This window comes from Pollachius pollachius (assembly GCF_949987615.1).
Source record: "Pollachius pollachius genome assembly, chromosome: 1".
Classification (NCBI taxonomy): domain Eukaryota; kingdom Metazoa; phylum Chordata; class Actinopteri; order Gadiformes; family Gadidae; genus Pollachius; species Pollachius pollachius.
In genome coordinates this window covers 47,192,547-47,264,635 of record NC_136934.1, presented here as the reverse complement: position 1 = coordinate 47,264,635, position 72,089 = coordinate 47,192,547, and the positions used below count along the sequence as shown (strand labels likewise).

The 72,089-nt window shown below is 42.3% G+C and overlaps 3 protein-coding genes across 3 annotated transcripts in view; all 3 read left to right on the top strand.

Annotated features, from left to right (window-relative positions):
- Window positions 1–3,090, top strand: part of LOC307082714 (aromatic-L-amino-acid decarboxylase-like) — a gene marked incomplete at both ends in the record, with an annotated part of 5,831 nt that extends 2,741 nt beyond the window's left edge. The window contains 6 exons of the mRNA XM_079746364.1: window positions 153–220; window positions 1,266–1,342; window positions 1,905–1,924; window positions 2,073–2,171; window positions 2,476–2,577; window positions 2,872–3,090. Coding sequence (XP_079602490.1) covers window positions 153–220; window positions 1,266–1,342; window positions 1,905–1,924; window positions 2,073–2,171; window positions 2,476–2,577; window positions 2,872–3,090 — 585 coding nt within the window. The remainder of the gene's footprint in view (window positions 1–152; window positions 221–1,265; window positions 1,343–1,904; window positions 1,925–2,072; window positions 2,172–2,475; window positions 2,578–2,871) is intronic.
- An 11,740-nt stretch (window positions 3,091–14,830) lies between these two features.
- On the top strand, window positions 14,831–26,089 carry LOC307091550 (aromatic-L-amino-acid decarboxylase-like; the record flags this gene model as incomplete). The annotated part of the gene is made up of 13 exons (XM_079758509.1): window positions 14,831–15,040; window positions 15,448–15,561; window positions 15,929–16,048; window positions 16,471–16,605; window positions 16,736–16,879; window positions 17,040–17,106; window positions 17,269–17,363; window positions 17,995–18,062; window positions 18,629–18,705; window positions 24,906–24,925; window positions 25,073–25,171; window positions 25,465–25,566; window positions 25,853–26,089. Exons 1-13 carry the CDS (start codon window positions 14,840–14,842, stop codon window positions 26,087–26,089), a joined length of 1,479 nt encoding a protein of 492 aa, XP_079614635.1. The 5' UTR covers window positions 14,831–14,839.
- Window positions 26,090–46,349: 20,260 nt separating this feature from the next.
- On the top strand, window positions 46,350–67,104 carry ddc (dopa decarboxylase; the record flags this gene model as incomplete). Its single annotated transcript, XM_079752920.1, has 14 exons — window positions 46,350–46,405; window positions 49,210–49,417; window positions 50,433–50,546; window positions 50,743–50,862; window positions 54,432–54,566; window positions 55,285–55,428; window positions 56,722–56,788; window positions 57,033–57,127; window positions 58,545–58,612; window positions 60,356–60,432; window positions 62,551–62,570; window positions 63,012–63,110; window positions 66,668–66,769; window positions 66,904–67,104. The coding sequence occupies exons 2-14, from the start codon at window positions 49,217–49,219 to the stop codon at window positions 67,102–67,104; spliced, it is 1,443 nt and encodes a 480-aa protein (XP_079609046.1). The 5' UTR covers window positions 46,350–46,405; window positions 49,210–49,216.
- Window positions 67,105–72,089: the final 4,985 nt, after the last annotated feature.

Here is a 72,089-nt window from a genome sequence, read left to right as displayed (position 1 = left end):
TCTAATGTTCAATTAATTAATTGTGAAAGAAAAGCAAATACAGTTGTATCAACAATTTAAGATATAAAGGCTTACATAATTAATGTTATCCTGGCAAGTCCTTTTTATGAAATGAACATTCATTGATAAAATTTCCTTCTTTCATTTTTAAGTTTGCAGATTCATTTAACATCAACCCCACCAAATTTCTTTTAGTCGGCCTTGACTGCTCGGCCATGTGGTAAGTAATCCGCCCACAATACCTGAATTATCCAGGTAGAGTAAATACCACTATTGATCCAATACAGTGTCAGTTTAAAGTAATTTGCTATTATTGCAGTGGTCTTTGGAAAAGGTACTCGAATCAGGATCGCTTTTAACTCACTTTATTTGGTAAAGGTTTAGTCTAGTCTCTATGAAGCAAAAGGAGAGGAATTGTATTATGCACGCGTGGAGATACACTTAGTAGGGCATCTGATTCTGGCCCCCTGGGCTATGTGTTGTGAGTTTAATACTGGGCAGGTGTGGACTCAGTTATGTGCTCTGATTGGCTAAGCATGGTGCTGAACTCCCGCCTCCTGGATACCCGTATGTGTCTCTATAATGCTCTCTTGTGGCTATGTGTTGATATTGCAACTTTGTTTGTGGCCCTGAACGTCTGAGTTTGTCGAACACCTGGGCCGCTCGTATCTCTAGAATTGGTACATGAATGAATGGCTTCTTGCATGGGCCGGAAGCCTCCCTAGGCTCAAGATCTCTCCCTAGGATGGGAAAGAAGCCTCTCTAGTCGCCAAGGACATATGTAGCCTGTTGGTATGAATGTGTGAATTATGTTACACTATCAGACTTTTTATGTATTCATGTGACCCAATAATAGCACATGGTTTATCGTAGCACAACGTAATAGATTTTAAATTGGGAATTGACAATCCACAGTCTGATGTGAAATGCAAACATTCTCATAACTATTTTAACAAATGTGTTTTTTAAAGACTAGATTCTGATTGGTCAATTATGGTATTCAGGCATTATATTAGCATTATATTTTGTGTCCAATTATGCATTTATTTTGCTTCAGCGTCATATAGGACCCCGTGCCCCAACGTCAAGAAGAGTTGGGGTTATATATAAATATTATGAAATGGAAATTTACCACGTGTTCAATTGGACTTCTGGTTTTGGCAGAAAATCCCAGATATAATTATTATAATTTTTTTCTCAGTATGGAGAATGTCTTTTTTTAATCCGTTTTCAATTCAACAAGCCATGCATTTGTGTTGTTTAAGGGTAAAAAAAAGCGCAGACCTAACCAGAGCTTTCCAAATGGATCCAGAGTACCTGAAACATGAAAACCAAGGGTCAGGTAGGTGCAACCATCTATCCATCAGCCCTACTCTACCCACAAAATAGCTTTTTTACTTAAAAAGAGTTGGTCTAAAAAGGATCAACTATAGTGTCAGCTACAGTTAATGCTGAATAGGACCACTGTTGAATATAGTGGCTTAATCTTAATCCAGTGCAGTCCGGAGTTTGATGTGGGTGTTAAAGGGTTCAAGATCTGAGTTATTGGCTTAGCTATAAGCAAGCTGAGGCACACAGGCTATGGCCTTATTCCATTAGCGGCCAACAAACCATGTATTTCAGTGTTCATTTATTTAATTAATAAACTACACATGTGTTAGTGTCCGACATTTGTTGTGTTGAATGTGATTTATTTGGAGCCCAACTTCGTTGATCCAGATTTATTATCTAGACCCATGTGGTATCCTGCTGGTCTACCATGTTTGAAAGCATTGTTCCCTTTTTATGAAAAGAACCAAGGTACGGAACAGAAATGTGTTATATAAATGATTGATGTGTTATCTAAACCGCAAAACGTCCCTGTCCATTACAATATCTAACTCAAAATTGATTTCCCACAATAGGTCTGGTTAAAGATTATATGGTAAGATAGTCTGTGCTGTAGTTCATTTTCAAAAATATAATTATGAAATCATAAATAGATACATGCTAAATATCAGATTTTTACTCTTTTGTCTTCTCTGCACCTCTTCTCCACATCTCTCTCACCTCACCTCTCCTCTGACTCCCAGCATTGGGGCATTCCTATGGGCAGGAGGTTCCGCTCACTGAAGTTGTGGTTTGTGTTCCGCATGTATGGGGTCAGCGGTCTCCAGGCCTTCATCCGTAAGGTACACAGACTGAAGTATAGAAATATTGCTGTGTATATTATGAGTATGGTATATATTGGTACAAGATTTAATGACACAAGGCTACCATCTAGTGGATACATGTAAAAATACCTACTGCCATAATACTTATTTTTCTACTTTTCATTTGAGGAATTATATTAAATCTGCCTATTGCAGATAAGATACATATACATGTCTTAATCTTTTAATCTTCTTTTGTATTAACCAAAGTCTGTGATGGTTGTTGGGCGATATTATACATTGTTGAATATGATCTGAGATACACAATGTCTTCTGTTTGCAGCATGTGGAATTGGCCAAAGCATTTAAGATTCTGGTGATAGACAACAACAACTTTGAGATCTGTGCTGAAGTAGTCATGGGACTAGTTTGCTTCAGGCTGAAGGTAAAAGATGCATTCAAGATGCATTAAAATATGCACATTATGCAAGACATAATATACTATAAAACAGCGGCTAACTGGCCATAACTTCCAGAACAAATGACATAAAGGCAACTATTGTTTCTAAAATAAACATATACTTACTCTGCACTTGAAGATTTGTCTACTTAATCAATAAATCAATACAAACTACTCCTGTTGATTGTATCCAGATGGTATCATGCTTGTTCATTCTTCCAAAGTGTACCATCCGTTGTCTCTAATTCAACCTTCTCTATGGCTATGCGTTTCCCCCAGGGTTCGGATGAGCTGAACAAAGCCTTGCTGAAACAAATCACCAGGATGGGGAAGATCCACCTGGTGCCCTGCATGCTCCGCGGACGTTTCGTTCTGCGCTTCGTCGTCTGCGGGGAGACCACCGAGCTGCGCCACATCCAAGAGGCGTGGAAGCACATCACTGAGCTGTCCAGCGAGCTCCTGCAGAACCTCTTTGATCATGAAGGAAAGGAAAACTGACCAGTCAGGATAGGGAATATGACATCATTGTTGCCAAAAACTGGCAGGTGCATTTTCAACCAGAACGGAGAACGGAGATATATATTCACAGCATTTCCCTCACATATAGCCACGGTGCCTATGCCATTTTACCTACATACCTTACCTTTTACCTTACCTACAGCACATTTTATGGCAACATTTAGTTCTACTTCTCTTCTGAGTCAGCAGTAAGCATATATGGGTGTTTGAGAACCAGCAGTAAGGCTGCGAACATGGATCCATAACGCAATTTATATTTGCTCCATGATTTCAGTTGTCATCTTCATTTTTTGGGTGTGCGGTAACCACAAGAACAGGCTTGTGTTGACTTTTATATTTACTGTGCTGCAACTGTAATACTTGCAATACTTACACGTGGCTTCTGTGGCAGGGTGTGTTTAGTAGGTCTGAGACTTTTATTGAATTGAACACTTTGCTTTAATTGAAATTGAAACATATTTTTGGGGGGCCCAGATCTGTACGGCTAATTAAGATTTTTCTCCCCTTTTTTTTCGCTGTCTTTTCCCCTCAAAATTGAAATGAAAAAAATACATTTATATCTATGTATATATGCAAATACCTTGCATGACTCAGGGCCTTAATTTTTATTCTATTTTATATTGTCACACAAAATCTATTGGATTTGTATGTTCTGACAATATTTTCATATATTGATAACATTCTGTTAAATAATAATTCTCATTTGATCTTTAATCAACATTTTAATAAAATTGTAACAGCGAAACAATTTGAGAGCTTTCCTTATAGCCGAGGAGTTCACTGTTGATGCGTGAGAAGCCGATCCCTGGTGTGGCTGTGAAATGGACTGTATGAAATACAGATCATTCTTAATTTTTCCAACTGGCGGGATAGTAATCAAGAGCCATAGAATAGGTCAAGTTTTATATTATAATTTGAGCGTTTTTTTTTTCTCATCGCAGAGGGACCTTTCAGGCTCAGAGGCCCCTGGGTACATGCCCAGATAGCCCAATATGGTAGACTTGAAATTGCCTATACCTGCCAAAAGATGAGACAATGCTGTCTAAATGTATGTCTTTTTAATGTGAGAAATTATGTTGCTTAGAATAAAATAAACCTGTAGGCTTTATAACTAAATGAAGCGCAGCAGCGAAGAAGGTGCATTCACAGACTAAAGCAGTCCATAACCAAGTATATCTGCTATAACAGTACAATATTGGCCATCAGAGAGGGGTGATGAGCCCTTCATTTTCCCTCAAAACTATGCAGCCATCTGAACCTTGAGATACATAATAATAGTATATGAGACTGAGAGTCGACCCCATATCGTAACTATCCCGGTAAACCGAAACAGTTTGAGTCTCTTCCATTGCGCTGTGTACGCCATTTAGAGTGAGAAAAATAAGAACATGACAACAAACAACAAGGATACAACAACGCTAATTTGGAGCCACCCGTTCCTGACATTTTGGAACGAGATGAGCACACCTGTGTTGGGTTATAGCCTTTGCAAATATTCATTGTGATTTTATAATAGCTTATCATAATGTGGTTCGACATCTTTGATTGCCGTATTCAAATGGACAGGGGGAAGCGTCACTCCTTTATAAGTGGCTGCCTTGATAAGCCACAAATTTTTTTAAAAAAACATCAAAATTCTCAAAGGACCAACTATAGTGTGGCAGCTACACCCTTAGTACTGAATAGGACCACTGTTGGATTTAGCGGGTAATTATTAATCTAGTCCAACAGTGTATGAGGTGAGGGTTAAAGGGTTCGAGATCTGATTGATTGGCTTAGCCAGATAAGGGAGCTAACACAACACACAGGCCATTACCTCATTTCATTAGCGGCCAATGAACCATATATTTCAGTGATTGTTTATTCAAACATTAATAAAAATTACACGTGTGTAATTGTGCTACATTTATTTGTTGAATGTGATCTATTTGGAGCCTATAATTATTGATCCAGATTTATTATCAAGACTCAGGTGGTCCTGTATAATGTATGCTGATAGGGCCAATTACAATTATGAACATACGTGGAACATAGAAAAAAATATTGGTCCATTAAGTTATGACACAAGTCTACCATCTAGTGGATACGTGTAAAAATGCCATTATTTTCTACTTTTCAATTGAAGAATTATATTCAATCTGCCTGTTGCAGATATGATACCATAAAGTTGTATTATACTTTTATTTAATTTTGTATAAAGCAAAGGTACAGACTCTGGTGGTTGTTTGGTGATATTATACATTATTGAATAGGATCGGAAGAGATACACTATGTAGTGTTTGCAGCATATGGAATTGGCCAAAGCATACACGAGTATTGGGAGAGAGGACAATGTATCAGCTGACAATATTTATGTGGCTACATTGCATTAATGTAGACACATAAATATTGTCAGCCGATCATGTCTTCTCTTTATCTCAAGAGTTTTGTAAGTGCTTCTGTTGACATGTGAAAACTCTGTTGACAGTGACAGGAACAGCAAGCGGTGCAGCAAGAATTGCTTACCTATCTGATGGTGAGTCCCTGGATGTGTTATGGTGGAGGCTGCTAGGTAGAACCTAACCCAGAATATTAGTGGAGCACATTAATGAAAAATCGTTCACTTTGTGGTACAAGCGCCAAATTTGGTACACAAGTGCTTTTGGACCTACTATCTCATAAAAGTACGTTGCCCACTTGAACAAACAAAGTGGCCACCATTTTTCAAGATGGCCGCCATTCGAAGTGGTTTGAAACAGCGTTTGAACTATATTTTGATTGAATAGTCCTATTCTGATGGTTTATACATTGAAATATGTGTTTTTGCACATGAGAAATACAACTCTGCATTTAGAAAATCAAAATTATTGAATATTATGATGATACAATGCGAATTAAATGAAAAAAACACTCACAAACAAAGACATTAGTTTCACTTAAAGCTTTTGGACCTGTAAGCTACTTGTAGGGGAGGCCACGTAGAGGCTGTCTTTGTCTCCCCCATTTTTTTTTTTTTTTTTGTATAGGCTTTTTTTTATTTATTTATTTATTTTTTTTTAATTTTTAGATAACGGTATAAAAACACAGAAAAGGTGTCAAAGCATAGGCTGCATGTTTTACGATCCAGAACTTGAATCAACATAACTTAAAAAATAATAATACAAATATCCAACTCAAACATTCAACTTAAACTTGGTTGTTCTATTTTCTTAGCCCTCACATGCACAGGCACACAACTGTGTGCACTTCAGGCCGAAGCGATAGCATTTGCATCGTCCTTGGCATTCAGTCTTGCAGCCACATTTTGTCAACTGCTCACAAGTCTGAGCAATGGGTGGAAGGGTTGTCCAGAGAACTTGCCAGATCTGACCATCTTTTTGCCAGCCCCAGTTGGCAGGACTTTCAGTTTGCATTTTGCACACTGTTGCTTGGCCCCATATGCAGGCAGCTTGGAAAGCAGACCGTTTCACATGCTGAACGAGGGATGCGCTTGTTGGTGGAATTGCATCATAAGACCTTTGCTTTCGAGCAAACAAGTCCAGTCTTGCCTCATCAACCTTGCATGTAGTACTTTGCTTGTCATACATGGTGATGACAAACTTCTCAAGGATGTTGAGGTCTGCATCTTCTATGATAGGTGGGTATTGGCTGAGCTTTTTGAAGACAGGACTAACTTCAGGGCAAACCTCCCATGCTTGTCATGCACTTTTCTTGCTTTTACCACGGAAAGCTGACACAACATCGCAGCCAGTGAAGGCATGGAAGAACAGCATGCCACTGGATTTCTCTGGGCCAAGATTCACCACCATATCATGAATTGGCAACCACCTAATGGACTGACCCTGGCCAAATTCTATCCAGATCTTTTCCAAGCCTGCATGCTGAAGAGTCGCAAAAACATTGACTGCAACCACAAGAATATCTGTGTCGCATGCCTTAATCAACACAGACTTTATCTGTTGCTTGGCTGCATGAAGAGCATGTGTGAAGATTCTGGAGTCAGCTTCTTTGTGGTTGCAAGGACTTAAACCTTCAAGGCTGATGGGTTTGTTTGAAAGAGCCTGCTCTCCTTTGGTCACAACTACGACATTGTCAGGACACAAGGTCACTATCTTCTCTGCTAGGAACCCAAAGAGTTCAGTCTTGTTTTCATTGTCTCGCAAGAAGCTTTTCCAGTTGGGCGGTAGTTTGGTTTTGTCGGTCACTCTACGTCGACCTCCCTTACCTCTGTTTGACCTTGTTTCAGCCTTCAGGCTTGAAGTCCAGTAGACATCAAAAATTATGTCTGTTCGCTCATACTTTGATGAGTATGCCTGGATCTTTGGAACTACATCTTGGACAGCATATTCCTCAAAGGTCTTTGATGTCTTTGGAGACAATGAATACACAAGAGAGGAACCATCAATGATAATAGCACCACATTCTGGTTGTTTGTCAGGAGGAGAAATGGTAGCTTCCAAAATGTTTGCAAGCTGAGACTTCTGGCCGTAGTAGAGCTCAGTGCTGCAGGGAAAGACTGATTCTCATGCTTAAAGAACTCAAGCAGGTCACACTCTCGTGATTGGCAGGATATAAAGAGCTGTGAGAACAGGCGACAGTCATCTTTGAGTACCTGCTTCTTCATGTCACTGCAAGCTGAAGCTGCTTCTTGGCGAAAGAAGTCAACTTTGTTCTTTTTAGTCGGCCTATAGAAGGAAGTCTCATCACCCAGACCATTGAAAAAATCTCTGAAGGCAACTTGACCTTTCTCAAAGTGAGTTCTTACAAGCTCAGCAGCACTGGGATGTGCAATGTTTTTTGTGTCCAATGTGAGCAGATCTTTGGACTCTTCCTGAAAAGGATTACCCAGATCCTTCATCACAGCAAACAACCTCTGGACCTTGTCAGTGAAGGACTTCTGAGACTGACGAGTCTGCTCATGATGCCGGATATCTTCAGTTGCTTCATTGACCTCAGATGCCAACTCATACTGGTTGACTAACTGGCTAACTTCTGGTCCAGACACCATCCACCGCCTCAGTGCAGATGGATCCTCAGTAACTCCAATGGCACCACCATCACCTTTAACAACTGCATTAGCCTGCTCGTGAGCTTGGTCAATGGCTATGCCTGAGAACTCCCTGTGAGTCTTGTGGACCACAAACTTTCCCAGCTGAAATTCATTGAAAATCTGAGGGTGAGTTTGCTCCAAAGAAACCATGTCTCTGAGGTGAATGGGGAGCCATCGAGCATAGTTCACATTGTTGTTTGCAAAGAAGAAGGGGATTAGAGCAGACAGTGCTTGACAATACAAGTTGAAGTTAGCCTCTCTGAAAGACCTGACCAGCGAGAAAATCACCAATTCCATTGACAACACAAGCTCCCAGAATTGAAACTGAGGACTCTCCTTCCTGCACTTCTCACACCAGTCATTGAAATTCAGCGCTCCATCATTCTGTTCTGCACAATGGTACTCATATGCTTCCTTTCGGAGCATGTACAGACAGCATGCTGTAACTTGGTGCATGTGGCGTGTTCTTGTGACACTTGAGGCAGAAAGAAAGGAGTCAGCTGTTCCTGAAGAGGCCACCCCAGCCTCCACAAGAGCACCTGTCCACCCACTACTCTGAAGCAGGGTCCCAAGTGATCTGAATGCAGCCATCTCTATGTGGAGACCGCCAAACATTACAACAAATTTGTCCTCACCATACAGGTCAGGCCAGTGCCACTGGACTTGTTTGGCAATAGAATAAATAGGCTGGTCTGCAGTTATCACAGGGACCTGACCAGGGTTGAGGTGTGCAATAGCATCCCTGACTTTGTTCATGGTATGCCTCACTGTGGCAATAGAATGGGCCTCATCGTGAAGAAGGGGGAAGAGTGAGGTAATGCTCACATCAAATGCAAGACCTTGCTTCTTCTCTGCATGGTGAGCTGACCAAGTGATGTTAACCTCATCATCTACATCTTGTGTTAGGCTAACCTTCTGCAGCCATTCATATTCATTTGTCAGGAGGAGAGTTGGCAGAGATGCATATGTGACATTGCCCTTTGGAGGAGATGGCTTCTTTTTTGTGAAGAAAGCAGGGTGGACATTTGTATAGGAATCAGGAAGTTCCGGGACTTTCTTTACACTGCTGTTCTTAATAAGAATTGGTTCTCGAACTTCGCCTTGATTTTCTGATGATGTATGTTGGAAGATGGAGATGCTGGTTCCATGAAATGATGAAGTCGCAGTTGTAGATGAAGGATTGTGATCGATGTTATCCATTGCACTTGTGCAGAAGAGGCCTTTTCTTAGTTTGGGGGGACAAACCAGACCTTCTTCAATGTATCTGTTTACAACTGCATCTCCCAACTGAGCTGATATGTCAAGTACTCGATTATATGGAATACTAAGACCATGGTCATGCAGCATTTCCACAAGGTGTCTCTTTCTGGTCTTAGCATAAATAGACATCCCTATATAGACCGGAAATGGGGTTTCCCTGTCTCTGGAATGCCTTTGTGTGGCAGCACCTTCTTTGCACTTGGCAAAGCAGTTGTATTGAAGGAGCTGAGCCATTGCCAGATCATTTGTAGTCACTCCAAATTTCAGCTGAGATTTTATATCTGCCCCATGTTCAATCATACAGACAAACTGAAGTAGAGCTGGAGGAAAGGAATCGTGCACTGAACTCTCATAGAGATTGCCCTCAAACTTAGACTTGTGATTCACCATGTGCCTGCGCAATATCTGGGCAGCTTTGGCGAGAATAATGGCATCAGCATCGGATGACACTTCTGACAAGACTGGACCAACATCTTTTTCAAATGCCAGAAGTATATCTCGCCCTTTCTTGTAGGCTACAAGTCCAGGTATCTCTGCCAAAAGCCTTTCTTTCAGTCGGGTCGCATTCACATCAGGTAGGTCTGTCCCAAACTGCTTAAGTCTCTCCCTGTAAAGACTAACCAATTCAGCAAGTCGGAACACAGAAGGCCCATCACTGTTTGTTTTTTTTGCCTCAATGACATAGGTCAGAAGTTCAGAGAACACCAAATGAAAGGCTTCCTTTTCTTGAGACGACTGGATTTTTTCTTGTTTTTCCGCTTTAATGTGTGCCCTCTCTCTGTGATACAGGTCCGTTAAGCAAGACCAGTGGTATTTAAGTTCTAGGGCCACCACATCTCCGCCACTCAATAATGCCAGAAGCTTTCCGTCATTAAGGTTACGAGCACATTCATTGAGCCTCTCATTCAGCTGCATGGTCATGGCTTGTCGCATCTCTGATGTTGGTTCCATCTTTTCGCATAAGAAACACTGCTGTACTTCAGTGCTAGCCCTTCGAATTTTTTGATGTCCTTCACCAGGATCATTTTGAGTTTCAGCTGCTCTTTTAGTGGCACGCTTGAGTTTGTAGTTGCTAAACATTTTGCGACAATTTTGGTGACACATTGCACCGTTTCGCCTCAATGTATCCTCAATGCCACCTCCATCATCCAATCTGGATGTGTCTAACCTGATGGGCAACAGGTTGATTGCCTGAAATAGAGGTATGTTTTTGGCTATCATGGAATAGCCGTCAGAACTACACTCATAACGGGTAGGGGGAGACTTCAACGCTGCTTTTGTATCTGTCTGACAGAGGCAACACTTGCTCCAGTCAGTTTTAGTAGCACAACTCAATGGATTATCGGCAGACATCTTATACAGTTGAAGGTCGAGGGATTATCCTTTTACCACCCAAACATACAAAATATCATAGCACATTGGAATATGGGATGCAACTAGGTTCAAGTATCTGGTGCCCTACACCTAGCCCAATCGTTCATCCAGTGCCATAAATCCCGTGCGATCTGTACACCATCCAGGTAACTAAAGCCCCGTTACCCTTGGCTCGGCTATCCCGCGCTGGCACATCCTGTCAATTCAGGTGCGGCTATCTAACTACAATACTACAACTAACTAAACTTCTAGTTGAGTCTATACAGGGGCTTATTAGATAGCATTTGGGACACTAAAGTATACTACAACTACAGTGAGTACACCACTACAACAGTTAGTAAACTACAACTACAGTTAGTACACTACAAGCTGACACTGAACCCCATGCTGAGTCTCACAGCAGTGATGTCACCAGTGTGCCCTGGTTGTGCTTTGACATCACTCTTATAAAAAATTACTAACCAATAAATGTTGACCACAGAATTTTAATGAATTATCATTTATATTGCTAAATTAGTACTTTTATTTCAGTAAAGAACGCTTGTGTTGCTGTATGTGTGTGTGTGCGTGTGTGTGTGTGTGTGTGTGTGTGTGTGTGTGTGTGTGTGTGTGTGTGTGTGTGTGTGTGTGGTGAGTGACAGTCAAAAGTTTGGACACATTTTCACAAATGATTCACACAAAAAACACATCCCTCAGAATTCTGCTGATTTTCACTTAAGATCATTGCAGAAAACTGAAGAAAAAACGCGAAAACGCTACTTTTTAGTCATTTAATAGCCATTATCTTGAAAATTGGTGGCCATATTGGAATTCAATTGACACCATCGAGTTATTCCAGTCATAATACATTCATTTTGATGCTTGGATCATTAACATTCTTCTGTTAATTCAAGTTCTACCTCGAAAACCTTTTTTTGGCGTTTGACGAGGCGGCCATCTTGAAAACTGGCGGCCCTCTTGGATTTTCAGCTGGGCAACGTACTTTTATTAGAAGGTATGTCCTGGACATCATTTGTACCAAATTTGGTGCTTGTACCATGAAGTGAACGATTCGGCTCAAAAATGGACTTAAGCAGCCCCACTATATGGTCATGGTTTATCAACGCTGTAGATCGCTACAACACTCAATCCGAGATTGGTTTTAGTATTTATCTTTAACTATTTGCAAAGATAGAATATATAAACATATGAAACTATTGTATTGTGTTAAGTTACCCGGTTTGTATCACCACCCACTGTTTTTCTGGAATTATATCATACAGTATGAATGACTGAAAATCATACAGGATCATGGATTGATAGCCTACATTAGGTTTAAGGGTACAAATGTTATAAAACATGCAACATTCACATTATCACAAAGGGACAAATAAGGGACGTTATTTTCCATTATACATTAACGGTAGTGATTCATAAGAACACTAGGATTATCGTTATGACTATTTGTGCTATCATGTAGGTACACTATCGACTTTTAGGATAGTTTGTTTTCCAACAGTATCATCAAAATAAAATACTGTATTATATTATTACTGTTGTTAGTACTATTATCCAGATAAACTGAGTCCAGTGGTGCTTACCTTTCTAGTAGAACACATGCGAGATTGGCGTCTCTCTGTAGTCCAGATCCTCGCGAAGCTCTCCATCTATGGAATGCCGCACAAATGTTTACTCTCGTAGGCCTCTTCTAATCTTCTTGGGTCGTTTGATTCAACGGTAATTTTTTGCCATGGCAAACTGCACTGAATAATCGTTTTCCGTCGTGAGTGAGCAATTTAAACAACAGTAGAACGAAAAAAATATTAGTATTTAAGGGGAAATGACACGGTTAAAACTCAACTGCAATTAGGTTGTTGGTTAAACACTTGAAACTTCTTGTTATGGCAAAGCAGTGGTATGGCAAAGAAGTGAAGGCTGAACCCAATGGCAAATATAAATTTATCCCTCCCCTGTTGACATATCATAAAACCATTCTTGATCAAACAGCTACACAGAACACAGAACTTTCATATTTGAATTAGTGCTGTCAGTTTAACGCGATATTAACAGCGTTAAAGCAAACCAATTTTAACGGCGTTAATTTTTTTATTGCGCGATTAACGCTCTTTTGGCTTGGCAAACGTTGAAGTTTTTTTACCTGCTGTCTAGCAGGTAACAAAATTTTCTACTCACGTTAGAAAAAGTTTTTCTACTCACGTTAGAAAAACTACAACAACATACCGGATCTAGCTACACCGGAAACAAAACAACAGCACGCCGCTCAAACTTGTTGGGGCAAGCAAGGATACGGAGCGGGTGAAAAACTCCTTAAAAGTGTGTGTGTGTGTGTGTGTGTGTGTGTGTGTGTGTGTGTGTGTGTGTGTGTTTGTGTGTCACTCTCTTCGAGCCTGCACGAGAGTTCAATGTTGTCGATAGCTGTTACGTCTTTCTGATCAATCGCAGTTCAAGGCCCACCTGGGCTGTACCAATTCGGGAGGGGCCTCTCAGTTTCCCCTCTAGACAAAATCGACTTGGTTGCGACGTTGACAGTTAGTGAGTGTTGCGGCTTTTGAGTGAGGATGTGGGCGCACAGCTCAGGCTGCCGGACGGCGCTGCAAGGAACTTTTATAAACGCAATATCGTTATCCCACAATAATCAGCCCGACAGCCCCGAAACGTTAACGGACCACCGGGAATCCTCCCGATTACCACTCCGCCACTGTGTGTGTGTGTGTGTGTGTGTGTGTGTGTGTGTGTGTGTGTGTGTGGATGGGTTGAATACACTGCGGGTCTCTCTTCTTATATCCATCTTACCAAATATATTTTATTATTGTCCTTCTCAACACTCTCTGATCTCTCTAAAAGGCTAGCAGCACGAAATCAAGAGATATTTAGAATATAAAAAAATGTGTGATTAATCGCGAGTTAACTATGACATTAATGCGATTAATCGCGATTAAGCGCTTGACAGCACTAATTTGAATACTTTGTGGAACAAGGCCAGTCCGTTCCTTCTCGCTTAATCTCTGATTGTCGTAGAGTACACAATAAGAAATCATCCGAGGATTAATATTCTCCTGCTGACATTCCACTGGACCTTCAGAAGCCTTTGAAACAGTAAACCACCAGATCTTCCGCTCCACTCTAACATAATACACATATCTGTGACATGCTGTCGGCCCACAATCATCAACTTGAATTCTCAAGGTCATCAATATGTATGTCACACTACACTCAAAGCACAGTACAGCCAGTACTCTAAGTAAGCTAGAGTACTGGCTGTACTCTACTGTGTGTTTTGGGTAATCATTACCTGATATTATTATTTACACCTGCTTTGTTGGGAGGATGTGAAACTGTTTAAATAGCTCTGTCTAACTGTATCCTGGACTCACTCTGCGAGAGCTAAAATAGGTTAATTGTCAATACCTATTGTGTACATTTTTGCATTTAGAAGTCTTATCTGCCCTAGACAGAATATCTCTTAAAGAAATTGCCAGGACACCTCATCATGGTGTGAGTGCACCTTTATCTGTCTATCTGAGAGGAAACAGAGAACAGGCTCAAGACCCTCAGAACCCACCATGTTTCCACCTGTCATTTGTAAGTACTATACCATTACTATTACCATTATACCAGTACCATGCATCAGCAATCAGGAGGACACAGACACACATATCTAATATATTTACAGGAGTATGTAGTGATGGACCGATCAAGGAGAGGAGTGAGTGTAACTGAGTTTAATAGATGGTTCTGTTTCAAACAAGGTATGCTGGCAAAGCAGTTTTTTATAGGTGCTACATTGTTGTTTGGACACACCCGTACCTTGTGTCCTTGAGAGGGTTTACTCTAGAGCAAGGAGTGTAAAACTAAAAAAGCTTTTTTTTCAACACAGTATTATAATCATTCCAGTACCATTTATTTTAAAGAATAAGATAGCCTATCTGATATCACATGATATCCCTGCCTAGTATATTAGTCCACTAAAGCCTTGGTTGACAAGTCTGACAAGGCTTTTTCATCCTACACGAAACAATAATACAATACTCAAAAAAAAAATTGTTTCTCAACTCCAGAGTTCAAATGGACGCAGCAGAGTTCCGTCGCCGGGGAAAGGAGATGGTGGACTTTGTGGCGGACTATCTGGAGAACATTGAACACAGGCAAGTGTACCCAGACGTGGAGCCCGGTTATCTGCGCTCCATGATCCCCTCCGAGGCCCCGCTGGAGCCTGAGAGCTACGAGGACGTCATCAAGGACGTCGACAGGGTCATTATGCCCGGAGTGAGTCCACAAATGTTTTTATTCCCCCTCTTTATCCTTCTGGGGATAAATAAAGGTAATCTTGCAGTTATGACTGGGACATCAATTTGGCCCTAAGAATTCACAATTTCACCATCTAACGGATTGACTTCTGATTTATTACATTACAATATTTACTGATTAATATATTGAGTACCTCAAGCTTCCATAGCTTGTTTTTCCATGTCAATTTCCTTTCGTTGATATTTGGAAATAGAGACAGCGCAGGACAGTATTTTTTGTTAATGTTTTTTTGTTAATTGATTTTTGTTAAATACTATTTTATGTTAATTGTAAGATTCAACACTATATTTCAAGATTGATTATTTTAAGATTGATTTATTATGATTTATATTTATTATTATTTATTTTGCCAATTGATATTCTAGGTGACCCACTGGCAAAGCCCACACTTCCATGCCTATTTCCCGAGTACCACTTCATTCCCATCTATATTGGCTGACTTGCTCAGTAGCGGCATAGGAACCGTTGGATTCACATGGGTAAGGCCGAAACACTCAGACTGTGCTGATATTTACTAGAGAAACAAGTGCAACCAGAAAGCCCTTCTGATTGGTTGAATAAAGTAAAAATAAAGATGGCTATGAACAATGAGATATAGAGCGGGGTAGACCGCAGTTCAATTGTTTTTATTTGATGGTGTATTATGGAATGAAGTGATGGACAACAGAAATATTGAGTAACATTGAGCAATTTAAGGCAAGGGTGGACTCAAATATTGAGCAATTGAGTTCACCCTTGCCTTAAACTGACACAGATAGAGTGGAGGGATAGCTGATCTTTAAAATGTCTCCATAATATGCAATATATATGTCATTTATATATTATATTATCATTGATTTTGTTAAGGCTGCGAATCCAGCATGTAATGAGTTGGAAACAGTGATGTTAGACTGGCTGGGCAAGATGCTCCAGCTTCCAGAAGACTTCCTTGCAGAGACACAGGGTCAGGGAGGAGGAGTCATTCAGGTCAGTCATGACACAACAGCTTCTTTCTCAAAGTATATATTTCCTTTATTTTTAAGGTAAGAGGGATACACTGGCCCCTACAGGTCAAACCAGTTTATGACGTTTATTTTATTTTGTGTTTACTCTGTAATTGTCTTTTGAGTATTTAGAAAAGCGCTATACAAGTTTAATGTATTATAATTTGTATTATTATGTTTCAACACATGCAGGTTACTCTTTTATATTTAACTTTTTGTTTACTCATACATTTACAGCAATACATGTATGAGTGTTCAGATGGCTCAACTGTTATATTATCACAACAAAACAATCGGAGGGTTTATTTGAAAACAAACCAAAAAACCAAACCAAAACCTATCCCGATTATAATTTAGTTTTTAATTTAACAATGTTGTAACATGAATAATTATTTATTCTTCTAGGGTACGGCTAGTGAAGCAACTCTGATGGCGTTGCTTTCCGCTCGCTTCAAAACAGTGAAATGTGTCAAAGAATCCGATCCTCAACGATCAGAGGCTGACATTATTTCAAAACTGATAGCCTACACCTCCGAAGAAGTACGATTTGCTCAGTGCTGTTGTTATCTTGCCAGCTTGAAATACTTCAAAATACATATAAATATATGATGGGTTCCAAGATGGAGGCTATAGTAACTATAGAATCTTTGGTCCTTGCCTTATTCCTCAGGCCCACTCATCAGTGGAGAAAGCCAGTGTCATTGGCGGAGTGGTGATGAGGATGGTCCCAACAGATGACAACTTCTCTGTCAGAGCAGAGACCCTGGAGAAGATGGTAGCTGAGGACAAGGCTGCTGGATTCATACCCTTCTTTGTAGGGAAACGTGCACACAGACTAATGCACATATATATATGGAATGATTGGTGGATTAATCGATACTTCGAGCCAAGATGCTTAATGATGAATCATAATTGTTGCTTTCAGCTCTAGTAAGAGCTGGATGTTTATTTTGCTTTCATTCTGTGCTTTTCAGTTCTGCGCTACACTTGGCACGACTCCCTGTTGTGCGTTTGATAAAATTGATGAGCTTGGGCCCATATGTGAGTTGGGCACAAAGCAATGCAATGGTTGTGTTGCAGTTACTTTTCCAGGGGAGCAATATTTCCTATTTCTCCCTTTTCTAAGCAAAGTTAATATTTCCGCTTTAGTTTGAGTCCGGAGTGAAGTGGCCTCTAATCATTGTTTTTGCCCGTCTGTTCCAGGTAATGCAGAGAATATCTGGATGCACATTGACGCAGCCTATGCTGGATGTGCATTTATCTGCCCAGAATTCAGACCTTTGTTGAATGGCGTCGAAGTGAGTCATACTACTACTATACATATTTGTAATTGTATTATGTCTATTTGTGATTTGTTTGATTCCGTTTCAATGTTTTCATTTATCCTTCCCTAAGCTATTCATGAGCGAAAAGATACAAACGCATGTATTTTAACAACTGGCGGCTTACATTTTCTGTCGGAAATGGTATGACAAACAAGTCCGACCAACAGGTTGGCATGAGTAACCGATAACCACAGCAAGAGAGAAAGCATCAATGTATTAGAGCTGTATGTATCCAGCTGCCGGTTCTCCGCCTCCAAGACAGACAAAGAGAGACAATAGATCAATAGATGAGTGCAGGATTTCCTGAGGCAGAGTTAACGCTTTGGATGAGGTCTTCCCGATAGATGGGAGAGATGGAGATCAAATTGCAGCAGGTTGAGCTTTTTTTTGGAAAATTAAGCCTTTCAGTATCTTATTTTTAATTATCTGTCTAATGTGACTGTTCAATTAACTAATTGTGATAATAAAACAAAATAGTACAAAAGCAAAAACTTTTGTATCAACAATTTAAGATATAAAGGCTTACATTATTAATGATATCCTGGCAAGTTATTCTTATGAAATGAATATTTATTGATAATATTTCCTTCCTTTCTATTTAAAGTTTGCAGATTCATTTAACATCAACCCCCACAAATTTCTTCTAGTCAACTTTGACTGCTCGGCCATGTGGTAAGTAATCCGCCCACAATACCTCAATATCCAGGTAGAGTAAATAACACTGTGGATCCAATACACAGTGTCAGTTTAAAGTAATTTGCACCAATTTCAGTGCCAGTACTATCAGGCTTATTATGTATTCATGTGACCCAAATGTGACCTAATAATAGCACATGGTTTCTCATAGAACGTAGAAGATTTTAAGTTGGGAATTGACAATCCACACTCTGATGTGAAATGCAAACATTCTATCACAACTATTTAAACAAATCTGTATTTTAAAGACTGAATGGTCATTTATGGTATTCAGGCATTAAATTGGCATTATATTTTGTGTCAAATTTTGCATTTATTTTGCTTCAGGGTCCCCTTCAGGGTCATTCAGGACTCAGGCCTCAACGTCAAAAGGAGTTGGGGTTATATATAAATATTATATATAAATTGGTTACATACGCGTTCAATTGGATTTCCAGTTTTGAATCCCAGATATAATCATTATAATTCTTTCTCGGTATGGGGAATGTATATATTTTTTATACGTCTTCAATTCAACAAGCACTGCATTTGTGTTGTTTTAGGGTAAAAAAAAGCGCAGACCTAACCAGAGCTTTCCAAATGGACCCAGAGTACCTGAAACATGATAACCAAGGGTCAGGTAGGTGCATCAGCCCTACTCTACCCACAAAATAGCTTACTTACTTAAAAATAGTTGGTCTAAAAAGGATCAACTATAGTGTCAGCTACACACTTAGTGCTGAATAGGCACTATTCAGCAAATTAATCTTAATCCAGTGCAGTCCAACTGAGTATGATGTGGGTGTTAAAGGGTTCGAGATCTGATTGATCAGGCCAGGGCCGCTGCTGGCCGTTTCAGTGCCCTGCGTGAGAGGGGAGGAGCCTCTTTTTATATATTAGGTAAAAACATCTAATTTGCCGAAATTGATTGATAGGTTATAAAATTAAGAAAAAACAACGGTGGGCCTCTTCATAACTAATTTATATATTTTTTTAATTCAATAATGTAATATTATTATATATATTTTTTTTACAAACCTTAATTTTTGGAGCCCCCCCAGGTACTTGGTGCCCTACACTCTGCGTCCTCTGCGTATAGGGAGCGGCGGGTGGGGGGAAACTCATCGACCCAAGGACTGATTGGTGTTTCGAGATATACGGCAACTCGAATTCTGAGCTACCCTGTGTATTAGTTTGTGTTTTCGGGTTCATTCAATGAAGACAAGTTATTGAAAGAGTAGACGTTCTTTACTGGTAGGATCTGAAGGTAGTTGCAGGAGGGGCACAGCAGCTATGTTTACTCGCTGGCTTTTCTGACATGAATCTGCTCAACCACCGTCTTGCGCATGCTCCGCGTCTGGCTAGGCATTACTAGTCAATCGATGTGCTGATCAACACAGGCCATAGTAATCAAGCAAACAAACATGATATGCTCATATCATTACATCTCCTTTTCTTAAAATAAAAGTCTTACTTTTATCAAATGATATAAAGTATTGCAATCTGCATTTTAACAGTAGCATTCACAAATCACAAACTGTGTTACTTTCAATGAACTTAAAGTCACAGTATTTTTCTTTTCTTCTTTACAGAAAATACAAAAATGAACTTCAATATAGAACTTGTATAAGCATTAATCTTTGCAAAACAAATAAACAAAAACAGAGTATTCAGTTTTCACAATTCAATTTTTCTTTTTTTCCTCTCTGCAATAATAAGTCATTAAATGGTCGCAACCAGTCTCTTTGGAGGTCTTACAGTCCTTGTGGACTTTCTGACTGATTGACCTTGATTCTGAGCTGTTGTTTCAGTGGATGGATTCTCAGCTGTGTGCTGAGGTGGTTCAACAGTCTCTGTTCCTTGACCTGCTGTGGCTGGTCCTTTGAGAAGGTCTCGGCGGTTTCTGCGCAGTACAGCGCCCTCCTCTGTCTGAATGGTGTATGATCTTGGTTGGACCTGGCTCAGAACAGTTCCTTTCTGTGACCATGTGTTTGTTTTGTCTTTGAACCTTACTTGGTCACCAGTGCGTAGTTCAGGTAGGTCCCGTGTTCCTCTGTCATAATAGAATTTCTGCTTTTCTTTCTGTCGTTCTTTGATTATCCTCACTTTCTCCCCGTCTTTTGTCTTGAGCAGGTTCTCTGGGATGGGTAAGTTTGATCTCAGCAGACGTCCCATGAGGAGCTGGGCTGGAGACATACCACACTCGAGTGGCGTTGTGCGGTATACCAGCAGGCTCTGGTAGAAGTCAGTTCCACTGTCTGCTGCCTTGTACATCAGTTTTTTCACTGTTTTGACAGAATTTTCGACTAATCCATTGGATTGTGGAAAGTGTGGGCTTGAGGTTGTGTGCTTAAAGTCCCACTCCTTGGCAAAGGTTCTGAACTTCTCATTAGCAAATTGTGGACCGTTGTCCGAAAAAACCTCACTAGCCACACCGTGTCTTGAGAATATGGCTTTCATGCATGTTATCACTGCTTCTGCAGTGGTGGTGTTCAGTCTACAGACCTCAGGATACAGGGAGTAATAGTCTGTGACAACAAGATAGTCTTTACCTTGACATGCAAACAGGTCAGCCCCCACATTCTGGTATGGTCTGTCTGGTGCTTGGTGTGGGTGTAGTGGTTCCGCAGGGTGACTTGCTTGATATTTGAGGCATATTGTGCAGTTTGACACTTCAGTTGTGACATCTTGATTTATTCTAGGCCAGAACATCACTTCACGTGCTCTCTTCTAGCACTTTTCGATTCCCAGATGTCCTTCATGAATCCTTTTGAGCATCTCCTTTCTCAGGCTCTTTGGAATGACAATTTTACTGCCTTTATAAATAATGTCACCGACCTCAGATAGCTCAGCCCTGTAGTTCCAATACTCTGCTGTTTCTGGTGAGCAGTTTTGTTTCCCATTGGGCCATCCATTTCTGATGATTTGTCTCAATTCTTTCAGTGTCTCATCTTTGTTAGTCTCAGTCCGTATGAGCCCCAACTTCGCATCTGCTACTGGCAGTGCACTTGTGATCATGTGTACATAATTATTCACATCTTCATCCAGTTTAGTGTTTGCACACTCCTTTGGGTCAACTGCTCTGGATAGTGTGTCAGCTGTATACATCAGCTTACCTGGGGTGTATGCAACATTTAGTGAGTAGCGTTGCAGCCTGATCATCATTCGTTGTATGCGGAGTGGACAGTCATTTAGTGGCTTTTGGAACAACGCAATCAAGGGCTTGTGATCTGTCTCCACACTGATTACTTGTCCTGACACAAACTGATGGAATCTCTCACAGGCATAAGTGATGCTGAGCAGCTCTTTCTCTATCTGTGCATATCGCGTTTCTGGGTCTGTCATAGAACGTGATGCATATGCTACAGGTTGCCAGTCCTCATATTTTTGCAGTAGTACTGCACCGAGCCCACTCTGTGATAAATCAGATGATATTTTGATAGGTTTGTCTGGGTCATAGAATCTCAGGACCGGTTCCTCTGTGAGCAGCTTCTTCAGTTCAGTCCATGACTTTTCATGCTCATGATTCCACTGCCATTCTATGTTCTTTTCAGTTAGTTGTCTCAGTGGGGCCATGTTTTCTGACAGGTTGGGTATGAATTTTCCCATGAATGTGATCATCCCATTAAATCTTTGCACATCTTTTTTGCATTGTGGCCTTGGCATGTTTTCGATAGCAGACACTTTTCGTGGGTCTGGTCTGACACCTTCACTGCTGAGAATGTCTCCCACGAATGTTAACTCTGTCACACCCAGCTGACATTTCTCTTTATTCAGCCTCAGGTTTGCTTTCTTTGTTGCTTCTAGCACGGCTTTCAATCTTCCATCATGCTCAGCTCAGGTGGCACCCCATATTATGATGTCATCCATTGAGGTATCAACTCCTTCTACACGCTCATAGATCATGTTGATTGTTTTGTGATACACTTCAGGAGCTGAAGCAATGCCAAATGGTAGTCTTAGAAATCTATATCTGCCAAATGGGCTGTTGAATGTGCATAGTTTTGAACTTGGCTCGTCCAGCTTCATCTGCCAAAATCCTGAAGACGCATCTAGCTTGCTAAAATACTTTGCATTTGCAAACTGTGCCATGATGTCTTCACGGGTAGGAAGCTTGAAGTGTTCTCTCTTAATAGCTCTGTTTAGGTCTCTTGGATCCAGGCATATTCTGAGTTTTCCATTCTTTTTGTCCACTACAACGAGGGAACTCACCCACTCAGTCGGCTCATCTATCTTCTGAATCACGTTCAGGCTCTCCATCTTGTCCAATTCTGCTTTCAGTTGCTTTTGCAGTGCAAATGGGACTTTTCTGCATGGATATATGACTGGTGGCACACTTTTGTCAACTCTGACAGTGTGTTCTCCTGGCAGGCAGCCTAGACCCTGAAACAGGTCTTTGTACTCCTCCATGAGTTCATCATATACAGTCTCTTTTTTCCTGTCCACGACAAAGACTCTCTTCACCAGGTGTAGTCTTTCACAGGCTGACAATCCTAATATGGCCTGCACATCCCTGGGTACTATGATAAACGATAGTTTGTGCACTTTGTCTTTGTGTGTCACATTGACAATGTATTTTCCTTTCTTTGGTATATCTGCACCTGCATAGGCTGTCACTTTCATGTTTGCTCTATGTATTTTTGGTCTGGGTCTTATTTTCATGAAATTAGTCTCTGACATTCACATTTGCTCCAGTATCCAATTTGAATGGTAGATGTATGTCATTCACTTTCAGTGTAGTGATCCAATCATTTTCTCCTTTATCATCATCATTTACAGCATCCACGTAGAACTCTTCTACTTCATCATCATCATCGACTGCATCTACCTTGCCTTTCTGGGCTTGGTTCTTGCAGCAACGGGCATAATGGTTGTCTTTATTACAGTTATTGCACTTTTTCCCATATGCAGGACACTGCTTAGGTGGATGTTGTGTACCACATCTAGTACAAGATTTCTGATTGGCCATTTTATTTTTGTATGGTTGTCCTGCCCCTTTTTTCCCATCAAAGGTCTTATTCTTGTGGAATCTGTGTGTGTCTTTTTTCACTGCATCCACGTTGCAACTAGTGTCACTTAACAGCTCTTTAGCCTGAGATTTCACTGTCTCTGCAGCTCTACACAATGCTAAGGCTTTCTCCAGGTCCAGATCTGACTCACTGAGCAGTCTCTCTCTCAGACCATTATCTGTGATGCCACACACAATCCTGTCTTTTATCAGTGATTCTGTCAATCCACCGAACTCACATGTCTTGCCTCTGTTTCTCAGCTCATTTACATACTGATCAATGTTTTCTCCAGTTTTCTGCACACATGTGAAGAATCTGTGCCTTTCAAACGTCACGTTGCGTTTTGGAATGCAATAAGCGTCAAACTTTTCCATTATTTTGGGTAGCTTCATTTTATCTGCCTCAGTAGCAAAAGTGAAGTTATTGTACACTTCTAGTGCTTCATCTCCCACGACATGCAAGAAAACTGCTGCTTTCATTTTAGCACTCTTTTCATCCGCTCCAATTGCAGCTAGATACAGTTCAAAACGCTGTTTGAATCTCTTCCAGTTTTCAGCCACGTTACCTGTTAGCTGAAGAGCTGCTGGTGGACGTAAAGCTTCCATTCTTGCTGTGTTTACAGTTCTCAAAGGTTAGTAACGATGTCGTCTTTTTCAGCCGGTTTATTGCATCAGCTTACATTCCTCGCATTCCTGTGTCTCCGTGGATTGTATCGTTCCAATTCTTTTTAACGTCCTCTTCTCTTCCAAGCCAGTTCTGACACCATGTATTAGTTTGTGTTTTCGGGTTCATTCAATGAAGACAAGTTATTGAAAGAGTACACGTTCTTTACTGGTAGGATCTGAAGGTAGTTGCAGGAGAGGCACAGCAGCTATGTTTACTCGCGGGCTTTTCTGACATGAATCTGCTCAACCACCGTCTTGCGCATGCTCCGCGTCTGGCTAGGCATTACTAGTCAATCGATGTGCTGATCAACACAGGCCATAGTAATCAAGCAAACAAACATGATATGCTCATATCATTACACCCTGGGCGGGATTTAGCGTGAATATTCATTACGGAGGTTGTAGCACACAATACAAAGGAAAGATTTCAAATGACAGACTTGGATGCAAAATGTAGCCCTTTATTATACACAAATTTGGCGTTGGTGTATTAGCCTAGGACAACACCCTTGACAGATTATTTATCTAAATAGCCCTATGTTGTTAGAATTTACTAACTTTATGCAAGGTCTACGTTCGTGCAGTACTCGGCGTTGACTGGGTCCTACAAATACAATATTATTGTTAATTATATCACATCAAAAAAGCGGTAGCTAACGCTAGCTGAATCAAGCAAACAAATAGCTGTTGTTTTTGCTCCAAAAAGCTTGACTTATCTCGAATTTAACATAAGATAGTTCCTTCAAATAAGGGCTGCACGGTATGGACTGAAATGTATATCACGGTATGATTTGAGGCATAGACAGTAACGGTATTATATCACGGTATGTTAATTTTATCTGTCTGATATGCAGAGATAGCTTTACGCTACCGTCTGTCTCGTACGGTGTGGAATGAGAGCTCGTGAAGGGACTACCGGAAACCACTCAGGCGCGCTTGCTGCAATAGACCAATAAAATGGCGATTGTCGCCGAAAAGCGACATGTTTGCAGGTGTGGTATATAAATGATCTGACTGTTTTCCCATAGCAGTAGTACCGACTCAATGCTGGATGGAGAATCCAGTAACAAAAACATTATTCATAAGGGCCTCAAACCGCAAAAAGTCCATGTCCATTATAATCGATTGGAATTATAATCTAACTCCAAATTGTTTTCCTACAATAGGTCTGGTTAAAGATTATTTGGTAAGAAAGTCTGTGCTGAAGTTCATTTACAATAATATAATTATAGTATCATAATTAAATACATGCTTAAAATCAAGTTTTTACTTTTTTCTCCCTCTGCGCCTCTTATCCACATCTCTCTCACCTCTCCTCTCCTCTGACTCCCAGCATTGGGTCATTCCTATGGGCAGGAGGTTCCGCTCACTGAAGTTGTGGTTTGTGTTCCGCATGTATGGGCTCAGCGGCCTCCAGGCCTTCATCCGTAAGGTACATAGACTGAAACATAGAAATATTGCTGTGTATATTATGAGTATGGTATATATAGGTACAAGATTTAATGACACAAGGCTACCATCTAGTGGATACATGTAAAAATGCCTACTACTATAATACTTATTTTTCTACTTTTCATTTGACGAATTATATTAAATCTGCCTATTGCATATACATGTCTTAATCTTTTAATCTTCTTTTGTATTAACCAAAGTCTCTGATGGTTGTTGGGCGATATTATACATTATTGAATATGATCTGAGATACACAATGTCTTCTGTTTGCAGCATGTGGAAATGGCTCAAGCATTTGAGGGTCTGGTGAGAGAGGACAAAAACTTTGAGATCTGTGCTGAAGTAGTCATGGGACTAGTTTGCTTCAGGCTGAAGGTAAAAGATGCATTCAAATATGCACATCATGTAAGTTATACTACACTATCAAACAGTGGCTAACTGGCCATAACTTCCAGAACAAATGACATAAAGGCAACTATTTTTGTAAAATAAACATATAATTACTCTGCACTTGAAGATATGTCTACTTAATCAATACATCAATACAAACTTCTCCTGTTGATTACATCCAGATAGTATCATGTTTGTTTGTTCATTCTTCCAAAGTGTACCATCCGTTGTCTTTAATTCAACCTTCTCTATGGCTATGCGTTTCCCCCAGGGTTCGGATGAGCTGAACAAAGACTTGCTGAAACAAATCACCAGGATGGGGAAGATCTACCTGGTGCCCTGCATGCTCCGCGGACGTTTTGTTCTGCGCTTCGCCGTCTGCGGGCGGACCACCGAGCTGCGCCACATCCAAGCGGCATGGAAGCACATCACCGAGCTGTCCAGCAAGCTCCTGCAGAACATCTTTGATTATGAAGGAAAGGAAAGGAAAACTGACCAGTCAGGATAGGGAAAATGACATCATTGTTGCCAAAAACCGGCAGATGCGTTTTCAACCAGAACAGCCCCATAGAGATATATATTCACAGCATTTCCCTTCCATATTGCCGACGAATGGCTATGCCATTTTTTTAATCTTACCTACAGCTCATTTTATGGCAACATTTAGTTCTCTTCTGAGTCAGCAGTAAGCATATATGGGTGTTTGAGAACCAGCAGTAAGGCTGCGAACATGGATCCATAACGCAATTTATATTTGCTGCGTGATTTAAGTTGTCATCTTCATTTTTTGGGTGTGCGGTAACCACAAGAACAGGCTTGTGTTGACTTTTATATTTACTGTGTGGCAACTGTAATACTTGGTGGCTTCTGTGGCAGGGTGTGTTTAGTAGGTCTGAGACTTTTATTGAATTGAACACTTTGCTTTAATTGAAATTGAAACATATTTTTGGGGGGCCCAGATCTGTATGGCTAGTTAGGATTTTTCTCCACTTTTTTTTCTGTCTTTTCCCCTCAAATTTGAAATGAAAAAAAAAACATTTATATCTATGTATATATGCAAATACCTTGCATGACTCAGGGCCTTAATTTTTATTCTATTTTATATTGTCACACAAAATCTACTGAATTTGTATATTCTCACCATATTTTCATATATTGATAACATTCTGTTAAATAATATCTCTCATTTGATCTTTAATCGACATTTTAATAAAATTGTAACAGCGTAACAATTTGAGAGCTTTCCTTATAGCCGAGGAGTTCACTGTTGATGCGTGAGAAGCCGATCCCTGGTGTGGCTGTGAAATGGACTGTATGAAATACAGATCATCCTTCATTTTCCCAACTGGCGGGATAGTAATCAAGAGCCATAGTCAAGTTTTCTATCATATTTGGAGAAGTTTTTTTTTCTCATCGCGGAGGAACCTTTCGGGGTCAGATGCCCCGGGGTACGTGCCCAGATAGATAGCCCATATGGTAGACTTGAATTTGCCCATACCTCCCAAGAAATGATACGATGTCTGTATGTATGTCTGTTTAATGTATATTGTGAGCCATCTTGTTGCTTAGAATGAAATAAACCTGTAGGCTTTATAACTAAATGAAGTGTATCAGCAAAGAGGGTTCATTCACAGACCAAAGCAGTCTATAACCAAATAGCCCTGCTATAACAGTAAAATATTGGAGATTTTAAATCAAAAAGCAATCAGAGAAGGGTGATGAGCCCTTCATTTTTCCTCAAACCTACAAAGACATCAGAACCTTGAGATACATATTTATAGTATTGCTATCTGGACAGCCCTCCCATATTATAGTACAGGAGAATGAGAGTCGTTCCCATATCGTAACAATCCCGGTCAACTGAAACAGTTTCGAGTTGCTTCCATTGCGCTGTGTACGGCATTTAGAGCGAGAAAAATAAGAACATGAAAACAAACAACATGGATACAACAACGCTAATTTGGAGTCACATCATTTGATGAGCACACCTGTGTTGGGTTATCACCTGTGCAAATATCCATTGTGATTTTATTATAGCTTATCAGAACCTGATCTGACATCTGTGATTGCCAAATACAAATGGACAGGGGGAAGCGTAACTCCTTTATAAGCGTCTGCCTTGATAAGCCACACAAATTCAAATTAAAAAAAATATCATAATTCTAAAAGGACCAACTATAGTGTGGCAGTTAGACCCTTTGTACTGAATAGGACCACTGTTGGATGTAGCGCATTAATCTTAATCTAGTGCAGCCCAACAGCGTATGAGGTGGGTGTTAAAGGGTTGGAGATCTGAGTGATTGGCTTAGCCAGATAAGGGAGCTAACACAACAAACAGGCTATGGCCTGATTTCATTAGCGGCCAATGAACCATGTATTTCAGTTGTTATTTATTCAGACATTAATAAACTACACTTGTGTAAGTGTGCTACATTTATTTGTTGAATGGGATTTATTTGGAGCCCATCATTATTGATCCAGATTTATTATCAACCCTTAGGTGGTCCTGTATAGTGGAAGCTTTAGCTTATATGGCCAGTTTCAATTGTGAACACACGTGAAACATAGAAAAAAATATCGGCCCATGAAGTTATGACACAAGGTTACCATCTAGTGCAGTGATTCCCAACCGGGGGTACGCGGAGCCCTATGGGTACGTGAGGGTATTGCAGGGGGTACGCAGAAAGATTATGAATTGGCCTACAGCATCCAAAAATATATATATATATATTATGAATTTTAATAAGCCCATAAGTCTATTTTCGCATCCGCGATTAACAGTTCTTCCTCAGTGATTGTAACACTACAATGCACATTATTTCAAAAGTGGCGACATCAGACCTATGCATCAGACGTCTGTAGTTCACGTTTGCGCTTTAAAAAGGTTCACGTTCTTGCTGCGGTTGCGCGCGAAGCTATGTAACTTTAGCTGCAAACCGACTGTAAACATGGATGCATGGCTAGGCAGGAGTAAACGTCCAGCTACCGCTGCTGCTACCGTCGCCCCGGATGCGGGCACAGAGGAGCCAAGTGAAAAAAGGAATAAAGAGAACACCACCAAACACCGGCAGTACAACGAGAAATACATTTTGCATGGATTTAATTGTACATCGTCTGATCCACCTCAGCCTCAGTGCTTTTTTGGCGGTGAAGTCCTGTCAAATAATTCAATGAAACCAGCCCATCTGCAGCGGCACCAGAGCACCAAACCCGCGGGAAATGTAGGTAAGACCGAGGACTTCTTCAAACAAAAAATGTCTGAATTCAAGTCAAGTCAGACTACACTAAAGAAAGCAGCAAATGTGTCAAGCAAAGCATTGGAGGCCTCCTATTCTGTGTCATTACTTGTGGCTCAGTAAAAAAAACACATTCAATTGCCGAAGATCTGATTCTCCCTGCCGCTATACTTTTGGTTGAAACTATGCTGGACAAGAAAGCAGCAGATGCGCTGAAAACCGTTCCATTATCAAACAACACAGTCAGTCGTCGGATCGATGATTTGGCCACTAATATTGTTAAGCAGGTGTTCAATAAAATGAACAGAGCAGGTCAGTTCGCTTTGCAGTTAGATGAAATGACGATGTGAGTGGGGAGGCTCAGCTCTTGGCCTTTGTGCGCTATAAAGAAGAGTCGGACATACGTGAGCATATTCTATTTTGCAAGAAGCTGACGGGACAGACAACCGGCGAGGAAATATTTCAGTTGATTGACAGCTTTTTTAAAGATAACAATCTGGAATGGAAGTCATGCAGTCACATCTGTAATGCAATGACAGGGAAAGTGCATGGGCTGCATGGGCGTGTCATGATGATGAATCCCGAAATCAAGTGGAATCACTGTATTATCCACCGGGAGGCTCTTGCAAGCAAAAGGATGAGCCCTGAGTTAAGTGCTGTTATGGATGACGCAGTTAAGGTGATTAATTACATTCAGTCCCGGCCTATGAATCACCGATTGTTTCAGTCTTTGTCAAGACAACGGGGCGGAGCACGATCAGCTGCTGCTTCACACGGACATTCGCTGATTGTCTCGCGGCAAAACCCTACGGAGGCTTTTCGAACTTCGCGCCAAAGTGTCTGCTTTCTTGAAAGAGCAATTGCACCCTCTTGCGGTTGTTTTTGAGAACACAGGCTGGGTTGCACGCCTTGCATATCTTGCCGATGTCTTCTCCAAGCTGAATGAACTCAACCTGTCACTTCAAGGCAAGGACTCACACATACTTAACATGTATGACAAAGTGAATGGATTCATACATAAAGTCACCTTGTGGGAGAAGAAATGTGACAATGGAGATGTGAGCTGTTTTCCACTGGTTGTTACCCATCTTGCCACCACTGATGCTGAAAAAAATTATTTAGTCAAAATCATGAGAATGCATCTCTCCAAACTCAAAGCTGACTTCAACCAGTACTTCCATGACATTGACGAAAAGTCAGAGCAACTGGACTGGGTGAGGAACCCCTTCAGAGGGACTTAGGGCAGCAGCAGCCTTCCTGCCAGACTGCAGGAAAACCTGGTAGATTTGTCCTTTGATCGTGTGCAAAAAATGGCACATGCTGAAAAGTCACTGACTGAGTTTTGGTGTGAAGTTGAAAAGGAATATCCTGAGCAGGGGAAATGTGCATTAAATTAACTATTGCCTTTTAGATCAACTTACATGTGTGAAGTGACCTTCTCAGCCCTGACTCACATCAAAACCAAGCAGAGAAACAGACTGCATGTGGAGAGCAGCTTGGTGGCGGTTGTTGCCACACTGCCCCCAGAACTGTCAAAGCTTTTGAAAGACAAGCAAGCGCAAGTGTGTGGAAATTGCATTAAATGAAGGATACAATTTCGCACGTTGAGCACACAGTTGTGTGACTCATTTATTTAGTTTTTGAAAACAGGAATCAAAACGTGCTGCAAGAGAACATATGCCGCATCGGGCTCCGCTTCATGAGAAGCTCGTAATCCTTAAAGGGACAGCGATCCCTGAAACACAGAGACAGTAAAAGACATGCCTAACACAGTGTAAAGAACAACACATAACAAAATACTGTAGGTGAATTATGTAACACTCACTACAAGTGTCTCATTAAACTGACTAAAAGGTATTTTTTTTCCACTCACAATAATTGTATATGGTATTATTTAAATGAGCAGTTGAGTTAGATATAAAGACAAAAGATTAAATATAAGTACACATTAAGGCGAATAATCCACATGAGAGAGGGGGTACTTTTAACATGGAAACCAGCTCAAGGGGTACACTGGTCAAAAAAGGTTGGGAACCACTGATCTAGTGGATACATGTAAAAATGCCACAAACAGTTATTTTCTACTTTTCAAATGAAGAATTATATTCAATCTGCAGATAATTGCAGATATGATACCATACCATATAGGTGTATTATACTTTTATTTTATTTTGTATAAAGCAAAGGTACTGACTCTGGTGGTTGTTGGGCAATATTATACATTATTGAAAAGGATCAGAGGAGATACATACACAATGTATTCTGTTTGCAGCATACGGAATTGGCCAAAGTATACAAGAGTATTGGGAGAGAGGACGATGTATCAACTGACAATATTTATGTGGCTACATTGTATTAATGTAGCCACATAAATATTGTCAGCTGATCATGTCTTCTCTGTATCTCACGAGTTTTGTAACTGCTTCTGTTGACATGTGAAAACTGTTGACAGGGAAAACAGCAAGCGGTACAGCAAGAATTGCTTACCTATCTGATGGTGAGTCCCTGAATGGTTTTATGGTGGAGGCTGTGGTAGAACCTGACCCTGAATACGGTCATGGTTTATCAACGCTGTAGATCGCTACCGCACTAAATCCGAGATTGGCTTTAGTATTTCCCTCTAACTAATGCAAAGATAGAATATTGTGGCGACCACGGGTGTGGGCGCCATGTTCCGGAGCCGCGGGGGATTCTGGGAGTTGGGGTAGTCAGTTGACAAAGGGGGTTTTGTTGATTTGTTCTGTTGTTGGGGCTAATGGTTCGGGATGTTGTGTGTTAATTGTGTGTTGTTCCATTGTTGTGTGATCGGGACCATTAGTGAGAGTGTTGTGTGTGTTGGTCAGGTGTCCCGTGTTTCTGTTACGTTCGGGTGGTTAATAAAGGCAGTCTGTAGTCATGCGGTGTATGGGGCACGGAACTGCATAATTGTTCAACCTGGGCTCCCGTCTCGTCCTTCCCGTGCTGCTCGCCACAATATGTAACCATATGAAACCATTGCATTTTTTTTTTTTTAACTTACCCGGTTTGTATCACCACCCACCGTTTGTCTGGATTTATATCATACAGTATGAATGACTGAAATCCACACAGGATCATGGATTGATAGCCTACATTAGGTTTAAGGGTACAAATTTTATAAAACGTGTAACATTCACATTATCACATAGGGACAAATAAGAGACGTTCAATTATATATTAACGGTAGAGATTCGTAAAAACACGAGGATTATCGTTATTATGACTAACATTGTGTTATATAATATTGTTATATTATCGACGTTGAGGATATTTAGTTTCCAACAGTATCATCAAAATAATATAAAGTATGCTATTATTACTGTTGTAAGTACTGATTCCTATAAACTGAGCCAAATAGTTCTTACCTTTCTAGTCGAAAACATGAGATTGGCGTCTCTCTGTAGTCCAGATCCTCGCGAAGCTCTCCATCTTTGGAATGCCGCAAAAATGTTTACTCTCGTAGCCTCTCTCCTCTTATCAGATAATCTTCTTGGGTCGTTTGATTCATCAGTAATTTTTCTCTTTTTAATGGACAGCTTCACGCGATAACCTAAAAGCCCGTGAAGACCTCAGGCTCAGGGTACAACGAACTCCGTTCAACTCCTGATACGTCCAATGTTCGCCCCGTGCATCCGAACTAGCAACCATGCTTTCCCGGCTTACCTCAGCGTCAAACTCTTTAAGCATTGTAAATCAGCTCGAAACCTCGGGGAAAACGTTCTTATTGAACGAATCCTGTCTCCTGTCTCAGTTCAAGGTTCGTCTCTGAGACACGAAGCCTCCCACACAGCAAAAGGACTCCGCGGGGCATCCGCCGCGGAGGTATTGCGGCTTCCGGAACGGACCCGCGAAACGGACCCGTATCGGCGTCCACTTGCCCTCAGTGACGGATCCGCTACGAAGGCGGATCGCGGATCCGCAGTGGCTCCGTGCTGCATCCGCTCCGGATCCGCGGTCAAAACCTTACCTCCGTGGCGGGTCCGTTTTGGACCCGCAAATGTATACAGACATCCGCCGCGGATCCGCAACGGACTCATAAAGATCCTGGCTCATCTGGCCCGGGTCCGTTTTGGACCCGTTTCTTATTTTCAATATCCCTTCTGTTCTTGCTGTAGGATAAAATAGGAGAAACTAAACTATAGGATAAAACTAAAAACTATCACTAGGCCTAGCCTAGGCTACTACAGCAATATAGGCATAAGTTTAAATATGCATTGCCTTGTATTTTTAACCTAACAATATTGTCAATAGGCATAATAACAGAAAAGGTTCAAGTCAAGACATCAATTTACTGTACAAAAGTAATCACTACTCAATAGAAATATAAAATTGACCTTTACATTTATGGAAAAAAATAGGTTATAGCCTATTCTGTTGTTAAGTAGTCTACGTTGGCTAGGCTACTTTACAACATTTTGTGGTCAAAGCCTAATTTAGTGCTTTATAGGCATAGACATGCCTATAGTGCAAACATAAAATGTTATCTATTAGGCTACAACATGAAATGCTGCGCTATATACAGCTAAAATATCAGAAAATGAATAACTGGTGGAAGAAGTACAAGAAGTTCAACCAAAAGATTGTTTAATTATTAATGGGTGGAGGAGGGACACGTCTCCTCGCCGCCCGATCCGCCGCCAGGTTGAACCACCTGATTTTTTGGTGACCTCCGCGTGTAGGCGTTTTTGGTGACCTCCGCGTCCGTGGCTGACCGTGTCGCCAAGTTTTTCCTCACAGCACCTGTAATCAAACAGACAGATTTTATGTAATAGATTTTTACTAACTTTAAGAAGAATGCACACATTTGGTGAACAGGGTGCATTAATGTCAACTGTTAGGCATGCAAACATGCAAAGTGCTTCGATTAACCAAGTCTTTTGTTTTGGGCCTACTGTAGCAGCAAGGAGAAGACTACTGGAGCAAGCACCTTGAAACATTTCGAAAATGAAGCAATAAACGGCAAATAGAACTAGCTGAACAACCGCAGCCGGTATTATTGGATAAATTAAAACTGTATAAGACGATTGGGTGGGTTTTTGGTTGATTGAAAGGTTTTTAGTCTATAGTTCAGCTGGAAATTGCCAACAGAACAGCACAACTATTCTATATTTTACCTCAAATGTATTCAAACTTGATAACATTAGCTATTTGTAGCTATTTTCTGCAGGAAATGCATTGTGTAGTTATTATTAGTAGTTGTAGTAGTAGCAGTAGTAGTATCATTATTTGTTATATGGCCAAGTGCTCCAAGTGCTAGAAAATGTGTAAGCAACATTACATTTTAACGAACCAGAAAGTATCTTACTTGAGGAAGCGAACCCAGCAGAGGCAATTGTAGGGGATGGGCAACAGTCAAATCCAGATGCTGCAGAACACACAAAATAGAAGATGGGGACCAAGTTCCATACAGTAGCATAAGAAATCAGAAACAGGCGCGAATAGCCATTAGTTGTATGAACCGTATCCCTTCACTTGATTTAAGCCATTTAACAGCTAGAAAAGCATCCAACTGCTAGAAAATGTGTAAGGAACATTACATTTTACGAAACCAGAAAGTATCTTACTTGATTAAGCGAACAGTCAATGGGCAACAATCAAATCCAGATGCTGCATAAGACACAAAATAGAAGATGGGGAACAAGTTCCATACAGTAGCATAGGAAATCAGAAACAGGCGCAAATACCCATTAGTTGTGTGAACCGACTTAAAGTGATTAAAATGGCAAATTTTCATTATAAAGAGGATGGCAGATAACCACTACACATGAGACCAAACTTGCCAAAATGTTAACTTGCTGCAATCTATTTGTATGGTACACATGCCTGGAATTTCGTGATATGAGGGCAAGGCCACTTGGCCTGCATCGGGGCAATTTTCTTGAGGGCACAACGAGTACTCGGTTGCTAGGCTATTTCTCTGCTAATCAACACTACGAATGCTGGTAACAGATTGTAAAAAGACACACCGTGTGAAATTATTTTTTTCGTTTTGGCAAATAGCCATGTAATAAACGGGATAATGTATAGAACGTCGCCAGTCATTATCGAAAATAAGCCCCTTCAGGGCGAAGCAAGACACCTCCGCTTCGCGTCGGTGTCCGGTTCGCCCTGTCTGGGTTTATTTTCCCGATTATGACCGGCGTTTTATACATTATTCCTTACATAACAGCGACACATTAAAACAGACCAGGCCAGACCAAATAACAATGTGTGTTTTTTTAATCTGAGTGTATGTGTGTGTGTTCACCGGCTCCCGGATGAGTCAAAAGCAGCGAAAGAATTTCCCCCAAAAAGGGACAATGAAGGATAACTTAACTACCATAACATATTCTGCCGAAATTACTATTCCATTTTAAATCAAATAGGCTACAGACTGACATGATAATCGCCTCTCAGCTAACTAGCCTGCTAACTAACTAGCCTACTAGCTAGCTAGCCTGTTGCAAAAAATGATAGCCTAACTGAAAAATGATTTAGGCTTACTGCTAGTCCTAATATCAAACAACGTCATTACAATCATACGTAAATGATGATTAAAAAAACACAAAGGCCAATGTTTATTGTGAATGTCGTCAATAAATAATTACATATGTAACATATGGGACGCTAGGACCCAGGTCACCAGGTGGGGAACCTAGCAACAGCAGCCTCACAGTACATGAGACTAGGATCTCGCGGGACTTTGCAAGTCCACGTTTGTTCTCGTAGCTCACCCTCGTCCATGCTCCTGTTGCCGGCGTCGCAGGTCTGAGAAGAAAAGAGATTATTTACCTCTCCTTGCATTCTTAGTGTGTCGGTTGGTGCCATGAGGGTTAAACTGCATGGTACCTCGTACCTGTAGGCCTTACCTCGTAGCAGTTTAAGATATTAATCATCAGCACTTTATGACAAGCAGCATTAGCTGTCCCAGTCAATCTACTGTATTACCTGGATGCGCTACAGCTTAGCTCAAAGCAGGCTGAACTGGCGACACACGTCGGCAGGGCAGCCACTGTTCTCTCCTCCCAGAAATCCTTATAATTAGTGTCTCCATTTTTGTTTTGTTGCGCTTACCTTGATAGTTGTGACCATCCACCTTTCCATGGTGTCGTAGAATTTAATGTTTGCTCTGGAAGTGTGCAGTGCCTTCGAACCTATAAGTATACAGTGTTTTGAGCTGTTTAAGTGTGCAGTGCCTTTGAACTTTTAAGTGTGCAGTGTTTTTTAAGTGTGCAGTGTCTTTGAAGTGTGCAGTGCCTTCGAACCTTTAAATACATAACAGTATTCACCTGGTTATGTGTGTGTCCAACTCTAGGTATCAGCCTTATCAAATACAAAAGTATTGATTTTATTGTTGAGGGGATATTGTTAAAATAAACTTTATTTTTGTACAACTTCAAGAGCCTCTGCTTGTCCTTGCCCTAATAGGTATTAACCTGAGTGGGGAGTGGTTGCTGTAGATTAGTCACACTGCGTGTAGTCCAGGGTCTCTCCCCTTTAAAGAGAGTGGCGTTGTCATACACAAGTAATCCTAGTGCCGGTCACATTTGGCGTTGACGGCAGGATTAGCGGAGGCTTTTTTTTTTTTTTTTTTGTGTGTTTTTTTTTTTTATTTTTTATTTATTTGGAGGCACTAAGGTAGCAAAGGTTGGGGGTGGAGGAGGAGGACAGTGGTTGCCCAAGAGGACATCCACCGCACTCTAGCTGCAACACCGCCCTCTAGCTGCAACGCCGAACCACCAGCGTTTTACAAACACAGTGGACAAAGACATTATTCTTGGGGGGGGTTCGCTTACCCATGTCCAAGAATTGATTGTTGGGTGTGTTTTTTTTTTTGTTTTTTTTGAGAGTCAATTAAAATGTCTGAATCAGAGGAACAAATCAGAGCCTTGACTGAACTTGTTCAGCAACTAAAAGCAGAAAATAATAGACTCAAAGATGGGGGAAACGGAACAGTAAATGTAGAGGCCCCTGGGCCATCTAGCCGTGTAGTAACTAATAATGTCAGTAGTGATTCAACGGGGCGGGTGTACATGTATGCACCAAGAGAGAGGAAATGTCCACGGTTTTCAGGAGATATAGCTCAGGATGGGTTAACTGTAGAAGACTGGGTAGAAGAAGCAAAAAAGTCACTGTCTGTGCAGCACACACAGGTTGAACAAGCAACATTTCTTTGTGATCTGCTAGATGGGGAAGCTAAGCGGGAGGTAAAATTTAGCTCTCCAACTGATAGAGCCACACCAGAGGCTATTTTCACAATACTGTTTGATAATTTTGGGTGTGATCAAACATATGTGAGCTTACAGAGACAATTTTTTCAACGCCGGCAACAGGATAATGAGTCCATACGTGAGTTTTCCCATGCTTTGTTGCATTTGATGGAACTACTTGAAAGTAAAGATCCAAGGGGGGTTTCAAATTCAGATTTGGTGATTCGCGACACATTCATTGAAAACGTACGTGACACCAAATTACAGCGTGAATTGGCCCACTTGGTTCGGCAACATCCTAACTATTCCTTCAAAGATGTACGTAATGCAGCTATCAAATGGGAAAAGCGAGGGCCCACTGCTTGTGGACAAAGAGCACGAGCATACTCCTGTGATTCAAATGCTTCAGGATTAGGTCAAGGTGATGTCGACACCAACGCTATTGCTGCTAGGCCCAGTGATGAGCTGGCAGAATTGAAGGAGTGTTTACGTAAACAGCAAGTACAGCTAGATGCCATTCTTAAACACTTAGGCTCTTCGTCCACTGCCCCTAATTATACAAGCCCCCAGGATCCCCCCAGCAGCAGCAGGCCAAAACAATACCAGTTCCAGCCAGATGGAAAACCAATATGCATGCGGTGTCACAAGGCAGGTCATATTGCTAGATTTTGTCGGGTTGAAATGGGTGGGCTCCCTGGGGGGGTGGGATCACGGGGACGGGGCCAATGGGTGGGAGCAAGAGTGAATGCAGTGGAGCAGCAGGAAAACTAGCGCCCTCTGGTGTTGGGAACCCGATACCAGAAGGGGGATTTGTGGGTTCTAAACAGGCGAGTCTGGCATCCCGGCTAATTGGACGCTGCCCAGTAGTAAAGATCAGAGTAGGGGGGGTGGAGGTGCCGTCCTTACTTGATACTGGATCAATGGTAACTACTGTAACACAGGCTTTCTTTGAACAGTATCTGATGCCACAAACAAATGAGCAACTGAAATCTTGTACCTGGCTCAAATTAACAGCAGCTAATGGATTAGATATTCCATATTTGGGGTATGTGGAGTTAGATGTTGAAGTCCTCGGCACCACCCTTCCACAGATGGGCATCCTGGTGGTAAAAGACCCTCCTGATCCAGCTTCCCAACAAAGGAAAACTGTAGTACCTGGTCTGTTGGGAATGAACATTATCAGTGGCTGTTACTCTGTATTATTCAGGGAACATGGTGACAATCTCTTTTCTTCTCCTCTAGTAAAACAAGCTGAGAGGGAATGGGGGCGTGCATTGTCAGAGTACCAACAGATAGAACGCCTCTTGCAGACCGGCCATGTAGGGGAGGCTGTGACACCACCGGGACCGGCAATCCGGATACCAGCGGGCTCCCTACAGTTTGTCCAGGCCACCTGCAACCAAGGCCCAGGCCCAGCCCTTGGTACTGTATTGCTGGAGCCTCTGCCCTATGGAAAAGGTCGGTTACCCATGAACCTGCTCATATCTAGCGCCCTCCTCACTGTTTCCAGAGGAACTGTCAACATCCCTGTTGTTAATGTTGGTGAGGAAGACCAGTGGCTGAGGTCAAAAACAGTGTTGGGGACGTTACATTTGGCCGATCTACATTCCTCTTCCCAGGCTGTACAGGTGGAGGAGCAGACACAGGACGAAGGCCGACAGGTGGTATTCATCCAGTCTACGGCAGTAGAGGCCTCTTCCCCCCACCCCCTCCCTGGCCTGAGTGAACTGAATTGGCCCGATCTCCCTGTTAATGATGCACAAGCAGCCAAGAGTTTGCTGACAAAGTACCGAGATGCATTCAGCCTGGATGATGGGGATTTGGGCTGTACTGACCTGATTTACCACGAGATCCCATTGATGGATGACGTCCCTGTTCGCCAGCGGTACCGCCGTCTCCCCCCATCTCAATTTTCACTGGTCAAGTCCCACATACAAGAACTGTTACAGCGAGGGATTGTGAGAGTGAGCTCCAGCCCTTACTCCTCCCCCATCGTAGTTGTCCAGAAAAAGTGTGGTGACATCCGGCTGTGTGTCGATTATCGACAACTCAACGCCAAGACGAGGAAAGACGCATATCCGCTGCCGCGCATTGAAGAATCTTTGGATGCTCTTACTGGTGCCAAATGGTTCTCAACGCTCGACTTGGCAAGTGGATACAACCAGGTGCCAATGTCAGAGAGAGACAAAGAGAAGACGGCATTCTGCACCCCGTTTGGCCTCTTCGAGTTCAACAGAATGCCATTTGGACTTTGTAATGCGCCAGGAACTTTCCAGCGCCTAATGGAACGTATCTTCGGAGATCAGAGTTTTCAGTCATTGCTGCTGTATTTGGACGATATCATAATTTTCTCCACATCCTTCAGTCAACACCTGCAGCGGTTGGAGATGGTCCTGAGTCGGCTCCAGCAGCATAACCTGAAACTGAAGATGTCTAAATGCCATTTTTTTCAGCGGGAGGTGCGATACCTTGGTCATATCATCTCCCCTGCCGGTGTGGCAACCGACCCAGAGAAGACCAGGGCAGTGGCAGAGTGGAAGCGCCCATCCACCGTCACTGAATTACGCGGCTTCTTGGGTTTTGCCTCCTTCTACAGGCGTTTTGTAGAAGGGTTCGCAAAGCATGCAGCCCCGCTTCATCGACTGGTTGGAGAGCTAGAAGGAAGCAAGAAAAAACCAAGGTCAAAGGTCAGTGCCAAGTTGGAAGGACAGTGGAGTGAGTCATGTGAAAAAGCATTTCAGACACTTAAAAACAAGCTTGTCACTACTCCTGTCCTTGGCTACGCGGACTTCAAGAAGCCCTTTATCCTAGAAGTGGATGCCAGCCACCAGGGCCTGGGTGCAGTACTTGCTCAAGAACAGGATGGAGCCCGTCGGCCAATCGCATTTGCCAGCCGGGGGCTTAGACCAAGTGAACGAAACATGTCAAACTACAGCTCCATGAAATTAGAATTCCTTGCTTTGAAGTGGGCCATCACAGAAAAGTTCAGGGAATACCTTCTGGGGACGGCTTTCACCGTGTACACAGACAACAACCCCCTGAGCTACCTCCAGACGGCCAAGCTAGCAGCTGTAGAGCAACGGTGGGCATCCGAATTGGCCAGTTTCAACTTTGACATTAAATACCGCCCCGGAGCAGCCAACCGTAATGCTGATGCCCTTTCCCGTCAACCGAACACCCCAGCCGTACATTCCATTTCTGACATCGTGCCTGGTTTTAACATTCCATCACAAACGACTGGCTCCAAAAAGTACTCTCCCACACAACCACAGCTCACTGGTAACGTCATGGCAGTGGACGCAGCTCCGGTGCGGGAGAAGGCTGATCTGCAGGCCCTGCAAGCCACAGACCCAGTGGTCAAAGCATTTCTCCCCTACTGGAGGAGAGGACGCCCCCCAGACAGAGCAGAACGGTCTAGAGAACCCAACCAGGTTTTGGAGCTTGTCCGACAATGGAGGAGAATCAAGGAAAAGGGCAATGTGCTTTACAGAGAGGTACAGATGCCCCCAAGCCGACAGACAGTTCACCAGCTGCTATTACCAAAAGCACTACAAGCAGAAGTACTGACCAGTTTACATGACAATCACGGCCACCAGGGGGCAGAAAGGACGACAGCCTTGGTCAGAGAAAGATGCTACTGGCCAAATATGCGTTCAGACATTGACCAGTGGTGCAAAGAGTGTGAACGTTGCATCATTGCCAAAGCAGTGCGGCCCTCAGTCCGGACATTCATGGGACATCTGATGGCCTCCAAACCTTTAGAGGTTGTTGCCATTGACTTTACCACCTTGGAAAGAGCCAGTGATGGGAGAGAGCATGTCTTGGTCGTGACCGACGTTTTCTCCAAATTCACTCAAGCATATCCAACATCGGACCAGAAGGCCCATACTGTTGTTAAAATCCTCACGGAAAAATGGTTTTACACCTATGGAGTGCCTAAAAGAATTCATTCGGACCAAGGCCGCAACTTTGAAGGTGAACTACTCAAACGCCTTTGCCAGCTGTATGGGATTGCAAAAAGCAGGACGACCCCTTACCACCCAGAGGGAAATGGACAATGCGAGAGGTTTAATCGAACCCTTTTTGATCTTCTGCGCTGCCTCCCAGGAGAGAAAAAGCGAAAATGGCCTCAATTGCTCCCCCAGTTGGTGTTTGCTTACAATACAACAGTCCACCAGTCAACAGGTCATTCACCATACGAACTGATGTTTGGTCAGAAACCCCAGCTACCTGTTGACCTACTACTGGGGCAAGCGGATGAGGAGCCAGCTTCAATCACACCAGATGACTGGGTCACCAAGCATCAAGATCACTTGGCTTCTGTGTATGTGGCAGCTAAAAAGCATTTGGAGGCAGCTGCCACAGCCAGAGAGCAGCGCCAACCTCCAACAACCACAGCCATCCTTCCAGTTGGCACTCTGGTCTATCGGAAGAACCATGTACTAGGACGTAGAAAAATCCAAGATGTCTGGGAATCAACAGTCTACCAAGTGGTGAAATGCCTGGATAATGTCGGTACAGTATACAAGATCCAGTCCCGATCCAACCCAGAACAGCAGAAAACTGTTCATCGCTCTGAACTAAGACCAATCACTGAGAGAGGCGTGCTGGTCTCAGAACCACTAGTGGCCCCCCCTCCCCCCAGAAAGAGGGATGAAACCCCCCCCTTAGGAAACGCTAGCGAGGATGAGGACAGCAACAGCAGCCTTCTGTCAGGTTTCATCAGCTACCCCTGTAACGTTAGCTCTATTGCCGAACAGGAGCCAGCCCCAGACCCCCAGCCCCCAGAGACTGGCCTTGTGTCCATGGAAGAACCTGAAGGTCTCCCAGAGAGCAATCCACCCTCTCCTGAAGGGCCAGAAACAGCCCTCCAGTTCTTGTTGGGACCAGAGATGATACGACGCTCCCACCGAACCACAGCTGGGCAGCATTCAAACCCATTCCGTCTACCCCAACCCCTAGCCCAACGGCCCCCAGACCCTTTAGCACACAGGCCACGAGACTAATGTTCCTGCTAAGTAAAGTGAGTTATGTCACCGGGACGGCGACCTTTTAAAGTGGGGGTGTATGTAACATATGGGACGCTAGGACCCAGGTCACCAGGTGGGGAACCTAGCAACAGCAGCCTCACAGTACATGAGACTAGGATCTCGCGGGACTTTGCAAGTCCACGTTTGTTCTCGTAGCTCACCCTCGTCCATGCTCCTGTTGCCGGCGTCGCAGGTCTGAGAAGAAAAGAGATTATTTACCTCTCCTTGCATTCTTAGTGTGTCGGTTGGTGCCATGAGGGTTAAACTGCATGGTACCTCGTACCTGTAGGCCTTACCTCGTAGCAGTTTAAGATATTAATCATCAGCACTTTATGACAAGCAGCATTAGCTGTCCCAGTCAATCTACTGTATTACCTGGATGCGCTACAGCTTAGCTCAAAGCAGGCTGAACTGGCGACACACGTCGGCAGGGCAGCCACTGTTCTCTCCTCCCAGAAATCCTTATAATTAGTGTCTCCATTTTTGTTTTGTTGCGCTTACCTTGATAGTTGTGACCATCCACCTTTCCATGGTGTCGTAGAATTTAATGTTTGCTCTGGAAGTGTGCAGTGCCTTCGAACCTATAAGTATACAGTGTTTTGAGCTGTTTAAGTGTGCAGTGCCTTTGAACTTTTAAGTGTGCAGTGTTTTTTAAGTGTGCAGTGTCTTTGAAGTGTGCAGTGCCTTCGAACCTTTAAATACATAACAGTATTCACCTGGTTATGTGTGTGTCCAACTCTAGGTATCAGCCTTATCAAATACAAAAGTATTGATTTTATTGTTGAGGGGATATTGTTAAAATAAACTTTATTTTTGTACAACTTCAAGAGCCTCTGCTTGTCCTTGCCCTAATAGGTATTAACCTGAGTGGGGAGTGGTTGCTGTAGATTAGTCACACTGCGTGTAGTCCAGGGTCTCTCCCCTTTAAAGAGAGTGGCGTTGTCATACACAAGTAATCCTAGTGCCGGTCACCTAGTGCCGGTCACACATAAATAAATCAAAATCAATAATAAATCATACTTACGTAACGCAACCGTGTTCCAGCAAAGAAAACCTCAACTGATATGATCGTCTCTGCTCTAGGCTTTCAACGTGTTGGCGCGTCCGCGTTCGCGGATCAGACACGGGTCCACTCAGGATCCGCAATATATCAATAAATAATCAAATAAATAAATCAAATAATAAATAATAATAATGAATCAATAATAAATCATAGCTCAACTTACATGATCGTCTCAGCTCTTGGTGTACTTCCAACAGTTAAAGGCGCATCGGATCCGCATTCGCGGATCCGACACGGGTCCTCTGGGCGGCGCCAACACGGATGTGACAGTTACGCGGGTTTGGCGACTCCTATGCGGATCCGCATAGGAGTCTCCTGCTGTGTGGGCTTTCTGTTTCCACTGTCTAACTCCTATTAAACGGTTATTTGAAATAACCGCCGGCAAAGCGCAACACAGTCCGCGAAACTCCCGCTCAAACTCCAAGACGTCCGGCTCATTAATCCAAAGGTAGGTGCGGGAAGAATTAAATGTCAAGCTTTATCGCCCCGTGGTTTCTAATCACCGCACTTTCTACCTAATTTGTTCTCTCTCTAACTCAAAAAAACTGTTACATTTTAAGTCATCAAACGAAAACTCTTGATATGTCAGCGTAACCATAAAACACACATTCTGATCATTCTGATCTGATCAAAAGTTCCCTAGACATGTCATCAGAATAACAGCTCCCAATAATACCTTACATATCACACCCCAAAATAACGTTGCTTTGTTCATAGAATATTCTAACGTTTAAAATTCCCAACGTTAATGGATCAGATCCTTAATCGATCTCAAATCAATCCAACGGCGTTGGGCATTGTCAGATTGACAGTTCTCTAGCCCAAAGGGGGATCATATTGTGGCGAGCAGCACGGGAAGGACGAGACGGGAGCCCAGGTTGAACAATTATGCAGTTCCGTGCCCCATACACCGCACGACTACGGACTGCCTTTATTAACCACGAACATAAGAGAAACACGGGACACCTGACCAACACACACAACACTCTCACTAATGGTCCCGATCACACAACAATGGAACAACACACAATTAACACACAACCAATAAAGACCCCAAACCCGTTAACCCCACTTAACCTAACAGAATAAATTAACAGAACCCCTTTTGTCAACTGACAACCCCAATTCCCAGAATCCCCGCGGCCCCAGAACATGGCGCCCACACCCGTGGTCGCTACACAGCCCCCACCTTAGGGGTCAGACGTCCCGTCGACCCCAACACCCAACACATAGTCCCGAATGTTCAGGGGGTCGGCGCCGCCGCCTTGGCCCCTGCAAGCGGCGGCCCCGTTGCGGCGCAGACTTCCTCCCTGGTTGGGACGCCCGTCTCCAACAGTCTCTATTAGTCCTGGGGGTGTGGTCGGGGACCACCGCCATCGGGGCCCCCACCAGTTCCACCAGTTCCTGCCTGGAGCGCCGTCCGTTCACCCCATCCTCCGCCGCCCTCCGACGCCTGGCCCTCCGACGGCCACGCCGGCGGCTGGGATGGACTGGACGCTGTCCAGTCCGCCCGCAATCCTTGACCCACCGACACTGCTCCGGCTCGAGGTCCGGTGGCCTGGGTTTCCGGACCCGGTCCTTGTCCTGCCCGGACTGGAATGCCACTGGCATTGTGCAACGGGAGAGGGCTGTCCCAGCCGCGTCCTCCCGGGCACCACAGCGGCGGCAGCAGTACTTGGCCGGACCACACTGGTCCTGGCAATCATCCTCCGTGGACGGCTGCAGGCTGGGTTGCTCGCAAAACTCCCGCTCCGCCCGGTCCGCCACCTCAAGAGCCACCTCGAGGTTCGGAGGCCCAATATAATATACGCTCAATATTTCGGGGGTACGGTGCCACCCAAGCTCCTCTTTTTGACCCGTCCCTGCTTTCATCACACTCTATCAATACAATTAGTATGTTCAACATTAAAATAGCTCACACAAATTGATAGCTTATAACAGATCAGTTCGTTGTTGATGCAGCCGATCGCCGATGAGATTTTTTCCAAATAAGTGGATAATAATAAAGATCCATAAAATTGGTCAAGTTTTATGTCATATTTTAAGCAATTCTTATATATTTTTTCTCACCGCGGAGGGCTCTTTCGTGCACAGAGGCCCCTGGGTCCATTTGGTACAATATACGCGTCAAAGGTTGAAACGATGATGACTGAATGTATGTAGGTTCATTGTGAGCGAACTTGTTGCTTATAATAATTTTAAAAAAGCAGTATGAAGCGCTGTGCTATAACGGTACAAAATAGGATATTGTTTATCAAAAGGCCGTAATTCCAGGGCAACTAGCTCTTAATATTTCATCAAAGGGGTCTGGACCTTGAAATACATTATATTTATAGTCCTGAGAGTTGATCCCATATTATAGCGTTATCCCGGTCTACCATCACGCAGCTTCCGCCCTTCCACTGCGGTCTGTTCGCCAGACTGAGCGATACAAAATAAGAACACGACAAAGAAAACAACAAGGACAGGGAGATTATAAAATATATATATCTACTCTATAGATATAAAATATCGAGTTTTAAAGAACATTTTGATAAAGCGATATCCAAAATATGTAACGGAAACGGTCAACGTATATCTCTTTATGGAAAGTCGTTTATATTATAGCTTATCAATAACCTGATCATGACATCTAACGTTGATAATTGTCTGCCTTGATTAACCACAATATTATATATTCCATGATCTCCTTCCCCCATCTAGATAAAACTTGGATTATGCTTTGATATTATAATATAACAAGCACCGTGGGCGTGCACGTAGGCGGAATACTCATGCATCGCGTATACGCGTTTCCTACATTGGTTTGCGATGAATTTATCTAATGCTATGTTGGTTTTTAGAACAGCTATGTTATATTTTCCATCTATATTGAACATGCTCGAAATGTATGTAGCAGGCACAAAACGTAGGTATAGCTGTAATTTTACTTTCTGTAGGCTTTTAATGAAAGCAATCACACCGATACCGAATTGCAAGTGATGTACTGAGCATAATTTATTTTAAGAAGCAAACAACGAATTTATGTCATTAAATAGCACAAGTCTGAGATTCGTGTGTTTGATCCCGCCCCCTGAAGTGGGGGAGTGTGTGTGTGTGTGTGTGCGTGTGTTTGCGCGCGTGTGTGTGTGTGTGGAGGGTGGGGGGTGGGGGTGGGGGGGGGGCGCTCCTGATATAAACCAGCGCGTGTGTTTCTCGTGCTTACTATCCGTCTATCCACGAAGGGACAGCTTCCAGGCGCTCAGATCCTAAAGCCAACTGCTGTTTCACCTGCCTCACCTTCAATATGTAAGTACATAAACACACACACACACACACACACACACACACACACACGCACACACACACACACACACACACACACACACACACACACACACACACACACAGAAAATCGATTTACAGATAGGAGTAGGAGAAGCAGCCAGATGTAGATGACAATACACAAATGAATGACACTTGTTGAATGGCCAGGGCTGCTGTGTCAATGTTCTTGGTCAATGTTCACGTTTTGCCACCTGCAGTATATGAGGATCATGCACCTTCTCTCCTCAATGTTTTTATGGTCAGCATGCTTATTGGGGTCACGCTCTGTAGCAAACAAAATCACGGCCATAGGATTACAAGCTTTAGGGCAATAATCTCAGAGTGAGAGTGTGTCTAGAAGATTTCTGCCCTGGCACCCAGTTGTACGTTCACAATTAGCCAATTGTGCTGCCATGGTAGAATGTTTGATGTTTGGGATATACAGTGTGTTAGTGTTTTCTTCAGGGCATGAACTTGTGGCTTTAACGGACCTCATTGTTAATGATCAATATATTTATACAGCTCTGGCTGTTTTGTGAGAGTTGCAGGAGGCAAAGGTTTGGTTATTTTCTCTCCATGTTCATACTTGTGGATTTGCTCTAATTTTCACAAGGGTGTACTGTACAGTGTTCTGCCATGAAAAATGCAGCCTTTGTCTCTGCTCTAAGATGAAGTTAAGAAGCCCTCATGGTAGGCAATTATCTGCCAAATAGTAGATTGCAGAGTCGCTCACCAGCTTCCGCAAAAGACTCAAAACTCACCTGGTCAGAGTTCACCCTGACTCTGCACAGCAACCCAGCCCCTTCCGGTCACCATTGTATGTTGTACGTCCTGGCACTTAATGTACACACTTATTGTACGCACTTATTCATAGTACTTAATTGTGTAGCATCTGCAGTAGCTGCGATCACTGCTGTACACGGGGAATGGGTTAGCCTAGCGATTTTTAGTACTTGCACTTGGTTCTATGAACATCTTTACTGTTTCACTTCTTATGACAAATGTACTTATTGTAAGTCGCTTTGGATAAAAGCGTCTGCTAAATGCTCTAAATGTAACTGTAAATGTAACTGTAAAAACACACACACACACACACACACACACACACACACACACATACACACACAAACCGTGATTATACCACAGGGAGTCCGATTTACTTGGCCACTAAATACAATACTACAAAACCTGTTGATTCAAAATAGGGTAAACAGTATTGGAGCTGTGTAACCAGGGTTGGGCACAAATACATCAAAATGTATCTCCAAATAAAATACCAAATACCAACCTTAAAAATGTATCAAAATAAGCTACAAAATACAGCAGCCAAAAAATGTATCAAAATAAAATACTGTATTTTTGTATTTTCAAAATACTACAAAGTTCTTCTTTCTTTCGTTTTTTAAACAACCTTTCTCTAATAGCCTTTTTCATCTATCCCTTCACTTGTACACTCCGTGGAAAAACATCTGAGCGCAAGAGACTCCTTCCATTATCAGTCAACAGATTAGATATGCTGACCCCTCATGTTAGAGACATCCCAATATAAACCTCTGCCCTGAGAAATGTTCGGTAACTCAAGGAACCCTACCTTATTTACTCTCTTGGTGTAATAGATTGCCCACTACGAATCAGTGACAATACCTCAAAGACAAACAATCCAAATGGACAATTAGTTCGAAATTTAAACTAGGTAGCATTTTAACCTTTTCAGTTATTTAACACCATCACCACCAAAGTTACGGTGAGTTGCATCACAGTTGAAACATTTTGTATGCACCTGAAACTGGTGTGTGCACAACCTCTATCAATGTAAATACAAAGAAAATGTAAAAAAGAAAACAATCTGGTTGTCAGATTAATACCATCCAATCAGTTAAGCCAATTAACTGATTGGCTTAACCGAGATCGAAAAATATGAATGGGTTTCAATGGAGAGAAAGTAATTGTTTTCTGTTCCAAGTCTTTATATGCCCCGGATTACACATATTTGTGGATTTAAATGATAATTTTTCATGTCAAGAGCTTGACCGCTTATTGTGAAATTGTTCAGTTAAAGGCTGTAGAGAAAACACAATGAGAAAGACTACATGTCTCTCCGTGACGTCAAGCTCCCTGAGACTGGCGTGGACAAGACCGACAATCTCCCCATCGGCATAACTGAAACTCTCCACATGCCCCGACTTATAATGGTTTTCACCTCTTTCGATGCTTTCATCCTAACCTTGGAAAAAAGCCGCTAAGTGGAGCATTGAGATCGACAAGTTCCAAGTGTGGGTGGTGACGTATATCATTCGCGTCGAGAGCAGCTAAGAGCTGTAGTTCACAAAGCGGCCTCACACAAAACCTAACATTATCAAACTTCTTCGCGAAAATGTTTAGTTTTCTTGGCATGAAAACATATCATTTAAATCCACAAACAACATATGTGTAATCCAGGGCATATAAAGACTGGGACCAGAAGATAATTACTTTCTCTCCATTGAAACCCATTCATATTTTTCGATCTCGGTCTCATGGGCTCTACCGGAAGGGGCGTGACTTCACCACTCGATCGATCGATCGATCGATCAAGCGAAAGATGTCATCACGTGTTTGACAGAAAGTATTTTGCAGTATTTGTAGAATACAAAAATACACAACACTGAAGAATTTTGATACAATATACGAAGGCATTTTCATTTCAATAACATTTCAATAAAAGTGTGTGTGTGTGTGTGTGTGTGTGTGTGTGTGTGTGTGTGTGTGTGTGTGTGTGTGTGTGTGTGTGTGTTCCTCACCTCCAGAGTAACCATGGACGCAGCAGAGTTCCGGCGCCGGGGAAAGGAGATGGTGGACTTTGTGGCGGACTACCTGGAGAACATTGAGCACAGGCGAGTGTACCCAGACGTGGAGCCCGGGTACCTGCGCTCCATGATCCCCTCCGAGGCCCCGCTGGAGCCTGAGAGCTACGAGGACGTCCTCAAGGACGTCGACAGGGTCATTATGCCCGGAGTGAGTCCACACATGTATTTATTGTATTGCATTTTTTTTGAAAAAGTTTGGGCTTGGTTATTCATGTTATAACACTGTATTTGATTGATCCCATCTTATCTAACAGAGAGATTATCGTTACAAATGTTTATTCATACGTACCCCCTGAGATGGGGGGATTGTAATGACATCTTTAACTTTGTGATAACAAAGTATTTTTTAAATGTTTCACGTTGAATTTCTTAGATAAATATTGTCCAGTTGATTAGAAAATGTATCTTGAAGACAGTGGGCATTGTCCTCTGTTGCCAGAGGTCTGGCATTCTTCTTCTTTAAAATGATTTCTTAATACTTTTGTCAAAGTTAGCGTCAAAGGGAATCTAGCATTTATAATAGGTCTGGCCACATATTTACAAATAGCTGCACCCTAATGTACTTAACCTCCAGCACATTGTGTGATTAATTATATATTTGTGATTAATTATGAAAAAATAAAACCAAATACCGAAAATTAACAGAAGTGGCTAGTTTTAAAGTTGAACGTTTCCCTCCGAGATTGACAGAGTATCCCTCACCATCGAATGATTGTATGATCTCACTAAATGTTTTGTGAATGGACATCTGGCAAAGGGGCTCGTTTGTCTGGGTATAGTGGATTACTACTACGAGAAGCAGGGATGCAAGCAGCCTCTGGCTCTTATACACACACACACACACACACACACACACACACACACACACACACACACACACACACACACACACACACACACACACACACACACACAGGAAAGCAGATGTAATACAATGGAACAGCAGTCAGTCAAACAGTACAGTAGCCCAATTTTCTCTAAATACAGTAATGTTATCCGCTGGGAATACAACAATTGACAAATCGAATGAGCATGATATGTGCTCTGCCACAGTTTACATTTAAGAGCATAGCTTCAACCAGAACACAAAAAACAAAAAAAAACAAAGTAGTTCTCCATCTTTTGTTGTCGCTCATAGTTTGTCTTATCTGTTGTTTTTCCAGATAACCCACTGGCAAAGCCCACACTTCCATGCCTATTTCCCCAGTGCCTCTTCCTACCCGGCTTTGTTGGCGGACATGCTCTGCGGTGGTCTAGGGTGCATTGGATTCACATGGGTAAGGCGGAAACCCTCATGCTTCCTGCAAATGCTGAGAGTTTCTGTTGTTACAATTCTAACAAATCTAACAGATGACACTCAAATGTTTGTTACGCTCAAATGTTTGTTCTGAAATCCTCCCTACAACACCTGTAATCAAACTAAGTCGAAGTCAAGATGTATCCTTTTTTACGCTAGCATCTTTTGTTGTTTAGGCTGCTAGTCCCGCCTGTACCGAGCTGGAAACAGTGATGTTGGACTGGCTGGGCAAGATGCTCCAGCTTCCAGAAGACTTCCTGGCGGGAACAACGGGTCAGGGAGGAGGAGTCATTCAGGTCAGCCATCACAGGATTAACACATTTTTTCGACATTTGTTTAATGTCAAAAGGTAAGTGGGATACACCAGTCCATACAGGTCAAAGCAGTTTATATTTGCCCACATCCAGCTTCGGCTACTCTTGCGTTACTCTGATACCCATAACCATACTCTTATGCTGTTCTGCCATACTTTTTGTTTACAGTAACGGTTCAGATTGAGAATGATGGCTCAACTGCAAAAAGTTTTCATTCACAGCAAAACCATATAATATCACTCGTAAAGACCAAACCAATTTAAGCTGAATGCTTAATTGTTTACTATTATAAGTGCTGCAATCGTACAAGTTGCAAATCTCAGCCAAGCCCAGCATTACCCAGGCAGGAAGTGAAATCACCAACCTAACACGCATTATGTATTATTACAAGCTTGAATGGACATCAAGGCACTGTGAAGGTTGTTCCACCGTTCCTAACAACGTGAGCGCTTATACGACAACAGTCGCTATTGATTTGTCCTTTCTCTCGCGTTGCGGAAATTGGCAGGAAATTGCCTTTCAATATGTCAGCCACAGACGCCTGCTGCCTTTTAACGCCGCCGGGATTGTTTTGTGTGTGTGAAGGGGCTGAGGATGAAGGTTGTCTGACACAAACACGGCAAACCCCGGCAGCCGGGTCTCACCGCCCCCCTCTGCATGCGTGCATGCAGGTGTTTGTTTTGTGCTAAGTGGTGGCGCGTGAGTTTGTGCCCTGATGACAGATCATTTCATGTCAAGTTATTGTAGCTGTGTGTGCACACGCACACTTTACCCTCACACAGCCGGGAAGTGTGTGTCTGTGTTTGTGATTGCTTACGTGTGAATGTGCTTATACGTTTGTCAACCTTACCCCACCCCCCACCCCCAACCCCTCCACACCATCTTTCTGATGCTGCCTCTCTTTTTTTAAGTGCAGATCGCTATGGTAACAAATGGGCCCCCTCTCACTTCAGCAGTGCTAATGAGCGTTGTGGCAGCGGTGTGTTGTAACAGCCTCACAACAGAAGTGGTTCATCTATGATGACCCGACCAGAGCAGTTATCAGCTGTAGCTATCGCGATTGTACCGGTTGAAAGCACGTATGACTGCTCTTTCAGTCATCTGTGCTTCATCATTATCATGGAATCGTATGTGTTTTGATGTATTGGTTAAGCGTCTTTGTGTGCTTCAATGGTAATGAGCTCATTTGGTCCAATTGTGTCAGGCCGTCCTCTTCAGCCAGTCGCTGTCTCGTCCTTTACCCACACACCTCTGGCCGATCTTTCTCGTCAGTCTGCAGAATATAAACCCTGGTTTCCCAGTCACTCCTAGTCAGACCGTTGTCTTCACCTCGTGGTAGCTACCCCAAAAATTCGGGAGAGATTATCAGCAGGGCCTTCGTTCGTTTACTGACTCCTCGTCTGTCTGACTACCTGTCTGTTGCGTCCCCTCGCCTGTCTGTCTACCTGTCTGTTGCCAAATCCTCACCTGTCCGTCTACCTGTCTGTTGCCGTCCCCTTGTCCGTCTGTCCAGCCTCCTGTTGTCGACTCCTTGACTGTCGGTCTTTGTCGTGCGTTTTGGGTCCCCTCATTCTCAGAATCTTAACAAAATGATTCTGAGCATGTGGGTGGATGCCAAGGAAAATATTGGATTTTATCATCGATCCATCATGGTAATTTATACCGACAGCTAAGAAGTCGTGATTCATGTTTCCCGTCTGAGTTTTGCTCAAAGCCACAAATTAAAGTCTGTTCTACTTCTCTTGTCTGGTTTGAATGCTTTATTGGTTTATGTATTTCTAGCCATTCCTATTATTCTACTAATGGTGCTTTAGATATACAGTGGGGCAAAAAAGTATTTAGTCAGCCACCAATTGTGCAAGTTCTCCCACTTAAAAAGATGAGAGAGGCCTGTAATTTTCATCATAGGTATACCGCAGCTATGAGAGACAAAATGAAAAAAAAAAAATCTAGAAAATCACATTGTCTGATTTTTAAAGAATTTATTTGCAAATGATGGTGGAAAATAAGTATTTGGTCAATAACAAAAGGTCATCTCAATACTTTGTTACATGCCCTTTGTTGGCAATGACAGAGGTCAAACGTTTTCTGTAAGTCTTTACAAGGTTTTCACACACTGCTGCTGGTATTTTGGCCCATTCCTCCATGCAGATCTCCTCTAGAGCAGTGATGTTTTTGGGCCGCACGGACTTTCAACTCCCTCCAAAGATTTTCTATGTGGTTGAGATCTGGAGACTGGCTAGGCCACTCCAGGACCTTGAAATGCTTCTTACCAAGCCACTCCTTTGTTGCCCAGGCGGTGTGTTTGGGGTCATTGTCATGCTGAAAGACCCAGTCACGTTTCATCTTCAGTGCCCTTGCTGATGGAAGGAGGTTTTCACTCAAATTCTCACGATACATGGCCCCATTCATTCTTTCCGTCACACGGATCAGACGTCCTGGTCCCTTGGCAGAAAAACAGCCCCAAAGCATGATGTTTCCACCCCCATGCTTCACTGTAGGTATGGTGTTCTTTGGATGCAACTCAGCATTCTTTCTCCTCCAAACACGACGAGTTGAGTTTTTACCAAAAAGTTCTATTTTGGTTTCATCTGACCATATGACATTCTCCCAATCCTGTTCTGGATCATCCAAATGCTCTCTAGCAAACTTCAAACGGGCCCGGACATGCACTGGCTTTAGCAGGGGGACACGTCTGGCACTGCAGGATTTGAGTCCCTGGCGGCGTAGTGTGTTAGTGATGGTAGCCTTTGTTACTTTGGTCCCAGCTCTCTGGAGGTCATTCACTAGGTCCCCCTGTGTGGTTCTGGGATTTTTGTTCACCGTTCTTGTGATCATTTTGACCCCACAGGGTGAGATCTTGCGTGGAGCCCCAGATCGAGGGAGATTATCAGTGGTCTTGTATGTATTCCATTTCCTAATAATTGCTCCCACAGTTGATTTCTTCACACCAAGCTGCTTACCTATTGCAGATTCAGACTTCCCAGCCTGGTGCAGGTCTACAATTGTGTTTCTGGTGTCCTTTGACAGCTCTTTGGTCTTGGCCATAGTGGAGTTTGGAGTGTGACTGTTTGAGGTTGTGGACAGGTGTCTTTTATACTGATAAGGAGTTCAAACAGGTGCCATTAATACAGGAAACGAGTGGAGGACAGAGGAGCCTCTTAAAGAAGAAGTTACAGGTCTGTGACAGCCAGAAATCTTGCTGGTTTGTAGGTGACCAAATACTTATTTTCCACCATAATTTGCAAATAAATTCTTAAAAAAATCAGACAATGTGATTTTCTGGATTTTTTTTTTTCATTTTGTCTCTCATAGCTGAGGTTTACCTATGATGAAAATTACAGGCCTCTCTCGTCTTTTTAAGTGGGAGAACTTGCACAATTGGTGGCTGACTAAATACTTTTTTGCCCCACTGTAGACAGTCAAACATTTCCCCATAATGTAAATCCTGTAATAGCCCTAATATTCTTTATGGCTTCACACATTAGGATAGCATTTATATTATTATATAAAAACAATGTCTTGTTAATGTTTAATTCCTTTTCTTATAGGGTACGGCTAGTGAAGCGACTCTGATGGCGTTGCTGGCTGCTCGCTGCAAAACGGTGAAATGTGTCCGCGAATCCGATCCTCAACGATCGGAGGCTGACATCATCTCCAAACTGATCGCATACACCTCCGAAGAAGTATGATTTTCTTTTTTATTTGAAAAATCAATGTTTGTTTAAAGGGTCATATAGTCAGTTTCAATAAGATAGACTGAAACTTCGTTAATGTCTCGTATATTATCCCATTCATCCTTAATCTGTTATTATTCAGCCAGTATTACTAAAGACATTCAGAAGGTAGCTGGTAAGATGTCGATCCTGACATTTAAAAACGTATATTTGCGTGGAGCAAGCAGTGTCTTTGTAGCTTGACAACCAGTGTGGTCCGGGGGGAACTGCAGTGAGTCTGCACCATTCTATAGTAATAGTCCTGGAGCAGGTCAGGGTTAAACAGAGAGAATGGGTCACTGGCTGGATCTAATCAGGTTTAATACAAGACCAGCTCCGTGATCGGATTAGAGCATTGCCTGGGGGCCATACAGACCTTTACAGACAGAGATGCTTTTTTTCTAACCATTCAAGTACAATGCTTGCTAGCTTACAATTTCCAAGGCGAAAACGATAACATTTTTACCATTGTAAACCACCACCAGAATTGTAATTCCCCATACTCATTTAATCGTCAACATCTCAGAGTGGTTTCTGACCACCATTCCTAAATATAAGTGACAGACTAAAGGATCTACCTCAACCTCGGAAACATAAAAGAATATCGCAAAATTTGAGAGGCTGGGGGTGGGGGCTGTTTGGTAGAAGACCCTAACCCTGAATCTCTGGTCCTCACCTTCTTCCTCAGGCCCACTCTTCAGTGGAGCGAGCCGGCCTGATTGGCGGAGTGGGGATAAAGATGGTCGCCACCGATGAGCACTTCTCGGTCAGAGCAGAGACCCTTGAGAAGATGGTGGCTGAGGACAAGGCCGCTGGATTCATACCCTTCTTTGTAGGGAAACGTGCACCCAGTCTGACGCATCCATGCACACACACTACACATGCATAGATCGTAGTTTGTTTTCGTGCTGTTTCTTGAGGCTTAATCTTGCTAATGAAAGTTTTCAGACTCTGTAACAAATGGGCACACGGGCAATTTCTCGCTAAACATGATTATTTTAATTGTAGATTAACGATGACGAAATCCTTCCACCACATCCATGGTGCTCTCTCGCTTGCAGCTGGGTCAAAACCTGCGCACGGACCCAGAGCTGGAGTGACGCGATACTCCCTGAAATGGTGCTGCTCGTAAAAGGAAACCAGTCCGACCAATAAAAAAAAAAAAAACAAGCGCAGAGCAGAGCGAATTAAAAGCACTTCACCCCAGGATGCCTCACCTACCATGGCAACGGCTGTGATGATGATGATGATGATGACACACTTCCTGGGGGTGACTCAACGTAGTGTGCTCTCAGGACGGCGGGTTCTTTGTTGGGCAGCACACTTTATTGTTTCGTTCGCGGTTAATGAGAGCAGATCTTGTAGACCCCCCCCTGCCCCCACTCACCCCACAGATCCCTATCAGATGTGCTGACTGTGAAGTAATTGGTCAAAGCCCTGGGATCCCTTTGGCACAAGCACTGCAGCTCTAAATCATGTGTCATTATGGGGCCACACCATCCAAGTCTGAATCCAAATGAGAATGGGGATTTATGGTCTTGTGTGGTAGATATTACATGTATGATATATTAATGCCAGGCTTCGCCTTCCCCAAAGGGATACATCAACGATGACGACTTTGATTATGGATCTAATGTGTTGGAACAAGGATATGGCATAGGACCTTTACAAAAAAAGAAGGTCATGCGTATGTTCAGGAGCCTTTCATTTAGGCCTCGCTGACAGTTTCTAAATCCCCTTAGGGTTCTTGAAGAAAGTCAGTTTAGCACCGTTTCAAAATGTACATTTACATTTAGCAGGCAGTTTTCTCCAAAGCGACTTACTATATGTACATTTGTCATAAGAAAGTGAAAAAATATATTGATGTCGGTACAGTATGCATGTTCATAGAACCAAGTGCAAAGCAAAACAATCGCTAGGTTAAACCATTCCCCATATACAACAAAGATAGCTTGAATAACACCCTATATATCTAAGTACTACAACTAAATACGACATAAATGGTTGCCTTCAGTTCCATATACAGTACTATACTTTATAATGAGGCAGACATGGAAGTGCTTCCATGAAGGTTGTCAAATCTAACCCTAATTTGTGTGAATTCTGCTTTCTCTGTGTCTTTCAGTTCTGCGCAACTCTTGGCACCACTCCCTCTTGTGCGTTTGATAAAATCACTGAGCTCGGGCCACTATGTGAGTAAGACCCCTAGTAAATCCAATCACAGGGACCACCAGCTTGTGTTTGTGGTTCTTAGCGGGGCTCTCAATTCTCAGCCTCCCTGTGAACATTCTGTAGTCCTCCAATTGTTTGGCCTTCTTGCATTTGTTGGATTAAATGCTGCTTGTTTATTTCATCTTATCGGAAGAGAATTTGTCACGGCATACGTTGCTTCTACTAAATGACGTTTCTCTCATTGTTCCTGCTTGTACGCTACAGGTAACGCAGAGAACATCTGGATGCACATCGACGCGGCGTATGCTGGAAGTTCATTTATATGTCCAGAATTCAGGCCTTTGTTGGATGGCGTCGAAGTAAGTCCATAGCAACACATTATTTATCTTCCTCGAAGCGTTTTCATAATTTGCATTCATGAACGTGTGTCTGCAGAGCAAGAAGATACAAACGCATGCATATTAACATCTGGAGGCTAACATTTGCATGGTATGACGTTAATGCCAACCAACAAATGGGTGTGCGTAGCCGATAACCATAGCAAGAGAGAGAGCGTCGTTGTGCCTTTTAGAAGCTGCCAGTGCAGCTGCGACGTCCCACCTCCAACACAGACAGAGAGACACACGAAGCAATAGATGAGAGCAGGAGTAATTTCCTGAGGCAGAGTTAGACCTTTAGATAAGGCCTTTCCCCTTCCTCTTCAGAAGAACATAGCTGTTTGTTCAGAGGGAGAGAGAGAGAGAGAGAGAGAGACGTAAAGAGATTGGTAGAGAGAGAGAGAACCATAGAAATAGACACAGAGAGAGGTAGAGAAAGAGAGAGAGAGAGAGAGAGAGAGAGAGAGAGAGAGAGAGAGACTTAGAGATAATCCAGTACAAACAATTCAGTCCTTAGTGTTATTTGCTGTAGCATGGAGGACCAAATGACTGGAATTGGTCGGTCAAGCATTAGGACTACAACAGACCAATGCCCTGTAGAACATAAAGGGTCACTTCAGGATTGACGGGCTGCTGCCCTCCTTTCCTCCTCTGGAGTGCTGGTTGCTAGGATATGAGTGATGGGCAGGCAACAGACCCCCCCTTTGAATCTGTCAGCATGGTAACTGCCAGCCAGGAGTGCCGTATTGTCTCTCAGCCACCGGTTATTTAGATTGGGTTTTTGCGAAGGCAGATGGAGAGGAGGATATTAGAAAGGAGATAGTGATCAAATTACAGCAGGTTGCAAATACGGGCGATTCCTCTTTCTTTGAAGGGAAAATCCTGCTCCGGCGAATGAGGCGATTCATGGGCTGTTTGTGAGGCTTTGGTGTGTAGATGTGGCTCTTTTTTATCCATCAAAACAAAAAAGCGGCTGTTTTAAAGTAGATAATGGCTGGCCGGAGAAGGTCTGCCTCTCTGCCAATTGGTTGGTTTTTTAAATAGCAAATTATGACATTTATAAATGGACATTTAAATAATACATATTTTGAATGGAAACACTTTAGACAAAACTCCCTCTTTGAATATTTCAAGGATTGAGAGACAGACATGACCTGGCTGGGTAGAGGCTATATACAGTATATTTACAAATATTAACAAATATCGGAATGAATATATCGGAATATACACCAGCTTATTCTTAATACAATATCTTAAAAAATAAAACAACTGAAATGTTGATTAAAGTCAATGAATGCCTTGACTTCTGGAAGTTATTTGTTAACTTGCATAACTTCTTGTAGAACTTTGTTATAAACTAACGTTTACCGTCCTTCTTTTCATTTTATTAATTTTAAAGTTTGCAGATTCATTCAACTTCAACCCCCACAAATGGCTTTTAGTGAACTTTGACTGTTCTGCGATGTGGTAAGTTACGCTAAAATGTATATACTGTATATATTTGTTGTTAGTATCTTTTCCTCAACTTAATATAGCTACGGAGTAATCGACACAGGTACAAAAAGAGCAGTACCATCTGCTCCTCTGTCAACAGTTCACAATGAAAAAATCAAACACTCTTGCTTCATAAGCTAGGCGGCTATAACAAAACCACCTGATTTGGCAGATAGGAAATGAGAGCCACAAGGCTAATATTGGCAATCGTTACAGTACAATAGTATTCATGACCTTCACCTTTGCGGTATGATTTCAGGCAACATTTCAAATTCCAAAAGGTTGAAAGGGAAATATGGCAGCGGTCCATATTTTCTCGAATTGGCCTATATATTAAAGATAACATTGCTTCCCCCACATGTTGAGCTGAGTTTACAATCTGTGTTTAGTGATATATTAAGTATAAAGTGATGTATTAATGGCAGCATCTGAGGAAAATAACTTACTGTATTTACTTCTTGTTTCCATTACGTTTGTCTGAGTATCTAGCACAATTATATATATATATATATATATATATATATATATAGACGTAATATATGATTTAATGTATATTGTTATATATGAACTGTTCACATTGGACATGAATCATACATGCTGTTACTAAACACAAGGAAGGAGTATGTATTTTACTGACAGTGATTCTAATGAGAGATGGCTTCTTCATCAATTGCCCATGAGGGCAGTTGATGTCTGACAGACTTAAGATCAGAACTGTTATGATGAACATATGTTGAATTGAATGGTCGCCTGCTTTGGAAAAACCTATTTGTCTTTTTGTGATGTACAACGCATCCTCTGTCCATTTTACCGTGTTGTTTGGTGGTTCACTTTGACACAGCTAAACTGTGTCAATCTCTGTAGTTAACGATATTACAAGATTGATCCCTGCTAAATATCCTCCTAGTATTCAGTTATCCAATACTAAATGATATTATTTATATTATTATATAGCTTAGTATATATATAATAGTATTATATGGTTATGAAATGTGCAGTTGTCTCCGGGGGCCCAGAACGTATTTTTAATGGTTTGATGTAAGATAGGAGCCATTCACATTTGACTAACCCTCGTGATTAACTCCACTAACTAACTCGTGACTAGCGGTGTAACATTAAGATCAAGCTTAGACCCAATCCAATGCAAACACATAAAAGAGGTATCTAAGAAAACCACTACTGAACAAAGTAGTTCCACATAAGAGGTGGCTTTTGGTTTCAGCGAACTATACCACCATTGTGTTTTCATCCATGGCTTGGGCTTCAGCGAGTCTCACAAATCAGACTTTAGATTAAGGTCCAAAGTCTGATGGCAGACTAGGTCAAATGTGTCTCAATGGGGCCGTGCAACTTTCTTTTACATCCTATTAGGTTTGACCATCGTTGCGAGTGGCAGGTAGCCTATCTGTAATTTGGTAACAGGCGAACAGAAACGTAGCAGTAGCTAACTGTGAAAAAAGGTTGCAAACAACGCTGTAGACTGGTCACTGTAGAAATACACACAGTAGAGATAGAAATAAATACCAAGCAGCACCTTCTGAGGGCTTCATCCAACCACCCTAGTGGGTTTTCTTCCGTAGACCATCTGTAGCGAAACAGGAAACGAGGCATAGCGCCGCCCCTTGCAGTTTCTGAGCCCAGACTCTGTGCCGTCTCTTCCGGACGCTCTGCTATAACCCGACCGGACATGACGTGTCCTTCTCTGCCGTGGCACAGGGTCAAGAAGCGAACCGACCTGATAGGAGCGTTCAATCTGGACCCCGTCTACCTCAAGTACGACAACCAGGAGTCAGGTATGTGCCGCCCTCGTCCCACCAATCAGACCTGGGAAAAGCATCTGGCTATCTCAAATCTGACGGCCGACCGGCTCAAACCTGGGGGTACACATTGTTTCACGTTGCACCGTGCCAAATTTGTCTCGACCAATCATTTCGCTGGAGGCGGGGATCTGTAAGCGCGTGATTGACGATTCCGAAATTGGTACAGCACTAGTTGACTGTGAGAACGTTTCTATAAAGGTTTCGAATAAACGTCATGCAGACTTCCAACTGTAGAAACACGCTGATAAAACCCACTTCTAAAAGATTCGCACAAATAAGTTTTCTTTCGGTAGAATATCTCTGTAACGGAACAGGAAACAAGGCTTAGCTCCTCCCCTCGCGGTTATTTGTTTCCTTCCCAGGCGCTATAAATTATACTATAACATAGTAGGACGGCTGGACCCGAGATTAGTGCAGCGCAGTTTTAAAAAAAATACATTCACATACCTTGAATATGTGAATGAAAGGTTTTACCTTTCTTACTTTGTCTGAATTATTTGGGTATTATTTCTTCTGCTTGTGCAAGTTCCTCGATGAACCCATCCTTCTTGAGGAACCAGCCATGGCAGGGCAGCGATAGTGCTGAGTAGGACCATCGTTGGATGTAGCTAGGGATTAATTCGTAATCCAGTGGAGTGTGAGTGTGAGGTGGGTGTTAAAGGGTTTACGATCTGAGTGGTGACTTAGTCGGATTTCAAATTATGTTAACACACAAGACGATGGCCACGTTTCATTCACCACCCAACCCTGTTTGTGAATGGTGGTTATTCATTTAAAAAATACAAAAGTTTTGACCTCTGCAACATAGTTAAGCATTCGTCAAATGTACAAAAAGTATACTCAACGCTATAGGCTACTACTATACTACAATAAACAATACTAAGGAACACATAACAAGGTAAATATACCCAATGATAGCAAAAATAACTAGATAAATATACCCAATGATAGTCTGTGTACATGCATGCGTGTGTGCGTGCATGCATGTGTGCACAATCATGTGTGTAAGTGACGTCACTCACACACACGTGTGCGTGTGTTTGTATATGTGTGCGTGTGAGACTTTGTGTCTTCCACCATTTCCCCACTCTCTCGCCCGGCAGATGTGCTGAGAGATGCACCGTGATCTATTTGACAGACAGGACGGGAGCGATGAGACAAAAAGAGTCCACCCCCTCCCATTGTACGGCCCCCAACGACTCCTGGCACACAGGCCCTGAGCTCTCCCACCTAATAAGCGGTTGTGGGGCAGTTAGCTTCGGGGGGGCCTCTGAGTCAATCCGTTGCCTAAGAACTGGGCTGAGCTGAGCTAGCCCACAACAGCGTTCAACGTGTGTGTGTCTGCTCAATGCTAATCGACTTACTAACAACTTCTCATGTTTTTAACAGCACAATTCATACTGAATCGGGAGAGGTTTGAAACTGTTTTCCGGGGAATATATTTAAAATCTGTCAATGATTGAGACATGAACTTTGAATGTAAATAGGCATAGGAATAGAGCTATTAGATATTCGAGGGAACGTTCCTTCGGATCACCCTACAGAGGTCCGGGCTAAGCCGAGCATGCCCTCAAATTCGAGTCGTCCCCTGGGTATAGCAAAGGACTGATCCTGTGGAACAGTCTTGTCATGTATGAGAGGGTTTATCCTGGTTACGGTGGAGTGTCAATGCACCGTGAGGGATTTAGATTGCATTAACAATATGGAAGTGGCTATGATCCTGTTAAGGCGATACAGCGTGGCAGCCAGATGTGAAACATTTGTTTGTTGACTTAGGTCGAGCGTGTCACCCATGATCCAGATTTGTTGTTTATTTTTAGCTCAGGTGGGATACTGTACTGGGGTTTGATCGATGGTATAGTTCCCTGTTTAGTGAGAAAGGCGTGTGTTTGTTGACGTTCAAGAATATAAAATCAGGTGATTTTATAATTGTTTTGACTGGCTCTCCCTCCTGGCACTGTACAAAACAAAAATCCACTTTAGTAGAATTTATAGTAAAACAATATACAAAGGCCGTTATGTGAGACACATAAGAGTGTCCATGAGTGTATCATTATTATATACATTTAACAAATTATTTTTCCACTATAGGTCTGGTTACAGATTATAGGGTAAGATAGAGTTATATTACCTTTTAATCTTTGTTCATTATCATTTTTTGTCCGAGAGTGGCTTTGGTGTCGTGCTTAATATTATGTTTTTCCACTACTCTCCACTGCATCCTTCCTCTCGACATATCTCCCCTCTCCTCTCCTCTCCCCTGCTCACCTCCTAACTACATCTTTCGTTTCCTCAACACCTCTCTTATCCACATCTTTCCTCTCCTCTTCACCTCCTCTCTTATCCACATCTTTCCTTTCCTCTACTCTCCTCACCTCCCCTCCTCTCCGCATCTTTCTCCTCTGTACACATTTCCTCCTCTCCTCTCTCCTCCCCTCCTCTCCCTTCTTTACTCTCCTTTCTCCACCCCACTCCCCTCCTATCCCTCCTCTACTCTACTCCTCTCCTCTCCTCTCTCCTCCCCTCCTAATCTCTCCTCCTCTGACTCCCAGCATTGGGGCATTCCACTGGGCCGGAGGTTCCGCTCTCTGAAGTTGTGGTTTGTGTTCCGCATGTACGGGCAGAGCGGCCTGCAGGCCTACATCCGTAAGGTACGCTACCGACCAGCACCGAACCTTAAAAAATATATAAATAGTAATAACAAAAAAGACAGTGCCTTATACACATACAACAGCATCGTTCACTGATATTCATGTCTTAAAGATGGGAGGTTCCGATGTAGCTAGGAGAATGGACGAAAACATTTAAAAGGCCATTGTGCGTGGCTTTTCTGGACTTTAAAATCCCCCTTTCTCCCACTTCCTCATCCTCACTTAATGTTCCTCCTGCCTCGCTCTTGCCATCCTCACTTAATGTTCCTCCTCGTAAAGGAAACAACCGATACACTATGTCAATTTCGCAATAGAGTGGACGATGAAGTGGAAAATGGTCCCTTCAAATGGCAGGTTGAGACATTAACAGACTAGCGAAGCCTTCTATTTTTATTGCCAAAAAAGATTTACAATGAATTGATTTGCGTTGTATATGTCAAAATGGGTTTTCCCCAAATCTCCAAGGAAAAAAGTAGATGTGACGGTAAAATATGAATCACGAGCAGCAATAAAATAGAAAGAGAGGGAAAGCAGGAAGCATGGCCAGCCAGCCTTGAGACTCATCAGCGCTTTCCAAGTTTGAGTTGTTTTGGACCGAATGTTTTCAAGGGCGATGGTGATCCACCAAAGATTGTGTTGAAGATTGAAAGGCAGCAGTAAAAAGTGGGCTTTGATCAATCCAGTCAGCAGCCCCTTATGCTGTTTTACTGCAGCTTCCTCTTCATTCAAATCAGCCTGGATTTGTAGCACCCCTGTAAAAGGGGTGAAATAATCATTAGATGAATTAATACTCAGACGACGCTGTGTCTCTTCTTCATAACATGAGTTGATCTGAAGAGCAAACACACTGCGCCCCCTACAGACCGGATGCAGACCAGAGCAATTGGTCGCCGGCTCACCAAAACACACTGATCACAGGACGATAGATCAATCATGCACTGCCTTTGACCATAGAATCCCGCAAACTGCCAGAAAACGAAGTCACAATGACACACAAAACAGGGAAATACCGAGAATGGCCCATGACCAAAATAAACACATCAAATAAATACCTTTGACCCAAAACAATAGCTTGTAAACCGTTTTTTGCATCAATCAACACTACCATACAAATCAAAATATATTCAGCCTACTACAGATTCTCCATGATGAACCGTGTTCCCTTAGCTCCTTCCATAGCCATACACGGTGCCTCTAGCCACAGTACGTGCCATACTACATTTATCTTATCAATTGGACGCAAGAGGAAAGAAAAACAGACGTGCATGGAAAATTACCCTCGTCTTACAAGGACAAGGCTGACAGCCCGTTGTGCCTGTCAGGGCAAAATAAATGACGTAAATAGATGTTTACTTATTTATACAGCACAAATATACTCATGGTGTCTGTATATGTAATGATGTTTTTATCTGTGATCGATATATATACTGTATATAATTATGAATGAACGTTTGTACTAAGGTGGAGGGACTCTCAAATAAAATCCATCCATCCATCTTTACAAAGACACCTAGCCATGCTTTTGTGCCTGTAATGAACCCCTCCTTGAACAAAATTTAACAAACTAATTGTAATGACAGGACAGCTTTCAGGTTGGAGTCACAGCCTCACAATTATCAGGTTACCTACCCCAGGTTGCCTAGACACCTCTAATACTTGTAGCTGTGAACTAAATCTGGATATTGGTCATCAGGGACGGGCACAAATACATCAAAACGTATTTCCAAATAAAATACCAAATACCAACCTTAAAAATTTATCAAAATAAGCTACAGAATACAGCAGCCAAATAATGTATCAAAATAAAATACTGTATTTTTGTATTTTCAAAATACTACAAAATACATCTTTCCCCAAGGCAGTTTTTTAAACAACCTTTCTCTAATAGCCTTTTTCATCTATCCCTTCACGTGTACACTACCTGGAAAAACATCTGAGCGCAAGAGACTCCTTCCATAATCAGTCAACAGATTAGATATGCTGACCCCTCATGTTAGAGACATCCCAATATAAACCTCTGCCCTGAGAAATGTTCGGTAACTCAAGGAACCCTACCTTATTTACTCTCTTGGTGTAATAGATTGCCCACTACGAATCAGTGCCAATACCTCAAAGACAAACAATCCAAATGGACGATTTATTTAGAAATTTAAACTAGGTAGCATTTAACACCATCGCTACCAAAGTAACGGTGAGTTGCATCACAGTTGAATAATTTTGTATACACCTGAAACTGGTGTGTGTACAACCTCTATCAATGTAAATACAAAGAAAATGTAAAAAATAAAACAATCTGGTTGTCACATTAATACCATCCAATCAGTTAAGCCAATTAGAAGCCAATAATTATGTCATTATCAATCATTTCTTACTTGAAATGTGCACCCAGGACTCAGTCCAATCTGCAGCACCGCGCATTTTGTGTTGTGATGACTAGTGCATTCATTTACCGCCCGTAGCGTGTGCAATGTGCATGCCCATAGCAAGTGTGAAACAGCGCCAGAAAATCACAGTGGCTGAGGGCGGTATCACAGGGGCTTTACCATGCGAGGGTGCCACAGACAGACAGAGACAGAGATTTCGTGCTTCATAGATAGATATATAGACGTCATCACGGTGTTTGACGGAAAGAATTTTACAGTATTTTTAAAACACAAAAACACACATTACTGAAGTATTTTGATACAAAATACGAAAGCATTTTCATCATCTCAATAAAATACATATTACAAAATAATATTTTGTATTTGAAATACCTATTTGAAATACATGTATTAGAAATACTGCATTATCATTAAAGCTCTTGCTGTGGGTGATTAATTGGGTGGGAATCAGGAAGTGATGCTCTGGTAAGCTTGCTCAGTGTCTCAGCACGGTTTGGCTACATCAAAGATGTAGATCAGTCCTGACCGCATTCTGGAACCACTTTTATCTATTAAAGTGTAAGTGTACCATTGTTAAAGCTCGAAATTGAACACTGAGAAAAAACAAAAATACTAAGAGTTCCAGAACAAAGGGTGAGATTATATATCCCAATGGAATATACTTACGGCACTTCGACGTTCGTATAAAATAACGCTACCTGAAATAATGCTACCTGCGTTTGGAGCCGAGCAACGTTCCCAAACTGGTTGCTAGAGAATGGCAAAAACCAAAAAAACATTTACTCCTGTTTTTTGTAAATCAGGGTTTATTTGAGCAAGTGAAGCAAAATGGCAAAGATGACTATATTGTAAGACATATTAAAACGTTTAAAGAAAACTAAAAAACTATTATGTGTTCACGACCCCTTTAATTCTTCTTAATAATTGTTTTTTACTGAATTTTTAGATGTAGAACAAAAGATTTATACAATGCAAGACTACCATCTAGTGGTGTAAGCAAGAATTGCTTCCGTAATGACAATCGCTATAATCTGTATAGAGCCTGTTGCATATAACCTACTATACAAGGCCGGGCCGCTATTGTTTTGTCTTTTTGTAACACTCTGATTGTAAGAGTACAACCATTTAAGACATTTAAGTGATCTGAGATCCACACTATCTTTTGTTTTGCAGCATGTGGAACTGGCCAAAGTGTTCGAGACTATGGTAAAAAAGGATAAAAGGTTTGAGATCTGTGCAGACGTCGTCTTGGGACTCGTCTGTTTCAGGCTGAAGGTAAACATCCACTGTAGATTCTTTTTCTTTCTTTCTTTCTTTCTTTCTTTCTTTCTTTCTTTCTTTCTTTCTTTCTTTCTTCCTTCCCTCCCTCCCTTATAACTCACCCCTCTCCCACCGTGCGTCGTCCCCAGGGTTCGGATGAGCTCAACGGGGCCCTGCTGAAGGAGATGACTCGTCTGGGGCGGATCCACCTGGTACCCTGTAAGCTGCGCGGGCGTTTCGTCCTGCGCTTCGCCGTCTGCGGGCGGACCACCGAGCTGCGCCACGTCCAGGAGGCGTGGACGCACATCAGCGAGCTGTCCAGCGAGCTCCTGCTGAAGCACCATTCATAATCATAAGAGCAGTGTTAATGAGGGTGATCATAATGACCCTCTGAGTGTTGAGACGGGGAGGGGGTGGGGCCAAACAGGGGACCTTGAATCCCAAAGGAAAAGGAATGAGGCTTGAAACGGGGGACCAAATTCTGAGACTTTATTGTTGCAAATGTTATGTTGTTTAAGGTAAGAAAGATTTAAGAGCTGTCATTTCAGTGTGATTTGTCTGAAATGCCATTGCTTTCCGTCGGCTTGAAGTGGGTGAAATGCTCTGTGAGAATATCTGTGCTGGTGACTGCCTGCTTCTGTATCGTGAGACTGTATCCGGCTTTGACCGCTCACGGCTCATTTCCGACCAATCAGGAACTCTTCCCCCCCCCGATTGGTTCAAGGAGTCCATCTTGCCTGTCAATCACACTGCGTTATCATAGCCCTACTACAGGTGGAGCGAGTGTTCTGCAGATGTTTACTTTCAAAGTATTTTTCGCTGTGTAATGTTATGCAGTGTATTCTTGGACTTGGGTACATGAATACATTACATGACTTCCTGTTTTCAGTTCTCCCCTTGCTTCGTTGGGTGTGCGTTCATGACAAGAACAGGCTTATGTGCGTTAATTGTATCGCTGTAAAAGGTTTGAGGTGGCTGTGTGTGTGTGTGTGTGTGCGTGTTTCTCAGTCTGTTGTTTGATGGGGTGTATTCAAATGCTTCCTAACCATGCGTCTTTCATTGAATGTACAACACGCTGCTTTAAGGGAATTTTACACAATGTGGTAAAAGTTTGTCCATATGCAGGCAAGTGAAGATCAATTAATTTTACCTGCAAGCTTTTTGCAGGCGTGACATACATTTAAATAAGAATTTAAATCACTCAAGTAATGAATCTGAAGGAAACCCCAATTATCCATGATGTAATAGGCGGACATTACCAATGAGGGGGACATTGATGATGCAGAAGTCTTCTATCACACAAGATATATTATCTTATTATTTATATTAGCTGTTATATTGATTAACATTGATTTAAATGTTTGTCTTTCATCCTATCTTTCAAGACAAACAGAAATTTCAAATAGAGGGATAATCTTAGCCTGGACCTCTGAGAAATGCAATTTATTCTCATCTGAATGTGATGTTTTGTCTGATGAACTAGATTTAGAAAAGCGTTGGTAAAGGTAATCTGATGTGGGCGATATTTAAATGTTCAATCACCCATACCACACCCTTTAATCTCTTATTGTTTTACCATGACTGAATTAACGAGTCTGATAGATAATGGTCGACACTGTGAAATCAAAGAAAAAAAAAAGAAAAACTTAAGTATGGGTAAATGTAAAGCCTCCTTCACATCTTAAATCTATAATGTGTGACCCTTATAAGCACATTTCAAAAGCCTTATAAATAATCTTTAAAATATACCAAAGGAAGCTTGTGCTTATCCATCTTGGAATTTGAATAATACCTTGGGTTGAGGATATATTAGTAGTGCCAGTGTATCTTAATCTAGTGATCCCTTAGTTTCTGTAGCCCTGGTTAGCCGTAACCCTTGCAGATGAACACTGTTCTTGAGGATTACACTAGCTTGTTGAAGCTGTACTATAATTATGTATAGTGCTCGTTTAGGCTGTACTATCATTATGTTTAGTGACCATAATAGTTATTGGGCGCTTGTGGGATCCTGGTACTGTTGAATAATTAACTTGTACTCGATAAATTCAATTGCTATGTGCTGGACAGAGCGACGGCTCTGGTATGGTATGGTTAGCTAATGCATTTGTATGTGTCTTGGTGTGTTTTCGCTGTGCAGAACTATGAATTAAAATGACACTGCCATAGGAAACATGATTTGAGTTTTCTTATCAAAATAATATTGAGTATGTAGCCTAGAAAAAATACTAAATAAAATCAGTTTCCTCTGCTATTGCCGCATACGAAGATAATATAAATAAAAAAAGAAATAACATACATCCTTTGTGTCATATACACTTTGTCACAAATCAGCAACCCATTTCCTGACAGTTCCAGTTTCCAGAGTCAACCACAAGAGTACGCCACTGCTGCAATATAGTTTGAAATTAAAACCACGTTATCGCTAATGCCTAGCTTCGTGGGTCCATGCTGATCTCGCGAGTTCACCACTAGGTGTTGAATGAATCATCTTGAATACACATTTTGCCAGAAGTCCTCAAGATTGATAGGAGAAATTGTTAAATATTGATCAGTTAAACGAGAAGGGTTGAAATAACGAAACATAAACAGAATCATGCAGAGTTCATCTACCAAATGATGTAATATATGAAAACTACCAATCTCCATTATTAAATATAGTTTAATCATTGTATTTATGTATTATTGCAGGACCTATTGAAAGTATATAGAACTACTAGCGACATTGTAGGAAGACTAAAGACAAACTTTACTGGTAGATTCCTTAAAATTGTCTTAGTCCTGTTGATGAACACATTGTATGTATAGCCCAGTGTGCTGTTAAAAGGTCCAATATGATTTGAGGGGTCTGCTCACGGAAACCACAGTAAACACAGGGATGCTAATGCATGTGTCATTGGTCTTCTCTACTACTGGCTTTAAGCGCACATACAAAGCACAGGCCAAAATGTTTTGAAGACCAGTTGTCTGTGACATAGCAGGAGCATAGTTAGGCCTACTATCTACAACTTGTTTAAAGCTTCTTGAGTTCCAGGGCCCCTCCCTAAGAATACGGCCTGCTGGCCAAAGGAAACCTTATCAATGTTATGAAATGTATGTGTTGCTAGCTTTTGATGTTTGCCAGATGTGTTCAGAACATAAACAAAGTACCAGAAAGGCCTTTAATGAGTTTAAGGATGACTCATTATGTTTGATAAATGATCAAAACCCAGGATTAAATAAAAAAAAAGTTTGTAAAAATATAGATTTTTAAAACCTATTATTATGAGAGATATCCAAGTAGTAGAATTAGATTCTGCTTCCTGCTCCAGTGGCAGCTTGCCCCATTTGTTTTGACCCACCCTACTTGCTAGTCTTGCTGCTCTGATAGTCAGAACGGGCTCATACACGTTGCCTCCCGTGGTACGCTGGGCTAGATCTTGGCACGCAGAGGGAGATGGTTGAACATATCAGGGTGAGCCAACACAGGCAGAGTAGGACTCGTCATTAGCCATTATCAGTAGAAAATATTCATCAATGCTGTCTTGTGCTTCTTTTCCGCATTTATCTTGAAAGGTGATAATACTATCCTGAGACATTCTTATAGCTGTATAATTTGTGGATTTGCAATGAAATATTTCAGTTTCATCCATGGTTACAACCCAGGCCAACTTTATGTTTACTCTAAATGAAAAATGGCAAAATGGCATGAATTACTATGTTGATAATCATATAAGACATATAACATTCAAAAAGTCAATTTAGAATCTTTAAGGCATACCACTGCATGCTACTTCAAGGTGATATCATGCAGTCGCCTATGAAGATAATGGGAAAAAGTGTTGAAAGCTGTTTAAATCTGCTGTAACAGATTTGTGAACGACTGAGCGACAGGTATATCAAGTGGCCATTATTTACCGAAATCTTGGCTCTCTGTCTTGGTAAATAGATGACGATTTTTTTCCAGATTTGAAATTAAAGACTTTGTACACTCATATAACACAATTACGATCCCTCAGATAAGCTCGACGACAGCTCATTTGTTATTTTACATAATCCAACGGCACACACACACACACACACACACACACACACACACACACACACACACACACACACACCTCTCTCTAAATGAACTTCCCTTGTAAATATTAACAGGTGGGGTGGGAGATGATGTCATCTGTGGTCGTATTGGGCCCCACTTACCTCAGCATCCTTTATCGTGCCCTCTGAGCTTGGAGGGTTCGGAGCACCATCCACCATTTCCTCTGTGAACGGGATGAAGAGAAACGCATTACTGTCTGGCCGGCATCATCATCACGTAATTTAATCCCAAATCCCAACTATACTCAAGACTCTCGCAGATCCCATTACATAGCCAGCGTTTAGCACCCAGTGTCGGAGGGGGCTTTTAAGCCCGACGTTGGCATTTTAAACCCGATGAAGAAGATAAGTGTTTCCCCCTTGTAATACAATATCAGCCCTAATGAGCGCTGGTCCTCAACTTTTACCAGGCAGGAGTCGAGGTGATGGAGAAATATAACAACACAGCATTGAACGTCCTGCGATGGCCAATGTGGTGGTTGTGGTGGCCCATGCACTCTGTTTCTTGCATTTGTTTGCCACAAGGAATATTAGAACAAGGTGGTGGGGAAAGACGCAAAAAAAACCAACAAGGCTTGCGTCTTAAAGACTTCCCCGATCTGCACATTAGCGGTCTGTTGGCGGGGTAGACATCTACTGGTGGCGTGTGGCCAGGAAGACGTCATTAGTGCTTCTGCTTTGTGCAATACTGAGTGCTGAAACCAGGGCCATTAGCTCAACATGCAGGGTTTTAAGAGACGGAATAAGGAATCACTCTATGCCAAGTTGTACAACAAAGCCGCCTTGGGAATTCCCCTCAAAGAAATAATAATATGTCCTCCACCTAGAGGACTTTGGCTTGGCTCCTCAAGACGAGGACACAGGGAGATGGTGCTGGAAGCCGGTTCATTGGAAGGTTTGCCGCCAATGATAGGTGAAGCTGGAGTTCCATGTTCCCATGCAGGAGATCTCTCTCTAATAAGTGTGTGTGGTGACGGCTGGTTTAACCTGTGCACATTGATTCCACACTGATTGCTCAATGTGCAACAGGTGTGCAGCCTCCCCCAGCCCCAGAGTCCAATCAGTCTGACTCGGGCCAGGTGAGGCTGCTTAACCCAGCTGTCAGCCGTACAAACTCCTCAGTAGAACGGCTATCCCCACCGACCCGGCTAAGCAGGTAAAGATGAGACGTAGATTCAAGGTCTGATCAAAATCGAGGAGTTTTTATTTATTGATCCAAGCAGCGACATCGCCTGGACTTGATTTTCAGGAGGGG